This window comes from Diceros bicornis, chromosome 22, assembly GCF_020826845.1.
Source record: "Diceros bicornis minor isolate mBicDic1 chromosome 22, mDicBic1.mat.cur, whole genome shotgun sequence".
In the NCBI taxonomy this organism is placed as follows: domain Eukaryota; kingdom Metazoa; phylum Chordata; class Mammalia; order Perissodactyla; family Rhinocerotidae; genus Diceros; species Diceros bicornis.
The window spans coordinates 3131142-3203230 of NC_080761.1; the positions used below are offsets into that span (position 1 = coordinate 3131142).

At 42.0% G+C, this 72089-nt stretch overlaps 1 protein-coding gene and 1 pseudogene across 1 annotated transcript; one reads left to right on the plus strand and one right to left on the minus strand.

Annotated features, from left to right (window-relative positions):
• The first annotated feature begins 17868 nt into the window (after positions 1–17868).
• On the plus strand, positions 17869–30609 carry FAM240B (family with sequence similarity 240 member B). The gene is made up of 2 exons (XM_058565421.1): positions 17869–18011; positions 29873–30609. The coding sequence occupies exons 1-2, from the start codon at positions 17869–17871 to the stop codon at positions 29964–29966; spliced, it is 237 nt and encodes a 78-aa protein (XP_058421404.1). The 3' UTR covers positions 29967–30609.
• A 15221-nt stretch (positions 30610–45830) lies between these two features.
• Positions 45831–45930, minus strand: LOC131420293 (U6 spliceosomal RNA; annotated as a pseudogene).
• Between the last annotated feature and the right edge of the window lie 26159 nt (positions 45931–72089).

Here is a 72089-nt window from a genome sequence, read left to right on the forward strand (position 1 = left end):
CTGAAATTACTCAAACTAGCCAATTCTAAGCTTAGTCAGGGTACCTACACTGCCTCACCCCTTCCTTCCCTTGAAAACCCCAGTACAGGCTCTGGGCCAAGCTTTCGGCTCTCACACCTCTGCCTCCTGACTGACTCTGGTCCTTCCCCCTTGTACCACGGTGTGCCATCCTCCTGATTCCGGAGATCTGCGAGTATAGACTTCTTTCTTCATGACAGTCATTTCCGGGTCTGTGTGTCTTACCAAACCTGATTAAAACAAGTCCCAGGTATAAATTTTAACACATACCTGACAGCCAAATTGGAATTGGTTATCACATAAACAAAAGGATTGGAACTCAGACTAGATACATGGCAATGGGAATAAAGGGCTGGAGAAGGTCAAGTGCTGGCTAACTAAAACACTGGTCAGGCCACGGTCAAATTAAGCCATTGGTGTCTTGCAATGTAAGATTTTAAAACAGAACATCAAGTGACAGACTTCCAATTCTGCACTTACCTGTTAATGAACGGGAAGTTTCTCCTTGACTCTCATCTGCATTCGATTCCTGCATGATCCCCACCACCTCCAACCCACTGGGCCCTGAGGGACTCGTTCCTGGGAATCTGTTGGGTTGGCACTAGGAATTCCCAGAGTGGTATATTTGAGGGAAGAGAGTTAAGGTTCCAGTTTACAGCAGTCCCCTCTCACTGGAGGGCCTTTCCTTGGCCTGATGGTGGAGGGATTTTTTAAATAAATATCCACGTGCTTCTCTTCCACAGCATATTTCTCCTTCTGTGCTGTCTTTTTCTTTTTTGCTCCCTTTGCATATAACCTGTCAGGTCCCAGAGCGCAGTGTGTGTGCACACCTCTGCTAAACGCAAGTGTGCTCAGCAATGCCTGGAGGTCCCTTCTCCTCTCCGGGGCAACCCCAGGGAGGTAAAAAAGACAAGTTCAAAAAGCAAAATGACACAAATCCCTTGTTTCAAAATAAAGAGAAAGAAGAAAGTCTCGGGCTAATAATAATAATAGTATCCATTGAGCAGATGTCCCTGTGTGCCGAGAGCTGTGCTGGGGCATCCCATCTTAATTCTTTTTTTTTTTTTTAAATATACTTTATTTTTTTGAACAGTTTTAGATTTATAGAAAAATTGTGAAGATAGTACAGAGGATTCCCTTATACCTTGCATCCAGTTTCTTTTATTTTTAACATCTTACATTAGTACATCTTAATTCTTAAAACAAGCTCCCAGGTGGGTATTTGAAGAGGCTCCCCATCAGCAGGTGCCCCTGCTCTGCTCCCACCCCCGTGTGGCCCCTGCCTCACCACAGACAGCTCTTCCTGGCCCTGTTCCCCTTCCAGGAGGAGGGGTTCTGCAGGGGCTCTGAGCTGAGCACATATTCCATCATTTCTTCTTCTTCTTTCCTCCCTCCTTTTATCAGTGGGGCAGTGAATGGTGGTAGGGCTTGGAGCTTGGGGCAGAGACACACGCTTCCTCGTAACTGAACATCTCATTTGAGTAAGAGCTTGAGAGTTGGACAGTCTGAGGTCAAATTCCAATTCTGCCACTTCCTAGCTGTGTGACCTACTCTCTCTGTGCCCCTGTTCTCCCAATCAAATAAAAGATAAAAGTAAGATCAATATTTGGACATACAGATACTTGTAGATTAAAACCTCAGTTGAACTAGGAAGGACATAAATGTTCATTCTTTGAAGTACAACAAATTATTGATTGTGCAAAATTCCGTGTTAGTAGATTAAATAAGAATTTACAGAATTGCTATAAGCCAACTGGAATGAAACCACACAAGTATTTTGATAACTTGTCTCTTGGAATCTTGCTGATGGCTTAAATAGAGACTGAGGAATCCCAAGTAACCAAAATCACTTGCACAGCTTTTGGAATACTGGTGATTAAAGAAAAGGAGGGGAGGGGGCAGAGAGAGAGAGAGAGAGAGGAAGAAAGGAAGGAAGGAAGAAAAGAAAAGAAAAAAAGAAAGGAGGGAGGGAAAGAAAGAAGCTGTCATCTAATCCATCATCTGCTAGTTATTCAGTTTCCCTGTATTTTCTTAAGTGGGATATATATATATATATGAAATTTCACTTCTGTGATTTCAATGTACTCCTTAGAAACATTTGTATTGAGTTTTTCTCTCTTTAAGCTGTTGCTTTTGTATAGGTTAGTACCCTGCAAAACGGTTTCAGAATTAACTCTTCTCTCTCCTTATTAAAAAAAATTCTCATCTGTAAAATTTGGTTCTGCTATTAAAGTAGGCATCCAGTTTAAAGCAAAGAGGCTTATTAAAGTACTTTCATAGATTCAATATTAAATATTATCACTTCAGCAAGATAAAATTTGAACATCGATATTAGATGAGGTTGTCATGTGTAAGTTATAAATTTATAACCCACTGAACCAGGTAATGGGTATGCAATTAGTAGCATAGTAGAAGGATTTGATGAAAACCAGAGCTAATTTTGTTATCAGTTGAGTGAGTATTCTAAATGTTTTTTCTGAGGACAAAATGTGCTCCTGCATAATGGGATAAGAGCCACTCTAAAATGAGAAGTCGATCTCACTTGGATGCATTTTATTGGAAAACACTCACCAGGGTCAATTTCTGCTCCAACTGGTAGAGAACTAAGCAGACCATGATATGTCATCACCAGATTCCATTCAAGGATTAATGGCTCCAAAGAAAGAGATGCCTCTCTAAGTCTTCCTGTAATGTTACACCCAAGAGTGACTCGTCCCACCATTCCAATCCCCTTTGCACACTGAGGGGCAGAGGATGGCTTTTCACAAGTCTCAGAGGAACAGGGCACATGGGTAATCCAGTACATGTTCTAAATCATCTCTCTTGGTTCAAGCCAAGTCATAGCACCCATGGGACCTGCCAAAACAGAAGTCTGGCTGCCCTGGTGTGGGTAGGGTTGCAAGAGACAGAATTTGTTTAGAGCCATCTCTCACCACAAGGGAAGGCTGTAATGTCCCTGGAAAGATATTGTCTGATTCTGCTAGTAATTTGGCTCAAATGACCTTGAAAGGCTGCTGGATTCTGTAACTCTTCCACTCCATATAAAGAGGGCTGCAACAATGAGATTTCAGGACGGCGCCTGCAGTCTTCTCAAGTCAGAGCTGAGGAGTCAGGAGTGGGGCTGCGAGACTTGCCCTTTTTGCACTCCAGCAGGATATCAGTTCACCTGCAAATTCGTCTTAAGGTACAGTGTGTTGAGCCTGTCTTGTCAGGAGTGGAGCAGTTCACATCTGGGCTGGGAATTGAGACACGTTCCTTCTACATGTGTCCTTTGTTGTCCACTTGGATTCCTTTCTCCTCACTTTGAACACCCTACCCTGCACCAGTTGGGGAATAGATTTGGACAGGTCAACAGAGTTTTTGTATCTCTGATTTCTATGTGTCAGTGATGCATGAATTTCAAGTTAAAGAGTGTGAAAAAAACAGAAATCAGTATTGCTCTCACTGAGCAAGGCTCTCTTAAGATTAAATAAAATACAGAATATAACTCATGTTGATTGATGGGTAACTTAGTCCCAAGGAAACATTCATTATAAATGCCAGAAAGCTGATGGTCAGGAGGGTTAAACTTTAATTTGGGGTTTCTACTTGACTGAGTAACCTGGAACTTGAAAAATTAAGCTATAGAATTTTCTTCTGTTTTAGTTTATATGATTGACCATTATCTAGCCCCTCATTAGACAGATATAAGTGCATGAGCCTCAAAGTCAAGGTTCAATAAACGTTATTTGATTAAATTGATATTTATTTAAAAGGGAATTTTAGTACTCTTTAATGTAAGTTAATTAGTAAAGTAAATTTAAAAATTGCCATTGGAATTATGACTTTTCCAAAATGGGAATGAGCCACTGCAAATAAAACTAATTCTCTCAATAGATATAAACTCTAGTAAAAAAAAATGCTTTGCTGTGGGGGATGCAGAGAATCAGAACTGCTCATTTATCAAAGAACATTCCCCTTTTGCTAAAGGCCTAATTATTGATATCTGGCCTTGACATACGTGCAAGGCAACCAGATACCCTCATTTAGAAGTGAAGACACTGAAATCCAAAGCTCCCATCATGTTGAAGGTAGAGACTACCCCCTGGCTTGATGCTGGCAGATTTCCCAGACTGTTAGAGCCAGAGGGAACCTCGGCGAACCTCTAAATCACAGATGAGGAGACTGAAGGGAAGTATCTTTGCCAAAATCTAAATGGAAACTTTTTAAACAAAATGAATGAAAACCACAAAATAAAAAGCATTTAAACATGTATTTAAGAAATAACTATATGTTAATAATAATACTGTTGAAATAACTGTAAGCCAAGTATCATCCAAAGAAAATAGGCAAAATAGACATTATAATTGGCTGTTTAGAATATCTGTCTACTGTTAGAACTTTGAACATTTCTTTTTACTTACCTCAAACTGTGTATCTTTCCTATTAGTATAAGAATGCAATAAAACTGGTTCAAGTTTATGTTTGTTTAAATGATTAGTTCTTTTTATGTTTGAAGCATAACTGAATTGAAACACATACTGACTTTATATCAGCACTGCCATGATTTGTTTATTCATTAATTCAACAAATATTTTTTGAGTGCCAGCTACTTTCTGGGGTCTGTCTTGGGTGGCACATTTAGGTATGTTCTCTGAGTACAAGACCAGAAGCTGTGCTTGTGTTTTTTTACTCAGAGCCGAACACATTGACAATCTGGTCTTTTCCGCCCCAGTGGGGACTGAAAGTACCTCTATGGAAGAGGGTCTTCTAAGTCCATAAACGTTCCAACCCTCACGTAACTGCAGAGGGCAATATGGAATTACGCAGTCAATATCTAATGGTACATGGCCTTTGGCCTGCAATTATGCTTTTAGGAGTTTATGCTCCAGATACACTTAAACAAAATGTATGATGCACTCTGCAATATTTTGTAATAGACCCAAACAGGAATTAATTTAAATGTCTATCAATACGAGAATGGTTTAATAGATTACGGCATATCCATAAAAAATAGCAACCATGAGAAAAACAATGTGGGCTGGTAAGGAAATATTTTCTTGAGTGAAAAAGAAAAATGCAGAACAATGTATACAGTATGGTCCCTTCTGCAAGAAAGAAAATGTTATACACACATATATACGCACACATACGCTTTCATTAAAATGGAAATATAAATAGGACGTTATTACAGTGGATATCTTTGGGACTTGTAGCTGGCAGCAGCAAGGAAGGAGGAGAAAGACTTTTACTTTTAGTTTTATATCCTTCAGTACTTTTTGAAAGGTTTTGCTGTGTATACATACTATGTCTACATTTTTTAAAACGCAGTCTTAAAGGAGCATCTTTGCTAACAGTGTAAAACATTGTAACCCATTGACCAAATTATTTGGGGGATTTTCTGACTAGAAAGATTGAATAAATTGTGGCATGCAATAATTTTCATATGCATCCCCAAATATATGGACCATCACAACACAAGGAAACAAAGGAAAAAACTGTCCTACAAATGCTTAGGGAAAGAAAGGAAAGTGAACGCTCTCTGTCTCCATATCTCTGCTCTCAAGTGTCTCATCTCCTTCAACACCACCACCAAGTGTGCCAGCTGTTTGCTCTCCCTGTCAGCCATGCTCATTGTTCCCTCCAACTGTCCTCCTGAATTTGTGTATTTAGACTCAGCTATCTTTCCTGCATCTCTTTAGTTTCTAAGGATTTATGGTCTATTGATCACAATGATACAGCTTATTTAGAAAGCACACCCTGTGGGACAGAAATGTGAGACAACCACCGCCACAATTTTATTCTCACTCAACAGGGCAATAGAGATGATTAAGGAGACTTTGTTCCAGATATTCCATTTTCTAAAAGAAAAAAAAATGTTTCTGGAAACACAACTATTTTGGGAAATCAGACTCTGGCTAGAGCTCACCCTTTAAAAATGTTCCCTATAGCATTGATTAGTGACAGTCAAATAGCCACTGAGTTGAGATTTGGAGGGGGAAGAAACAATATTTTAGCCAAATTTTGTATTTTAGCCAACTTTTACCTTTAAAAGTTTTTAATAGAAGTAGAATATAAAACTTGCTAGAGAAGTTATCACTTTTAGCTCAAAATTATTTGGCAAATTTTTACTGACAGGATGAGTGGTGTTGGCACAGGGGAATCATAGGCGTTTTGTCCATTGGACAAACAAGTCTATGGTACACTGTGTGAAGGGCACCATATTAAGCAATGTCCTTACTCCACAGTAGTTTAGAGTTTAGTTAATGAGAGAAGAGTATGGAGACCTGGCTCCTGGTCCCAACTCAGCCAGGCATGGAGGCTCTCCGTGCTTCAATGGAATTGAGCAGACGCAAACCCAGGGGCTTCCCCGTGCATGGCAGGATGGGTTTAATTGCCTCCCAGTTCCCTTCCAACCCCAATAAGGTGACAAGACATCAAATAGAACAGCCAAGACATGACCAATATAAAGCTGCAGTGGTTAGCAGTGACCTGGGAGTTGGGGAGGCTAAACTCTGTTTGCTTCTGCTTTGAGATGTACTGTCTTAACTCCGCAGGCGCCAGTGTATGTTTCTCCTGGAAGCTAAGGCACAGCTACATAGTCCATGGGGAACTCAGAGGTTTTCCCCGTTGGTCCACGTAGGGCTCAAAAATTGGTGACCAAGAGGCCAAATCTGGCCAACAGACAGGTTCTGATGTTCCGTGCGATGCTTTAAAATGTCTTAAATTCATTGTCAACAATTAAAAAATGAGCAGATTACACATTTTAAAAATTGGAATTTCCAGCGTCTCTTGAAAAACTTGAATATTTGGCAACATGGGGACCACGGTCCACTGGCAACAGTCAGTTGGAGCTGCGTGGCAGTGTCTCCTTTAAATGGGCCATGCATTCTAGAATGTTCCACAGAGCCTTCTAAACACACCTGGACCCTGCTGGCTTCTGAGTCTGTGGCCCTTGATTTGCAGGTAATCAACATTATGGATACAAATTAGACAACCCAGGATTTTATTAAGCACTTTCTGTCTCAGGTGCTAAACATTTACCACAGCAGATTTTTCAAATGAAAACTCATTAACCTTGTGAAAGTACATATTGCTCCATTTTACAGATGAGGACACAGACTTAGTTGGGCAAGTAACTTGCCCATATGGAGTGTAGAGGTCTCCTAACTCCTAATCCAGGGCTCTTTCCATGACACGGGTAGGGCTCTGCTCCATTAGCTGCTGCCTCCAGGATGGGGCATCTCTGTGGGCACTGAAAATGTTCCTCAGCAAGAGATTGGTCCACAGTTCATAATTGTCGATAGTATCAGGAAGATGCACATGCTTGGTATAAAGCCTTTTTTTTTCTTACTTTTTATTTTGAAATCATTTTAGATTTAGACAAACATGAAAATCTGTCACCCAGTTTTCTCTAATGTTAACATCTTACATAACCACATATGTTTATCAATTTTAAATGTCCATCAATACGAGAATGGTTAAATAAATTATGGCATATCCATAAAAAACTATGAAATCGGCACTGGTACAATAAAATGAACTGCAGACTTTATTTGGATTCCTCCAGTTTTCTGCTAATGTCTTTTTTTCTGTTCAGGATCCAATCCAGGGTACTACATTGTATTTATGTGGCATATATATCATATATATATATCATTTATATATATCATGTCTCCTTAGTTTCCTCCAATCTGTGACAATTTTTCAGTCTTTCCTTGTCTTTTGTGATCTTGACACTTTTAATGAGTAGTGGCCAGGTATTTTGTAGAATGTTCTTGAATTTGAATTTTATGCAATTTTCTCATGAATAGACTGAACTTTCTGGTGTTAGGGGAAGTTCAATACAGAGATGATGTGCTCCTCTGTTGCCTCATATCAGGGGGCATGTGATATCAACATTGCTCATTACCAGTGACTTGAACCTTCACCACGTGGTCAAGGTGGTGTTTCTCCACTGTCAAGTTACTATTTTCCCCTCAGTCACCAAGTCATCCCAGATGCAAGAGGAGGGGAATTCGGCTCCAGCTCCCAGGGGTTGGGAAGCATGGCGATAATCAATGAATTAGGGGTCATATATTAAAACCACTACAGTAATTAGTAAATTTTTGGACGGGTATTTTTGAGGCTATGCAAATATCCTGTTTTTCCTTAAAGTTTCATCCACTAATTCCATCATTCATCAATGATGGAATTGATGCAGGATCCTGCCTGCAGTGGCTATTGCTGTGGTGTCCTCATGGTGATTTCCTATTCCCCTCATTCTTTCTACTTTTATTCATCAGAATTCTTCTGAAAGGAATAGTTGTCCCTCTTCCTTGTTTATTTATTTCAATAATTTATATCAGTTTTTATTCACTCTTTGGGTTGTAACTAGTATCATGTTATTTATTCTCAAATTGTTCTCAGTTTGCGCTATTGGAAGCTCTTTCAAGTTGGCTCCTCTGTCATTTTGCGACACCCCCCCCCCTACCTATTCTTTAAGCCCTTCCTTACTTTTTGGCATTACAAAATGCTCAGTGCAAAGGATTTTAAAAGGTAAAGTGTGTCCAGGGCTCATTTACAGAGGTTGGCGGTCTGTATAAGTGGTTGGGGGTAAATGTGAGAGAAGCAAGGGAATAGCAATTTTTCTCTTGAAAGGAGAGAAAAGTAATTTTTTTAAACTTTTTATTTGGAAATAATTTCAAGATTGTGAAACGTTACAAGAATAGTTCAAAGAATTCCCACATACCAATAACTCAGATGTACCTGTCACCCCCCTGTTTGCTTTTCCATTTGCTTCAGCTATCTACATATTTTTTCTGAACGATTTGAGAATAAGTTGACTCATCATGAGCCTTCCCCTCTAAATACCTCAGTGTGTTTCCTCAGGACATGGTCGTTATCTTCCATAATCACAGCACAGTTGTTGGCCTCAGGAAACTTAACATTGATGCAATCCTGCTATTGTCCATATTCCAAATTTGTCCATTGATTCAATATTGACCTTTATAGCATTTTGAAATTTAATTTTTGAACAGATCAACTAACTAGACTGATGTTTGTGATCTCACTGGTCCTTGACCCCAGCTGGGTGCCCAGAGCTCCTTTCCTCCACAGGCTTCTGTCTGATCCTGTTACTGTGGCTCCCAGACCAAGCCCACTGAAATGTGAGGATTGAGAGCGCAGGTTGGACCTGAGTGGGTCCAAGCCACACCCTTGCAGAGCATTTGGGGTACTACCTGATGACAGACACTAACTAGTCCTTATTTTTTCTAGAGTAGGTGAACTTTCCCCTAAATGAGTGGTTCAGACTGTGGGAGGTGATGACAGGACCTCTGGAATCAGACAGCATAGGTTCAGAGCTCAGCACCAGCATTTACATTTAAACAAAAACTTAAATTTTCTAAGCCTGGCTTCTTGTCTGGTAACTGGGCAAACAATCCTACCTCCAAGAGCCATTGATATCATTAGATGAGATAATTTTCAAGATCTCATTGGCAACTGCAAAGCGTGATTCCTTGCTCACCGTTACTTACGTGCGATGTCAGCACCCCACAAGTGAGCAGACCAGGGCCTGTGAGTCAGCAGGTCTGGGCCGGATTCCTGGCTCTCTTTCCTGTCAGCCCTGGGACTAGGGGAAAGTCACTTGCCTCTCGGATTCATTTCCTCATCCACAAATACAGGAATAATAGAACCTACCACAATATGTTCGGGATTAAATGAGATAACGTTTAACTTGATGCAGGTTGCTAATATGAATACAGACGATGATGATGATGAGTGTTTTTTCATGGGCCAAATATTATGTTAAGTGCTTTGGATGCTAATCTCATTTAATTATCAGAACAATCCATTTTTTATACGAGAAACAAGCTTTAGAAAAGTTATATAAGTTTCCCTGGCTGGCCCCGTGGCTTAGCGGTTGAGTGCAAGCGCTCTGCTACTGGCGTCCCGGGGTTCGGATACCGGGCGCACACCGACGCACCGCTTCTCTGGCCATGCTGAGGCCACGTCCTACATACAGCAACTAGAAGGATGTGCAGCTATGACATACAACTATCTACTGGGGCTTTGGGGGAAAAGTAAATAAATAAATAAAACTATTAAAAAAAAAAAAAGAATGGGCTAGCCCGGTGGCGCCAGTGGTTAAGTGTGCGCGCTCCGCTGCGGCAGCCTGGGGTTTGCCGGTTCGGATCCCAGGCACGCACCGACGCACCGCTTGTCAGGCTATGCTGTGGCGGGGTCCCATATAAAGTGGAGGAAGATGGGCATGGATGTTAGCCCAGGGCCAATCTTCCTCCAGCAAAAAAAAAAAAAAAAAAGAGGAAGATTGGCAGATGTTAGCTCAGGGCCGATCTTCCTCACAAAAAAAAAAAAGAAAAAAAGAAAAGTTATATAAGTTTCCCAAGGTCACATGGAGTCAAAGCTGCTCCTTTACTTACTTAACTATTAATTATTTGCCTAATAATTGTCGGTGTCCTTCCTTCATGACTTAGTGTCATCCCAACTAATTCAGATGAACTCAGAGGAAACAATAGGGCTGAGGTATTACGGACGCATTCAATATAAGCATTTTTTTTCTTATGTCTTCTCTTAAGTTAAAATTTCCAGCTATCCAAGAACTCACTCGTACTGTCCCAGGAGGTCTTTTATTTCATCTGCACCTTTTCTTAAGACCCAAATGTCATACTGTGTGCAAAACGTGAGGTGGCTTTGAAGGATATTAATTGGAGGGAAAACTGTGGAGAGGGACTCAAGACTTAAATTCAAATAGCCTGACTGAATTTTGGAGGAGAGGTTAAAAAGAAAACATTTCCTGACACAGTGCTAACCCGAGGAGAACCACTTCATGTAGTGCTCCAACTCCTGTCTGGAAGGAGGAACAGGGAAGAAAACTCACTGTACTCTGCCCAGTGGGCCCTGAAGGAGGGAGGGGAAAGAAACCCATCTAAACGTCTCGAGCCACAGCCAGCTAGTCATCTTAGCAGCCGGACCTACGCACGGCATTCCTAAAGGTATTTTCACTGTAAGTGAAAAAGACCACCTGAGAGGAAACGGAGTGACGGCATACCGTGTGTCCCCCTGCTGCAGCTGCACAGGCAGAATCTCCTGGTGATGGGCCGGCATTTGCGAGGGATGGTGGGGAGGGCACACTTTGCTGGTGTCAGGAGGAGTCGGTGCCCCTAGTGTGCATGTATGTGTTTGCTTGTTTGTTTTAGTCCTTATCATGATGCACATAACACTGATAATGGTAGGCAGCTCTAACAGAAGGTATTGGAGAAGAGAAGTTTGTATCTATGCAATAAGCATGGAATAATCTTGAAAACAAAACTTAATCTAGTTCTGCCTTGATAAAGCATTGATGATTTGCACGCTGCTCAGCTCTTCCCTGAGCTGCCGTCTTTCTGGCCGGGTAGTGTGACAGTGGCGAGCACAGGCTTTGAAGCTGGGCAGGGTTGGAATCCTAGCTCCATCGTCACCGACAAGGTGACCTTGGGCAATAGTTCCCTCTTTTGCACCTCCTCAGTCAAATGTGGATAAGAATAGGGTTGTGAGAAAGGAATGCATGATATAAAGCACTTTGAAGAACGAAGGTATTCAGTAAGTACTCAGTAAAGAGCATTAAAACCAACCAGAGATCACAGACTGCAGCACCAGCCAGGAGGAGAAACAGCGCAGGGCGGCAGGTTTCCTCTGGCCCCTTAGTGGGGGCAGGTCTGCTCCATCCCTGAACTCACTTCCTTCCTTGTTGTCACTCCAGGGCTGAGAATCAGTTGCCAATACCAATGCATTTTATCCTATTGCCTATCTTAAAGAAGAGAGATATTTCTCCGTACCCATGTTTTTATCAAAATTGAAAAAACAAAAAGATAAATGCAGTGACTCTGATATGTATTTCTAAACAGGGGGAAGCAGATACTATTTGTAAGTGTTTATTATGAAAATGACCAGAATAACTCATTATAGTTATTTAAATTTGCTTCTTCTGAGTTTTGAGCCGTTGAGGGTGGAGGAAAACGCAGCTATCTGGGTGTCAAGAAAAAGAAATTATCCTAAATTCTTAGGGAATCTCAGGATTAGAGGGAGCTAAGAAGTCATCGAAATCACACACACGCTTACCTGAGAAGTCTATCCCCCCTGTCTGCCTGTATGCCATGGGGTGAGATAGCAAGTAGAAATTTACAAGGAGTGAGCGACGAGATCTAAACCTGGGTTTACAAAAAAGTCAGTTGCACAAGAACAGATTGGAGACACCCGAGTTCAAAAAGTTCCTCATGCAAAAAATAGGAGTTTAATCTCCAAGATCTCAGGAGGCTTCAGGTATCTGGTGGGTTTATGTGTCTTCACATTCCTTAGTATTTCTTATTTCTGTGATTACAAAAGCACCAGCCATCTGTCCCACAGGAGATCACTCGGTTTTCCTTCTTCCTGGCACCACTGGGAGAACAACCTGGGAAAGAAACCCTTCTCACTTTCCTCGGAGCCCCTCGGGGGCAGCACACAGGGCATGTAGTGACGGCTTTCTCTGCCTGGACCAGGTGCAGGGGCAGGGGCAGGGGCAGGGACAGGAACCGTCAGTGCCAGGCTTTCCATCAGTTTCCCCAGGGAAGACTGGACACCTTTTATTTCCTGTTCCCTGCCTTATTTTGATATTTTCCTAAAAAAGCTTTTCTAAAGTTGCTATCAATTCTGTTTCTTGAGGGTACAAAGCAGGCAACAGCAGCTACCACCGTGCTGCTCACAGTGAGCACAGTAAACAGGCAAAAATGTAAACAAGTAAACACCAAAAAGGGAGGGAGGACGGCAGCTCGTCTGAAACAAGATGCATCCCCTCTCATTGAAATTCTTTTTTTGTGTGTGTGAGAAAGATCAGCCCTGTGCTAACATCTGCCAATCCTCCTCTTTTTTTGCTGAGGAAGACTGGCCCTGGGCCAACATCCATGCCCATCTTCCTCCACTTTATATGGGATGCCGCCACAGCATGGCTTGCCAAGCGGTGCGTCGGTGTGCACCCCGGATCGGAACCGGCGAACCCCAGGACGCTGCAGCAGGGCGCGCACACTTAACCGTTTGTGCGACCGGGCTGGCCCCTTTCATTGAAAGTCTTACACGTTGTCATGATCTTAAATGATCAAGTTCAGGCTTCCCAGCAGAACAAGCAGTTAGGCTGTAAAATCACGTGGGAGATCTGAGTCCAATCTTGAGCAGAGTGGCAGCTATCAACTTCAGTAAGAAGTCACTTCTTAAACATGTTGGGCATCACCCAGTGAATGTGATTATGGGCTCTGACTACAAAGATCTCCAAACATAACATCCTAAATGATGTAAGGGTGAAACTCATCACAAAGAGCTTTTGCCAAAGGCTTCTCTGTGTGCAGTCCAACCCTGGGCCTTGGACAAGAAGGGAAACATCTTATCCCCGCGCTCTAAGGCTTTCTGGTCCTGACAGCACAGCAACAGAGATAAATAAACCTTAACAGAGCTGAGCCAATAAGAAGCAAGGCATTTAACATCATGTACAAACTAAGTACAGTGAGAACTTATTGAGATGGTGGTTCAAATTCCATTAACATTTTTGATTGCTGACCAAGGGCACGACAACAGACTAGGTGCTCCCCATGGGCAGCACGTGCTATGTTGGTAGGTGAACATTTGGGAAACGGATGGCAGAGTGTTAGGCACTTTCTTCTATATTACATTTTATCTCCACTTCATAGAAAATGAAACTGGGGCTCAGAGCAGTGAAGGACTTATTGCCCAAAGTCACAATAGTGACAACAGTTCTCTGTCCTCCTTCTCAGCTCCCTGGCCATCCTGGCTGTCAGGGCACAGCCTCCAGGCCTGGTGAGTGAGGCAGGGATGGCGTTGTGTTTGGCAGGTGGGACAGCTGTGTCCACATGTCACCGAGTGGGTGAGGTGAGGCTCAGTGGAGCCTTCCAATCCCAGCTGCTGCTGAGATGGCCTCAAGAGCAAACCTGGCCCACGAGGGTCGTATTTGCATGCTCAGGTTCAGAGGCAGGAAAGAGCTGTTCAGAGAGACTCAGTAGGAAGGAGGAAGGCAGAAAGAAATAGTCCAGGATGTCCTGTAGGGAGAGCACATGGAGGGGGTTTTGAGAAAAGCTAAGGAAGAAAGACATAGGCTAAAGCTGTAGATAGAGAAAGCATCCCTTAAGATGGGCAACCAGGGAGCCCTCACACTGTGCCCAGCAAAGAGCCATCTTTTCTTCGTCCAGCACAGTGACGTCTTGCTCCGCCGATGACTGCAGTGCCCACTGCTCCCTGGTGCTCGGGTCCAGTAGTGTCACTCCTTTACGACAGCTGCCTGGCCCCTGAGGGTGTCCGAGTTCGTGACACCTCCTGAAGTCCTCCCTAAGGTCACAGCCACTGCACTCAAGCTCTCTACAAAAATGGAGGCCCCCTCCATTTTTGCTTCCTGATCCAAGGGGAACAAGAAGCAGAGCCAGCGTGCATCAGATCCTTCAGAGCCTGCTGCCTGATTTCCTTTGGACTTACCCTGATTTAATTGATTCCTTGAGTGTGTGGACGCTGCTCTGCTTTCAGCTATTTCTCTTAACCTAGCTCATAATCATGCAATCACAGGGTCTGCTAGAATAAATCCTCCTTCCACACCCAAACCACACCTTTTCCAAATGGAGCCCATGTGAAATGACGTGACAATGGGAGCAGTCTGTGTTCCTGCATAAGCCTCTCTTTGTTTTGTTTTGCTTTTTTAATGAAAAGCTCTTTAGAAGAAAATGTTAATTCTAAATTTCAAGAAAAGAAAAAAATTCTGATGGAGACTTCTTTGAGAAAACTCTCCTTTCTCTGAATACCAGATACCTAATATAAACTTGAAATTCTTTGGAGAATTTTGTAATAAAGGAATGTGCGCATAAATCACGCATTACTTTTTGTCTACTTGAATTGCAAGTTCTGCGTTAACACCTTCCTCCCAGGTCAAAACAGGTGCTATTTTCTCATCTGGCATTTATACAGGCAGAAGTCACAGCAGGAAACTGAGGCCTGAGAAGCCCCTGCAGCCTGAACTAAACCCACAGGAAACCTAAGTGCTGCAGAAGGGCACAGGCCGCACATTCCATGAAGGAAATGTAAAATCTGGTGAATGCTTCTTTGTTGACAACTCTCAATGTCAAATGACTAGGAATTAGAATTCTGCACACTGAATCCATTAGCCTAGGAAAGAAAATCAGTGGGGATGTATCCTTAGAAGAGGGAGCATGTGCTCCAGTCAGGCTGGAAGACGGCCCTGCCCTGCTCTTCAGGGCTCAAGCAGGGGCCCAGGGAGAACCTGGAGAGACTCAGGGGACAGCGCCAGCCTGTGGAGCTGACAGAAGGCAACCAGATTTGAGTGCTTCTCTTACCCAGAAAGTATGAAAATCACTTCCACTCGGACCCTCCCTCAGTGTCTGACACACTCCAGAGGGGCCATTGCCATTTTCAGGCAAGCTCTCTTAGGAAAAAATTAACTTGGAAGAAGGTCATTCAATTTAATTTAATGAAGAATAACTGAGCACATTTTATGTGCTTCAAGACATTAAAAACATCAGCAACAAAATAAGACCTGGTCCCTCTCTTCAAGAAACTACCCCGCTAAGTCACAAACACGTGAGTGTCTACCAGCTGCAGGAAAGAGCAAGACCTCTGAGCATCTCCAAGGCAGAGAGGGCCAAAGCCAAACATCCTCCTTTCTAGGGCAGGGCTGGGTGTGGCAGGGAAGTCACAGGTCTCAGAAATCAACTTCTTTATGAGCAAAGTGAGAAAACAATGATTCTCATGTAGCTGTGTGTGACAAGAAGTGAGAATCACCTTACAGCCCCTGGCAGAGCATAGGCACTCTGGAACATTCTCTCCCTCTCCTCTCCCCCCACCCACCAGCTGTCATCCCCACTCTGACCCACATCACCACAAACGCCCTCCCACATGCTCCCAGCACAGTTTTGCCCAGGGCAGTTGTAGCTACAGAAATGACCAGATGATTAGAAGATGGGTCTAGTAGGGAAAAAAAGAAGTGGATTTTTAAAGACTCTTCATAGAATACTCAGAGCTGCTTTCAGTTCCAGAAAACCAAGCTTCATCCTATTTCAGGACATTTACACATCCCTCCAAATGGGAAGATCTTGTCACCTCTCTGATACAGGTGTATCAGAATATGTATTATAAATTACATATTCTATCTTCTAATATGTATTATTCTATGTTATAAAATATTATAATTCTACAACATAGAATTACTATTCCATGTTATAAATATAAAATAATAAATGTGTTATTTATTCCCTGAAGCCTTTTCTAAACCCTCTCACCTCCAATCCTCTGGTTGCCCCAGGCAATCCCGCTTTATGGGATCACTGGGACCCTGGAGTGGGGGAGTGAAGGGCCACGTCCCTTCCAATCTCCAGCCAGGGCCGAAGGTGCAGGTGCTCACCAGCGGGCAGAGAGGGACCTGTTTTGCAGTCTTTTGCATCTACCTGCCTGCCAGAGCCACTAAGATCTGGAAAATGGGCAATGTTCAGGGAAAATGTCAACATCTTTTAGTATTAAACATGTACCTTCATGGGCCAGCCCAGTGGTGTAGTGGTTAAGTTCCTGCACTCCGCTTCGTCCACCTGGGCTTCGTGGATTCGGATCCCAGGCGCCAACCGACGCACTGCTCATCCAGCCATGCTGCAGCAGCGTCTCATATACAAAATAGAGGAAGATGGGCACAGATGTTAGCTCAGAGATAATCTTCCTCAGCAAAAAGGAGGATTGGCAATAGATGTTAGCTCAGAGCCAGTCTTCCTCACCAAAAAAACAACAAAAAAAAGACATGTACTTTCATGCAACGTACACACACACACGCCACACGAGCTTACACTGGACACGGGCATTTCCAAATACAGTGGCCATTGCTTGTCATGAGGATTGACAGAGCAGAGAGCATCCACTCTGAGGAGGGACAGACCTAGGTTGCAATTCCCACTCTTTCATGTGCAGCTTTGAGGCTGTAGACAAATTGTAGCTCTCAGTTTCCTGCTCTGAACTATGAGTGTAGAATCAGCCATCTCACAGAGCTGGAGTGAGGATCAAATGCAACAGTGTCTATAGACTGCCTTATCACACATTATGCGTTCAGTAAGTGGCAGAGGTTGTTGTTACTCTATGAGGAAGGATGGAAAGAGCACAACATTCGCTGAGTTCTGTTATCTGCCGTGCCACTGTGTTTAGGGCGCCTGTATGTACCATCTCATTTTATACACACATGACTGTGAAGTAACTGTTCAAGGATCATTTTTTGAAGTTAAAATCATGACTGTCATACAAATATAAAGTAAACATGTGTTAAATATTTTATTTAACTTATGAATTAGTGAGAAAATTAGTAAGATATTACAACTGATTCAACGAGAATCTGAAAAAAACACACATATAGACAATCAAGAATACTAAAATGAATTTATAAGTAGATAAAAATTGGTTGATATTCACAGGAATATTAATTGCATTCCACTGGACAAAATTTATTTGAATCTCTATGTTCAAGAATCATTTGCATTACTATATTTTTTCTATAATTTACAGAGTTGTAAAATAGCTCAAAGACAATGAAAGAGGCAGGCCCTTGTAGAATCAGATAATCTGGAAGGGTTACTAGATACCCTTTTTTATCTTTGTTCATTTCAAAATTTTTCACAATATCTTCTGACATAACCATGATTATCCTATTTGCAGTTGAGGAAACAAAATCATAGTGACTGTGTGGTTTGTTTACAGTCGCACAAAGTGTGAATGACAGTATCTGGATTCAAACTCACCTTTCATGACTTCAAAAGAAGAGTGGCTTTATCTGAAGGACTGGGACTTATTTTTTCTTCTATTTTTCAGGGGATGAACAATCAATACATCCGTCGGGAAGTCTTCTGCTGTGAAACTTGTCACGAGCTCAAAAGCTTCTGGGAAAAAGAAATTAGCAAACAGACTTGTTACCGGGAACTGGAGGAAGATCGTCAGGGAAGGAGCGCCCTGAAAAAGTAGGTGGATTGCTTCTCTTCTGTTTTTTTAAAGTAGATTTCCCCAGAAATATACCAGATGTGAACACAGGGAGAATGAATTATTTTCATTACTCACTGTTCTAAGAGTCTGATTGTTGGATATGGTACGGTAAAGTTGGTGTAGCAACAAGAAGAAGGAGAGTGAAGCTTGGAAGGAAGAAGTTTATTATCCTCATAGGTCTCAGAGAAGGGGTCACCACATGCCATGCAAGGCCACAGGGGAAGCACCAGGTTATGGTCAGGTGGCAAAAGGCAGAAGCAAGGGGAAAGTCTAAGCCATAGCCTTTATTGGGGTTTCCGAGCAAAAGACAAGACAGGGCAGAATAAACAGCTTAGGATTGGCTAGTGTGAGTAATTTCCAAAGGCTTTGGGCTGCAGACATGGTCTTGAGATGTCTGGCCCTGGGATGATTTTGGGCAGGGGAATTATGGCTTCCTGTGTGAGAGTTAGATAAGGAGGTGGCTGGGGCCACAGACTTTGGATTGGTTGACATGCTCGCAGCCAAGCCCTTTGCTATCTCTAAGAAAGGGCTAGCCCTGGGAAGGGCATTTTTTCCTGGCCACCAAGCTTTTTAAGATGTCAAAACATGATAAAATATAGAAAATTAAAGACATGACTAATTCATCCACTAGTTCAGACTTGCCACCATCTATACCAGGGTTTCTCAACCTCAGCACTATTGACATTTAGGGCCTTATAATTCTTTCTTGCAGGGGCTGTCCTGTGCTTTGCAAGATGTTTAGCAGCCTCCTTCAAAACATGAGATACCAGGGGCCGGCCCCGTGGCATAGTGGTTAAGTGCACACACTCCGCTGCTGGCAGCCCGGGTTCAGATCCCTGGTACGCACCGACGCACAGCTTGGGAGGCCATGCTGTGGCAGCATCCCATATAAAGTGGAGTAAGATGGGCACAGATGTTAGCCCAGGGCCAGTCTTCCTCAGCAAAAACAAAAGAGGAGGATTGGCATGGATGTTAGCTCAGGGATGACTGTCCTCAGAAAAAGAGAAAAATAATAAAAAACATGAGATACCAGTAGGACTCCTCTCCCCCACTGTGACAAGTGAAAACAATCTAACTTGGCCAAAGATCCCCTGGAGCGCAAAGTCACCCCTGACTGAGAACCAATGACTTATAGATATGAATGAGGCTTTTTTTATGTAACAAAAATGAAGTTCTGTTATTTATATTTTGATAAACTGAAAATATCTCTTCCTTACCCTGCCTCTGTTGTCATCCCCAGCACATGAAGTCACACTAAATTTCAGGGTTAGGTCAACAGATATATGTAAGTGTGAAAGAGCCCAGTCTGAGATGATACATATTTAGATTCTTGGAGGAAGGATAATGTGGTCTTCCCCTCACTGGCAAGTGAGCTTATTGTTCTAGCCAAAGGCGTCTGCTGAGAGGGGAACATTTCCTTCTCTGAGAAGACGAGTCACATGTGTCCACGTCGCTGAAAGGGTCAGTCCTGCCCTCACACGTGCAGTGCCTTGGAGCAGACAGACCAGCTCAACTCTTCAGGGACTGTCTGGATTCTCCATCCCTAAAATGGGAACAGCCCAGCAGGTTGTCTGTTTGCTAAGATGTCCACTCCCAGGTGGCAGCTGTGTGTTCTGCCAGCCAGCAAGGCACTATGCCTCCATGTTTCTGAGATGAACACACGTGTAATTCACATGTGTTGAACCAATATTAACTTCTAAAAACCTCTCCTAAGCCCCTGAGGGGAAATAACCTCCCTCCATACCCAGAGAAGAGCTCTGGCATCATTCCAGCTACATTCCTGGTTGTCCAGCAAGCAAAACCAGTTTTTCTACATGCTGGAGGAGTCACATGTTGAAGCATCCAGTCCTGCAGATTCCAGGGGAGCCAGGAGAGTCAGTTGTGTGGGCCCCGCCGGCGTCTTCCCCTAGGCCCGGCCCACAAGCTCGCCGGGATGCAGATCCGAGCACGGGCTCTGTACTGCGTCCTCCTTTCCAGAAGCCCTGGGTTGCAGAATTAAAAGCAAAATTTGCAATATGATTTGATTTTTGTCAAAATACATATATGATCTATCTATATGTAAAGGAAAAACATTAGCAGAAAATACAGAGATATTAAGGTTATTTCGGCTGGTAGGATGGCAGATTTTGTATGTATGTGCTCTCCTATTTTTTCCAAAGTTTCTACAATGATACTGTGCCATTTTGTAATTAGGAAAAAAAAGTTATAAAAAAAGGAAACCAATTGCAAATAGTCCGTAGAACAAATGCATTAATTCTCCAGGCTCCCGTGTACCCCAGAAATGACCCCCTTCAAAGTTTGGAACAGTTTTTTCTTCCTTCTATAGCCAAGAGAATAAATCTTCAAAATGTGCTTATCATGAAACATTTCATCATTGTGTCCCCCAAATAAGTGTTTAAAGATGTGGACAGAGCCGCTGCACTGCTTGGGAGCAGAGGAAGATCACTGGAGCCAAGGAGCAGAGGCAGCATCCTGTGGTCCCACCTCTATTCTTGTCACACTTACTAGAGCTTTTGCCCTTAACAACTGTGAATAAAACCCCAAAGTCTTCTTAATTTGGTAAACAATGAATGAAAACCTAGTGGTTTTATTATTTTTGCTAAAAAATAAAACAAAAAACACATCCACATATATCTCAGATGAACCAGATGTTTTCAAACCAAAATCAGAATGTTGGAACATTTGTTCAAATCCTGCTGATCTGAGCAAAGTTTGAAATGCTGTCCTAACAGAATAATCTTCCAGCGTACACTTGCAGACCAATGACTGTTGTGAACCCACAGGTCACTATTCCAGCCCTGTGGGCTATGCCTCTCCACACTCCACTATACACAAGCACATGTGCCCAACACACATGTAACACTCACTCTTTTTTTCTACCCTCCAGTTGTAAAAGGCAGACTCAAGTCACTATGCAATCAAGAAATGTTCTAAGTGAACAGTAGAAGACAAAAACCTCAAATTTTCCACCAACCTCTTTGCTGATAGGACAAAGCCAGTATTGCCTTATTCCTCTCTCTCTGCCTCGCTGACTGGCAAGAACTTGAGCCAAAGCTGGGTGAGTGGAAACAGGTGTTTTGCCATGGGCATGCGCATTAGCACTCACCTGCAGGTTCACTGACCGGGAGGAAGGCAGCCAGAACTGCAGAGAATCCATTCACCCTGGTAACTGATGTACCTGGCAGAGGCCCTAGAGGTGAGAGCACAAGGCTCCAGGGCTGGAAACCCCTTACTCTCTCTGGGTCTGGCCAGAAAGAAGCAACAGAGCAGGGGTGGGTTTGGCCCCCTGGAGGAGTTGCAACCTGCAAATAACTGATTGAGGCAATTTGAGAAAAGTCAAGTGCAGTATAGGCACGATGACCAAACCTCTTGCTTTGTTGGAACACGCCAGGGGGACGCCTATCATTCCATTATAATTCTGGATTGCACTCCCTTTAATTTTCAAAACTACTCAGTTTACATGATAAGTTATACGGACGTCTAAGTCTAAATGCCAGCCTGTAACTATAACTGAGAAACTGTACAGTGTTTATATGAAAAAATAATGGTTTACTGCAAGAACAGTCTTCAAATTACCTCTTCAGAATTTAGCAGAACTCACAGTGCCAGGTCGACACTAAGTCTGGTGGACTTGAGTGGGAAGAGGGGTTTAGAAGCCTCACCCCACAACCACTCACCTCCCTCTGTTCTGATTCCTGCTTATCAACTGTGTCGTTCAGGATGCTTTCAGCTGCGGGCAACAAATATCCAACTCATAAACCTCCCAGTCAGATGAAATCATTATTCAAAGTTTTTATAAGATAAGACTTAGTCTACAAAGAATAACCAGCGAGAAAAATTTTATTTAGATTTTTCATTCAAACTGCGGGATGGGGAATGCGGCTAGTAGACTAAGTTGATCAGATGGGCATGCCGAGGCCGCCAGCCGGTGCTGAGTGATTGACCTGACCATGACGAGAGCCAGCCAGCGAGCTGCAGGTCACAGGGAAACCAGGACCCGGCCCATCTCTCCTTGCAAACGAGAAAATACTGCAAAGGCATGTGTGTTCCTACACAGGAGCAGGAGCAGCAAAATCATCATCTGACCTTTCATATTGAAACAAAAGTACAGAGATTAAGATTAGAGCACTGAGATCTGAAAGGGGACATCAGGAGCTCAGGAAACTATAACCTCCTGGTGATGGATTATTACTCCACTGCTCTTCATTACATATTGGGGTAGCCGCAGAAGTGCTCTGCTCAGAGCTCCTTCAAGACCACCTGTACTGGGAGCACAAGTGATGAGAGCTCCAGCTGCTGCCTTCTGGATCAGCTGTTGCATCCGAGCTGAAGCCACACTTATCCCAACTACTCCTATCCCATGACAAACACGGCAGTGGGACCAGTCCTGGGCAATCCCTGCGTGCCAGGCCTCCTTTGGCGGGCAGCCTTTGCTCAGGGACTCCCCATAGGCCCAGCCCAAGCTTTCTCAGAACTGTGCTAGGTGTGGGGCTCTTCCAACGCAGTCACTCCTTCCTTCCCTCTCTCCTTTCACAGGCATCAGACCAGCATGGAAGTCTGAAGGCTGTCCCTTACCACTTCAGTTTATTTTTCATGGGTGATTCCTCCAAATCTGCTTCTTGGAGGACCTAAACTGACACATATATTTAGTGCCTAAAACATGATAGAAAAAAACCTAATTATGTTCCCAGCTGATCTTCACTGTTTCCCAGTAAAGACATTATGATTCCGGCTTAAGGACCCCACAAAAAACATCCTGCTGTCTAGTCAAACTGCATACCTATCAAGGAGAATCTGTGTTCCTAGATATTAACTACAATTCCTCCACAAATCAGATGAATCTGAAACAATAAACAGTAAACATTTTTTGGTCTCCACTTGAAAAGTGAGGTCAATATTTCTAAGCTTAAGGAAAGAATGTTCCCTTAGTGCTAGTCGTATTGCTCCTCTGCTGTATGAGTCTGCACTTCAATTTTCAAGCGTTATCTTCCTCATATTGCCCTTTCTTACTACAAAATAAAAGTCCATATATGCACTTGTATTCACCGATTTACTGAGAACCTGAATATAAATGGAAGCAACACAGTGATGAAAGATATTGATCAGAAAGGGACGGCAAACAATCTAAATATTCATAAAACAGAGTTTAAAGGGAACTTGGGTAGATGGAGCCCTGAATCCTTCACCATCTGACAATAAATAGTGATATAGCTGCTATAAAAAGTGAATAAATATGTCATAAACCCCAGATTCCTAAATTCTGTTCCTAGAATAAATTCATCATTCCAAATGGGTTAATTCGGGTCCTCCAAGAAGCAGAGGGCAAGGCCAGATTAGATGGGTGTGAGATTTATTGGGGGAAGCACCTGTGCAAGAAAAATGAGGAAGATGTTGTACTGTGCTTTAAATATATAACAATTGGCTCTCTGCAGAAAAAAATGCATACACGTACATTCATACGTTTTATTATAAATGGTACTGGTGTAAAGGATGTGTAGTACACAATTTACAAATACAGTAACTCCCCTTAGCTGCGGTTTCACTTTCCTCAGTTTCAGTTACCTGCGGTCAACCTCAGTCCAAAAATATTAAATGGAAAATTCCAGAAATAATTCATAAGTTTTAAATTGCACACCATTCTGAGTAGCATGATGAAATCTCACGCCGTCCCACTCTGTCCCGCCCAGGACATGAATCATCCCTTTGTCCAGTGGATCCACACCTTATACACTACCTGCTCGTTAGTCACTTAGTAGCCATCTCAGATCGACTGTTGCAGTATCACGGTGTTTGTGTTCAGATAACACTTATTTTACTTAATAATGGACCCAAAGCACAAAAGTAGTGATGCTGGCCATTGGCAGATGCCAAAGAGAAGCCATAAAGCGCTTCCTTCAAGTGAAAAGACGAAAGTTCTCAACTTAATTAGGAAAGGAAAGAATCATATGCAGAGGTTGCTAAAATCTATGGTAACTTTTGTTACAGTATATTGTTATAATTGTTCTACTTTATTATTAGTTATTGTTGTTAATCTCTTACTGTGCCTAATTTATAAATTAAACTCTATCATAGGTGTGTATGTATAGGAGAAAACATGGTATACACAGGGTTCAGTACTATCGCTGGTTTCAGGCATGCACTGGGGGTCTTGGAACATAAACCCTGAGGATAAAGAGGGATGCCTGCAATAAGAAAATACACAATGCTCTTTATTATAAATTCCACATAGCCAACTGATTCTCACAGTATGCTTTTATTGGTTTTTGTCAACCTCTTTTATGTATAGCCAACCTATGCTTGCAATTCAACAATGATTTGACAAATAAATGCTTAATTACTATCTAATTCAGAAAATAAGTTAGATCATTAAAGATAATAATTTTCTAGTACTGGAAGAATATTTCCACAATTTTTTTTTTTTTTTTTTTTTTTGCTATTCACAATGTAATAGCTACAGACACAGCACACTTCTAAGTTTAATCTGCATTATTAAGATTTTCTCCAGGGCTGGCCCCATGGCGTAGCGGTTAAGTGCATACGCTCCACTGCTGGTGGCCCAGGTTCAGATCCCGGGCATGCACCGACACACTGCTTGTCAAGCCATGCTGTGGCAGTGTCCCATATAAAGTAGAGGAAGTGGGCACAGATGTTAGCCCAGGGCCAGTCTTCCTCAGCAAAAAAAGAGGAGGATTGGCAGATGTTAGCTGAGGGCTGATCTTCCTCACAAAAAAAAAAAAAAGGATTTTCTCCATCACTTTCTTAAGTCTAGACAAGGGGTCAACAAATATTTTCTATAAAGGACAAGGTAGTAAATATTTTGGGAGGCATGTGGTCTTGTTTCAAGTACTCAACTACGCCATTGTTGTGTGAAAGCAGCCTTAGACAATATACAAACAAATGGGCAGAGCTGTATTCCAATAAAACTTTATTTACAAAACACAAGCAAGTGCTTAGATTTGGCCTGTGGTCAAATTGACAATCCTTTGTCCAGACAATGAGCAAAAGAATAAATCAAGCCTTTATAGTGTTTATATTATAGTGTGCCAACTTTCATGATGTAAATATTCCCACCATGGTCTACTCCAAGCTACCAATGTGACATCAGTGGAGGTGAGTTGAGAAGGGATGTATGGTCAGAGCACCCCACCATATGGTACTTTTGCCATACAGATATAAGAGACCTAAATAACCTGAAGAGCATAGATTATTGTAAAATGTAGTGAAATAATTAGGAAGTGATGAATTTTCCACAGTTATCTTTGTTTTTTCATATAATTTAATTAATTATAAATTTGTAGAATTTACTTTTTTTTTCCCTCCCCAAAGCCCCAGTGCGTGGTTGTCAATCTTAATTTTAAGTCCTTCTAGTTCTTCTATGTGAGCTGCTGCCACAGCATGGCAACTGACAGGTGGTGTGGTTCTGAGACCGGGAAACGAACCCTGGCTGCTGAAGCGGTGAGCGCCCAACTTTAACCACTAAGCCATCAGGGCTGGCTCATGTATAATTTACTTTTAGTAATGTCTGTGTTTAATAACTAGCTCACAGAATTCCTAAGAAATTAATAATTGCCCTCACAAACTAATAGCATACCACTAGGAGGGAGCCAGACAAGTTAAGGAGAGTCATCAGACTGCGATGCAGTTCTGACCTCCATGAAGGAGAAAGGGAAGGAAGTGAGATTGGGTAGACGGCAGGGCAGGCCTAATAAAGTTTTGGCCAGACTAGTGGGGAGTCTAAGTCAACAGTTAAAGAAGTCCTGCATCTTGCAGAGATGGGCCTGCATTATTAGCACCTCTGCCACGCTCAGTCAGTGGCTGACAGCAGCCCAAGAGAAGTCTGGCCTTGGTGTGAATGCTTGGGGCAGATGCAGATGGGAAGTCATGTGTGCTCCCAACAGCAGGATCTCTCAGTGGCACACTTTCATGCCCACCACACCAAGGAAAACTGAAAGCCCCTTTAATTAACGAAGGAATCCATATCCTATTAGGAAGCCCGTCAAGTTCAGTGAAGCACACAGGCAGTAACCCTTATTAGTGAGCTTTAAAAGATCCCAAGTGACAAAAATCATGTACTTTTGGAGGTGGATTTGGTTAAGGAACCTTTCAGAGATGCTTAACAAGGAGAGCTTGTGAGCCTGGATATTCTCCGGGTTAGAGAGGTTGGTTACAAATTAAAATATAGGATGAATACTTAATAACCATAATGAAGAAATATGACTATGAAAATTACTAATAGGTGGGTATCAATAGAAGGTCATATAGCTCAGTCAGTCATCACTCCTTAAGTAAAGTGTGCAAGGACCCATGTATGAGGCAGCCGCCACAGCGGGAGGGCAGCAGTACCAGCCCTTATCTCCCCTTTCAAACAGGCAAACAATATTTTTACGTCATTCACTTTTATTTAAACTTGAGGTGGAAAGAGGATGATAACCAATGTCTTAACAATATTCCCAATGTCCTAATTCTTCTCTCAATATTTCAACTTTCAATCCTTGATTACTAATGTGCTTAAGCAACAAACACCACCAAACAAGAGACCAACTCCAGATTCTTTCCATTCTTTCTTGGGCCCATAATTGAGCAGAGTTTTAAGTAAGAATTTTCCAGGAGCCAGTTTGGTAGTGGGTGCTTAGAGTCTTCAAAATATTTATACCCTCTAAATTATTCACCTCTGGGAGTCTCTCCAAGGAAAATAGACTGATGTATGGAAAGAGTATTAGGTATTATACTCATTTTATGGTGAGTGTATAATCACACTCAGATATCAGTGAAAAAGTAAGTTTGAATCCAATAATTTTCCTTTACTCTTTATTGTATATTCCTTCCTGGAACAGCATGCATTACTATGCTTTAGTATTGTTATGAACTGAATCATGTCCCCCCAAAATTCATATGTTGAAGTCCTAACTCCCAGGACCTCAGAATGTGACAATATTTGGAGATAGGACCTTTAAAAGTGGTGATGTAGTAAAATGAGACCTTTAGGGTGGGCCCTAATCCAATCTGACTGGTGCCCTTATAAAAAGAGGAGATGGACACACAGAAAGACAGCAGGGATGCACACACGGAGGAAAGACGGTGTGAGGACGATGGAGACAGCCATCTACACGCTAAGGAGAGAGGTCTCAGGAGAAACCAACGCTGCAGCCTCCAGACCTTGAGAAAATAAATTTCTGTTGTTTAAGCCACTTAATCTGTGGTATTTTGTTACAGTAGCTCTAGCAAACTAATAAAAACATTTACCTAATCTTTTCATTTTGGTTATTCTTATTCTTAGGAAACTAACACCAGTGCATATTTTTTAAAATTCGAGCATGACAAAAGGGTGTATATTTAGGAGGTAGTTTCCTTCTCACTTACCTCCGAGGCCTGCCCTCTCGAGAAAACTGCCGCTCACACTTTCTTGTATATCTCTCCCCCAAACTCCAGTTTGAATAAGCAAAAGAATACGTATCCTGTATTTTTATGTCAAATGGGACTATTCTATCTTCACTCTTGTGCACCTTGCCTTTTTAATTTAGTCTGTCTTAGAAGTTTTTCTGTATCAATACATTTAGTTCTTCTTTAATTTTTTCCATTGCAATGATGCAACAATATATTTAACCAATCTCATGAAAGGAGAGTTCGGTTGTTTTTCATTTTCCGGCTTTATAATGTTGTAATAAGTATACTTGTATATACATTTTTGCCTACATGGATAAGTATTATGGGATAAGTTCATAGAAATGAAAATATTAGGTCAAAGGTTAAGAGCTTTTAAAATTTTGATAGCTATTGCCTCCTTGTCTTGCAAAGAGGTTGTGTTAATTTAAACTCTCAGCCTGAGCATGGAAGTGCCAATTTCCACCATCACTAGCACTCTGTGGTTGTCAAATTCTTAATCATTGTTAATCTGACAGGTGAAAATGGCATCTTACTGTTTTAAATGGAATTTAATTAATTACAAGTTTGGTTGAGATCTTTTCACATGTGTAAGAAACAGCTGGATTTCTTCTTCTGAGCTCCCTATTTATAGTCTGTGCCCTTTTGACTCTAGATTTTCTTTGTCTTAATTGATTTATAAGCACCGTGAGTTTCTGTTCTTTGTTTGTACAGTTCTGGGAATTTTGACAGACACTCAGGGTCATGTAATCACCATAACCAAGATATAGAACAGCTCCATCACCTGGAAAAATTCCCTCATGCTGCTCCTCTGTGGTTAACTCCTCTGCCAACTTCCAAGCCCTGGCAACTGCTCTCTGCTCTGTAATTTTGCCTCTTCTAGAATGTCATAAATGAATTACACAGTATGTGGTCTTGAGTCTGGCTTTTTTCACTTAGCAAAATGTATTTGGGATTAATTCTTGCGTGTATCGATCATCCATTCCTTCTCATTGCTGAGTACTATTCTGTTGTATGGACATATCACAACTTGGTGACCCACTCCCCAGTTGAAGGAAATTTAGGTTATTTCCACTTTTTGCTGGCTATGAATAAAACTGCTATAAACATTCACATAGAGGTTTCTGTGTGAACGTAAGTTTCCCCTTCTCGTGAGTAAATACCCAGGACCGAGACTATCGGGTGGTATGGTGCATGTGTGGTTGACTGTATAAGAAACTGCCAGACTGTTTTCCAAACTGACTGCACCATTGTGCATTTCCACAGCAAGGTAAGAGAGTTCCAGTTACCCAGCATGCTTGCCAACACTTGGTTTGGATTTTATTGTGAGAGGTTTTTGTTTTTATTGGTGGGTTTCTTGTTTGTTTGGTTTTGGTTTTGGAGGTTTTTTTTGTTTGTTGTTTGTTTTGGTCATTCTGTGAGGTGAGTGGTACCTCACTGTGGTTTTGATTTGCATTTTCCTAATTATGTTGAACATATTCTATGTGTTTATTTGCCAACCATATAACTTCTTCGGTAAAATGCTCAAATTTTTGCCCATTACATATTGAGTTGTTTCTTTTCTTATCTTTGAGTTTGAAACTTTATATGTTCTAGAAACAAGTGCCTTAACAGATGTGGGATTTGAAAATATTTTCTCCCTGTTTGTAGCTTGTCTTTTATTCTCTTTCTAGTGTCTCTCACAGAGCAAATTTTTTAATTTTGATAAAGTCCCGAATTTTCTTTTCTTTTATAAATCATGTTTTTTGTGTTGTATCTAAGAATTCTTTCCTTATTCCAAGATCATGAAGATATTATTTTGTGGCTTTTTTCTAGAAGTCTAAGTCTTACATTTTACATTTAGATCTATGATCCATTTTGAGTTAATTTTGTATAAGATGTGGGGTATGGATCAAAGTCCATTTTTTTAATATGGACGTATGTTCTAGCACCATTTGTTAAAAAAAACTATCCTTCCTCCATTGAGTTGCCTTTTCTCTTTGTCAAAAATCAATTGCCATATTTATTTCTGGATTCTCTATTCTGTTCCATTGATCTATTTGTCTGTTTCTTCACCAATGCCACACTGTCTCAATGGTGGTAGCTTTATATTAAGTCTCAAAATCAGGTAGTATGAGTACTCCAAATTTCTTCTACTTTAAAATTGTGTTGGCTAATCTACTTCTTTTGCCTTTCCATATAAAATTTAGAATCAGCTTGTTGGTATCTATGGAAAAGTCCTGCTGTGATTTTGATTGAGATTACATTGAATCCACATATCAATTTAGGAAGGAATAAATTTGGGGGAAAACTACATATTCACAGACTTTGCTCATTTGTCTATTGATTTTTCTTCTTCATTAATTTGTAAAAGTCATATGTTTCTTTTAAAAATATTCTTTAGAAGGAAAAAAAATCTTCACTGGACCAGCAGATGTGGAGACAAATACACTAACTGTGTGTTGTTTCCCCTCCTTAGGCTCAGAGAAGAATGGAAGCAGAGGCTGGAGAAAAGATTGCAGATGCTGGACAATCCTGATGAGAAGGGAAAGCAGGCAAACACCATGGGCTGAGAGCTTCCTGCCTCATGGACTTCAAAGACAACAAGCACCAAGGGCACTTTCGTAGGAGAAAAAACTAACACCCAAGTTATGTTGACTTACTAAGCAGGACACTCTATTTGCTGTCCCATTTGTGAGGGGATCTACATGTGAAACCTCCCCCAGTGCTAATGGGAGTCATTAGCCAGCTCAGTCCTCTCTGCACAGAGGACAGGATGACTGCCAGTGGGATATGAAGCTCGGGTTATTTAATATAAAAAGCTCTTGGAATTAGCACTCCCCAGGTTTCAAAGATCCATGTAGTGTAGTTTATTTCCACATTTTCTTCTCATTTTGAAGTCTGAATGTTTTATCTAAGCTTAGAACAAGGTTATCTAAGCAACGACCTTGGTGGGAATCTGGCTTTCCTGGGTCTTCTGGAAAAACAGTCATACAATATTTTCTTCCTGTCCCCCCTTTTTGTGAATACGGAAATGCAACTACTTACAGAAATAAAGCAATTATTATAAAAAATAAGAATTTATTAACAATATGGTTTGAAAATGAACTAAGTTTTTCCCTCTTCATATGAATTAGGTTTTTTTTTCCTGCAAACATATTTAATTAGAAACATGCAGTGAGAGCAAAATCATGCTTAATAAACTTGGTTATTGTGCCCTCACTGGTGTGTGCCCTGTGTCACCCCCCTCGTGCCCGTCTTGGTTGGTTCACTGATGTCACAGCAGGTTTCAGCTCCAGCTGCCCCTGGACCCCCTTCTGGGACTTAAAGTCACCCTCACTGTAGCCACCTCTTGGGCCCAGAGCATGATCATGAGTGCAGAGGGGAAGAGACCCTACCAGTCACAGTAACTAGGGCTCTTCTGCCCAGGGGTTCCTCACTGGGGGACAGGAGCAGAGTGGGGAGCCCTGGGAAGCCACGGAACACAGATGGCCAGAGGGACCCAGAGGGCGAGGTGGGAGATCTTCTGAGAGGTGCTGGGGTGGGCATCGCAGCCCTCACGGATGCCACATGGTGGCATAAACTGCTGCCCCTGGAAAACTGGCAGGGCTCGTCATGGCTGAAACCACGTCCCCACAGTTCTGAGATCCAGGGTACAGTGCTCACGTCCCTGCCATGGGCTCTTATCCAATTTGGATGCAACACATGAGCAGTAAACTACAGCTGGGAAAATCCAAGCAAAGTGTGAGAAAACAGGCTCATAATAAAATAGAATTTTAGCAAGGACAGAGAACTATGGGAATAAATATTGGGATACCTCACCACGTCTGTGGGTCAGAGAAAGCCTCCTGAGAACTGACATTTAAGCTGAGACCTACAAAAATCACAAGAGTCATCCAGGAAAATAGGAAGGGGGGACGCCCTGGGCAGAGAGCAACAGCATGTGAAGAACTAAAGAGGAGCAGGAGGGCTGCAGGGCAGAGGAAGACTGGGTGTCCATGGCAAGGTGAAGAACTAGAAATGTGTCTGTGACACAGAATGAGGAGGGAGCTGTTCGGTAGGAGGGTGGAGAGGTGGGCAGGACCTCTGGAGCCCAGGCTAAAGATTCTGGATTGATCCACAGGAATCAGGGAGCCATTCACAGGTTTTAGGAAGAGGAATGAACTGACTAGATTTGCATTTTTAATTTTTTCAGATTTTGTAATATACGGACATCCAAATCTATAATTTTATATAAGTGCATAAATATGATCATATAATACATGCTGATATGATTGATTACAGTTGTTATCAACCTTTTCTCCCTTGTCCTTACTCTCTTGGCTTGCTCCCTCCCTTTTCCTCCACTCCCTACCATCAGCAGCCCTAACCCATGCTCATAACCTGCTGTGAGTCCTCCTGCAGTTTTCTCTGTGTTCACAAAGCCATTACAGACACACACACACTTACACACTCACCCATTCACACATACACTCACACACACGCTCTACATCTAAAGGGCTTTGTGTGCATGTGTTCGTGTGCTGACGTTTTACAAAATAGGATCATATCACGCTTTTCTGCGTCTTGCTTTCCTCACTCAACCGCACCTCATACAAATGCTCCCAGGTCAATTTAGCCCCACTTCACATTTTTAATGGGATCATATGATACCATCATGTGGATGTTCCATAATAAAGCAAACAATTCTTTTAGAGATGGACAGTTGTGCAATTTCCAGGTTTTTGCCATGTAAACAATGCAGCAGTAAATGCTCTTGTCCACAATTTCTTTATACTAGTGGTTTTGTGGTGGAAAATAGATAGAGCCCCAGGAATGGGACATTAGAACAAACAGTATTACAGTTCCTACTTTTAAAATGTTACTACAGTGCTTTCCAGAAAGGCTGGCGGAATTCCCGTTTGAACCAGCAGTTTACGAGAGTGCCCTCCTCCCCACCTCACTGTCAGCAATAAGTGTCATGGCCGTTTTTCATGTTTTTCTAGTCTCAGGGTGTACAGTGGCATCACTTTGTTTCTTTGACCACTAGTGATTGGGGTTTCTTTTCATTTGTTTGTTTATTAGCTTAATTTCCTCATCTGTGAATTGCTTACTCAGACCTATTGCCCATTTTTCTAAGGTTTGCCTTTCTACATCAATATGTATAAACTCTCCATACACTGTAGAACTTTCCCCCTGGACTGTTGTTTGCATTAGAAATCTGGAGGGCAGGGAAGGCTTGCTTAAACACCCATTATCAAGTCTGAAAACTGAAGCTTTAAAGGAAAAAATAGACATATTTCTCTATGTAAAAATGAAAAGCTTATATGTGCTGACAGGTACCATAAGCAGAGTGGCTTTGGTAGATTTGTGAGTTTAAATGATCACTTGGCTGCAGCTGGGCAAATGGATTAGCGGGGAGACGGCAGGAGATGGTGGAAGATGAATTAGGAGGTTGTTTCCCAGGTCTACGTGACAGAGAATGGAGATGAACGGATAGAGTGGACGGATCTTACAGGTTGATTGAATGTACAGGAGCAAAGCATGGAGATTCTAAAAATATAGATGTGAATTTATTATAACAAATATTTAATTAACACGAGTTAAGTAAAATAATGAAACCAAGAACAAAGAAGTTAAAAAATCTTCCCTAGAGCAAAAAACTTTGAGATAAGCTTTGCTAACTGCAGCTGTGCATATTCAGCATAATCAACTGTTGCTTCAAACTAACCAGGTCTTTCTGTCCCTCCTTAGTATATGTGTGAGCTGTCTTTCCCAGGAAGTCAGGGTCCAGACATCAAGATTCAGCCTCACAGGGCCAAACGCAGGCTGAAGGTGAAAACTAATCAGAAAAGTCCAGTCAACAGAAAAGAAATTCAGTCTTCAAGGCCAAATGCAGGCTGGTGGGAAGGCACCAGCAAGCAAGGCCACATGCTCCCCCTCTCCTACGTTAAACCCCAGACAAAAACCCCTACCTTTTTCCCTTCTAGGAGGTGGATCTGAGTTCTAACTCACATCTCCTCATCTGGCTGCTTTTCAATAATAAACCTCTTTCCTTGCCACAAGCCAGGCGTTTCCAGTTTTTGGCCCTCCTGTGCAGTGGGTAAACGAACATGTCTTTATATTCGATAACAATATGAGCATAAAGAGATAGCAGAGCTGGTTCCATTACCAGGGGGGACCTTGGATGAGGGCCTAACCCCCTGAGCTGTGGTTTCCTCGTCTGTAGTAATGGGCACTAGCATCTGTTTCTCTAGAAGGTTGAGACTAAATGATACGCGTGAAAGCTCCTAGAGCAGGGCCTGGCACAAAGCAAGCCCTCGGTGCACCTCAGCTCTCTGCCTTGTTCCACCTCTTGCTATCACTGGGCTGGGCCCACTGAAAATGCATGCCTCATCCTGGGGCGTGGTTACCAAGCCCACTTGCTGGTCGGAATCACCTGGAAAATTTTTTAAATGTATAGATCCCTGGGCTCCCCTCCCTGAGATTCTAATCTGTTGGTCTGGTGTGGGGCTCAGGAATTTTCTATTTTTATCAAGCTGCCCAGGAGATTCTGATGCTTAGCCAGACTTGGGAACAGCTCCCCCAGAGGGAGCTGGACCTAGTGGAGAAGACAAACAGTTAAAACTGAGTTGGTCTCCAGGTTGTACATTAGATCTTCAGAATTTAGTCATCATGCACAAATGAAACTTTGTACATTTCCCCATATCCCCCACTCCCAAGCCCCTGGCAACCACTATAGTTAATAACACTGTATTGTATACTTGAAATTTGCTAAGAGAGTAGACTGGAAGTGTTTTCTCAGCACACAAATAAAGGTAGTTATGTGAGGTGATGGAAGTGCCAATTAGCTTGATTTTGGTAACCATTTCACAAAGTATATGTGTATTAAAACATCACTTGTACATCCTAAATACATACAATTGCTATTTGTCAATTATATTTCAACAAAGAGATGGGGAAACTGAGTCAGATGAGAAGGCCGTAAGAAGGACTTATTAGGTGCTATGGGGGCCCAGCCTGGGGGAAGGCACGGAGGTCTCACAGAGAGGATGAGATCAAGCCTTGAAGGAGAGGGAAGACCATCCTCTATGGGAATCAGCTGCGCCGTCAGCATGGGGAGTGGATGGAGGGAAAGGAGAGGGAGGTTGGTGTTAAATGGGAAGGCCCTTGAAATGCTGCCTAAGGAGTTTGGATTTAATCACAAAGGCAATGGAGGCTCATCAAAGGTTTTTAAGCAGGGCAGTAACTTGCTAAGAACTTGTCTTAGTAACTGAGGGAAACAACCCTGGCATCAGGGTAGAGAATGCACTCTACAGATGTGAGAGATTGTCTTTGTTAGAACTATGATTATCCAAACAGCTCAATTTGGAACATAGACGCCCTATGTGATCCTCCACTCCATTCAAGGTGAGTGCAAGTACAAATAAGAGTGTGGTCTGCGTGATGAAATCCAGGGAAGAACATGGCCATTTGCCTTATGCCACGACTCAAGGTAAACACCTTTACACTTCCAGCTTTTTATTTCAAAATTAATTAGCATATTTCCTTCAATAACCTTGTGTGAAACGTAGACTGAAAAATGGCAAAATTTTGAATCGAACCAACTTAGAGGTGAGCTCAGCTGCTCAAAAAGGCTCTACTGAATTTAAACCACAGCTTTATTTACGATCCACAATGAGTAGCAACAAAAGGTCCTTTAGTCCTTTCGACAAATGATTCAGTGTCAGTGACAGAAGAAGTTAAAGCAGAAAGTAGCTCCTTTCACAAAGCAATTTAATGGTAAAATTGTGAAGAGCGCCCACCCTCCAGGCTGTTTTTGGTGCAGACAAGCAAAAATTCATGCGCCCAGCAAGGAGACACAATGGCACTTGGAGGCTTTGCTGCCAGAGACATTGCACACAGGGAGGAGGGGAGAGAGGCAGGGACACTGGTCAGAAAAGATTTACTGTCCTAGGTGTTCAGACAAGATGGGCAGTGCTCAAAGACCACTGGGTCAATCGGAGGACTTCTGACAGCACCGGGCCGCCTTACCCGAACACCAGGAACACTGATGCCCTGTGCACACTGATGCACACAGCCAGGCCTCCCCACGGCCACGGCTGGGACGGGAGAAGAATGGGGCTCCAGGCAGTCTCCTCAGTCTCCTCGCCAGCGTGCTCCTTGAGAACATACAGATTCTGAGGTGAAACAGTGGGATTCTCCCACGCCGGAAACCTTACGTTAGCTGAGAAAATAATAAGAGATTTCTCTAAAAATAATGAAAAACTGCACTCAAAATATACATGTTGGTGGTAAAAATTCAGGAAAGTAAAAAGCTTGTAAAAATTACCCAAAGTCCACCACGCAGCCAAAAGCATGCTAAGATTTTGAAAACTAGCGAGTTCTCTCCATTCCTGTAGACTCAAAAAGATAAATAATTTTCCAAAAGTGTAATCTTACCACAAATGATTTTTGTAACCTGTTTTTCCATTCAACAATACGTTCTGGGGGCTGGCCCCATGGCGTAGCGGTTAAGTGCGCACACTCCACTGCTGGCGGCCCAGGTTCGGATCCCAGGTGTGCACCAACGCACTGCTTGTCAGGCCATGCTGTGGTGGCGTCCCACATAAAGTGGAGAAAGATCTGCACAGATGTTAGCTCAGCGCGTCTTCCTCAGCAAAAAGAGGAGGATTGGCATGGATGTTAACTCAGGGCTGATCTTCCTCACCAAAAAAAAAAAAAAAAAACAAAACAACAATATGCTCTGGACATCTTAAAATTGATAATTACAGATCTACATCCTCTTTTTTTTAGGCTGCATAGCATTTGGATATGAATAGTTTATTTAAAAAACTCCCTTTTGACAGACTTCTACTTTTTCACTATGATAAGCAACATTTCAATGAACATCATATATATGTATATGTTTTTTTGTGTCTGTCCGATTATCTGCTTAGGATAAACTCTAGGGAGTGGAACTGTTCTGCGGGAGGATGATCCAGAGTAGACACTCCTGGCTCACAGCAACCCCCTCACGCTGGGGCTGTTGTGTTGCCTGACCAGCATCCATTCCCCCTTTTCCCTTATAAAACAGACTACAATGGGGGCAGGGAGAGATGCACCTCTCCAACTCACCTTCCGTGGTAAAGGGAGGGCTAACCCTACCCCTAGGCCTGTGACACAAGCCTGGCCAATCAAAGACATGCCAGAGATTGGCCCAGGGATGGCCCATGACCCAAATGGGTCCAGGAAGTGCCAGGGCCTGGGCCTGGGCTGGAGCTATAGGGTCTGCCAGAAGTACAGCTGATGGAGCCTGGACCTGCTGTCAGTCACCGCAGGGAGCCTGCTGCCCAAGAATGAAGACAACACACAGCAAGGCAAAGCTGAGAGATGGGAAGACGCAGAGAGACTTTATTTTAGTCCCTGGACTCAGATCTGGAGCCAGCTTTATCCCCTAGATCCTTTGATTTCTTGAGCTGATATACATAGACACTCTTTCCTTTTGTTTTTTCTCAAATCACTGCAGTTGTCTTTCTCTCTTGTAATTAAAAAAAATCTGAATAAGGGGAAAAAAAAAAGTCCTTCTCTGGGCCCCAGTACACAGGCACCAGCCCCAGGGCCCTGACTACGTGGCACCTAGCGATCCCGCCCAGCTGTCTGGCCGCAGTAACTGATCCTGGGCAGGACACTTGCCGGGAGCCTGGCCAGAGACGGGTGTGCTCTGAGACAACCGTGTCAGCAGCTGAGCTGGGAAGAGAAGCTCCCCCAACGCCTGCACCAAGATGGCCACAGGGACCTTGGCTCACTTCCTTCTATGTTCTGGGGAATCATAACCTCATTTAAAAAGGCAGGGGGAGGTGTAGGCAAGGGGGCTCATTGTTAGAACTAAGTGTGAGAAACTCTGAAGAGCTATAAATAGCTTTATTTTTCCAGGTTTACTGCTGAACTCCTCAGGCTAATTAGCATGCTTATATGCATCAAGACTCTCCAAAGCCCCCAGGCTGCCAGGTGAGAGTCCCAGCCTGCACCTTCCGCACTGGAGACCTTAGGCAAGTCCCTGAACCTGTCCGAGCCTCAGTTCCCTCACTGCTCAAGTTCCTACCTCTTGGTGCTGCTGTGAAGATCACAGAAGCAAAGTGTCTGAACAGCTCCTGAAACATCAGAAGTCTGCAATAAATGTCAGCTAGTAATGTTTCAGCATTCAAGTCTACAATGTACTTTTTCCATTCTTGCCTCTTCTGAGGACACTTGTCTTCTTGACCAAATGCAAGGTCCCCTACATTCTATTTGCCCCTGTGTCTATACCCCACGTACAACCCTCAGGGGGCAGTGAGCAGATCGGGCTCCACTGCTTGCTGATGTGGCAGGAGGCCTGTTGAGAGGAGGCGATAGTAGAAAGGTGTGGTTTAAGCAACAAGATCAAATGAATCAGCTGGGAGCCAAGGTCACCTTGACTGCTGGCCTCCACACTGGCTTTAGTGCCCACTGCGGTTTTTCAGGTGTAAACTGTGGTCACAGTGCAGCTGCCGGAGGAGCTGCTCTTCTCAGCTGAGGTTTGCTCGGGACTGTGATTCAGGACATTTTTTTCCTTTTCTCTTTTTGTACCTTTGGAATTCACAGTCTCAGAAATGTTGACATTCAAAATGAAAGTTTTGATTAGAATGGTGCACACTGGAGTAACTGGAGTAAATGGAGATGTGGAACATTCTAGATCCCACACATCCCACTCTCTTGGGCCTAGGAGAGCAAGAGGCAGGTAGGCAAGAGAGTGGACTGTTTATGATTGCACTGCATCTCAGAAGGACACTTCCTGTGGTGGTGATCTTAACCTGTCAGTCACCCCTGCCTGTGAACTTCCGCCAAGGGCTCAATATTCTAAACATCGTTTGTTTTCGGTTGGTCCTAAAGTACGCTACAGTTCGTCCCAGGGAGAAAATTCTCATCTCTTCAGAGATCTCCTTGATGCCCAGGCGGCACCCCAGTGCAATAAATACAGGCTGGTTCCTTAAAAACCTATCCATCCTCAGTGGCGCAGGCCAGCTTCTCAGAAGCCTTGGGCTGGGGGAAGCCTCCTTTACTTCACCCCAACTGGAATGAGTCTTTTCAGTCTTTTCTCACCTCCAGCACCTCCTACTATGTGGCAATTAGACAATGGGTAAAAGGCTTTTTAAAAATGCTTAATGAATATGTTTACATATTCATATTGGGAAAACCTGATTGAGATTCTGGTAGAATCTTAATAGAAGTGTATACATATTCACATATTGGTAAAAATTGTGTCTGTGGTGTTGGAGCAGTGGAGGTTTGGGACCCCTGCCCCATAGCAAAGACAGGAGAGAAGTTTCCCCCTTGCTCTGGGCTGACTGATGTCTAGGAAAGTGTCCCTGTCACCCCAGAGCACTAAACAGATGTTGGGCAGTTGCTCGTTTATTTCTGTATATTAAAAATTCAAACAGTATCACACACCCACAGTAAGACAAAAGTTCAAAGTACCCAGAGGAGTACGACGCCAAGGACAGCTCCCTCACAGAGCTGCTCCCCAGAGGCCCCACAGCACAGGAAGTTGAGGGAGCTGCAAGGGAGGCCAGTCCTGGAAACTGATCGGATGTCTTCAAAGGATCAGCATTTTAGACACCGATTCTTTCCCTCCCTCCACTCTCTGTTTCTCTGTACTTACTCTTTTCACCTTTTTCTCTAGTTTAAATAAGAGGGAGAGGAGGAGCAAACTGAACTTTTTAAGTCCAAGCAACTAACTTTTCTTCAGCAGAGTTCACTTCTTTGCAGGCCCCCTGTGTTGCTGGGAGGGTCCACTGTGCGAGGCCCGCAGTGGCACCTCCAGACATCTGTCCCAGCAGTCTGCCCTCCATCAGTAGTGGAGCCTTCAGGATCCATCCCTCTTTCTAGGTCAACTGACACATGCCTCTCTTCCTGCCAGAGGTTAATTTAACACAAAAGATCTGACTCTGAGGATTTGGTCATAAATATAGCTGAGAATAGAGCCAGGATTCAAGAGAAATTAGTCTTGGTGCAAAACCTCAGAATCAATGGTGACGCCTCAAGGTCAGGTCAAAGCTGAAACTTCTCTCATCAGCCTTGCACTAGAAGAGTGTCCAGCTCACCACCAGGCATTGCCCTTCTTTACCCACAAGCAGAAGGGAAGAACCTTACGCTTTCTTACAAGACCACTTGAAAATAAATAGAATGCAAGGACTGGTAGCCTGGATGAATGCCGAAGACTGAGCGGCTGGCAGGTGGGGTTGGAAATGTTTGTTGTGTGTAACAAAGAAATCACAGAGTTTAGAGTTATTCTAATACTAATATTTCTACCCCAGCTTTCTTTGGTTAGCACTTGTTGGGTATTCCTTTTCCATCCCTCTATTTTTCGCTGTCCTGTGTCTGACATACATTGAACATAGGACGAAACACCATGAGTCTGACATCACTCTTGTCCTTTTTACCACATGTAGTCAGCCAAGTGCTCCCAAATGCAACCCGGGGCAGGGACCCTGTGATGCTGAGTGGACACGTGGGGGACACAGAAGATGTCGCTTGAATTCTCACCTTTGATCTTTCCCATGTCAAGTCTTATGATTCAGAGGACCATGCCAAGTGATTGAGTTTGGGTGTTAAAACTTGGCTGAAAAAAATAAAAGAGGTTAACTAGAGCTAACTTTTTATCAAGTGTAGCCTGATAATATTTCTCTTCCAAGACTTGTCCCAGGATTAAATTCACAGTATTTTTGAGTAAATATTTAATACTTAGCAGTCAACAGTTAATGTGTACCTGTCCTGTGTTGAGTAGTGGGTGGGAGAGTGATTAACAAAGGAACAGAAATCCACAAATCTGCTTTTCAAGTGTTGCTTGCTGGGACTATGACCAAGGCTCAAACACAAAGTTGTTACTAGCAGAGCCTAGGGATTAAGTGCGTGGGCTCTGGAGTCAGGCTGATCTGAGAACTAATCTCAGGTCTGCCACTTACTAGGCACGTCAGCTAACCTCCATAAGCACCGATTTCCTCACCCTCAGGATGGGGGCAATAATTCTACTTCATAGGAATTTTGGAAGGATCACATGAGAAAAGGTACATGGTATACTTTAAAATTGGAAACTTGGTTCATCTGGGTATATCATTTGGGAGAATAAGGAGTCAGGCCTTGGAGTGAAAGTGGTGTTTTATCATATATAACAGAGAAGGCTTGCATTCAGAATGTCCTGTGACTCATAAGAGATGAGCAGATAACCCAGTGGAGGAGTGAGGAAAAGAACTGAACAGGCGCTTTTCAGGGGAAGATACCAAGGTGGCCAATGAACACATAAGAGGGTAGGTGCTCTACCTCACTGTACTGGGAAATGCAAAGCAAAACCATAGTGGCTGTCATATACACTCACAGGACAGCTGACCTGAGGATGACTGGCAATACCAAGTGTTGACCAGAGTACGGAGTGTGAGAATGTAAATTGATGCAGCCACTTTGGAAAATGGCTCAGCATCATCTACTCAATTGGAGGAGGAGCATGGCCCACGGCCCAGCAATTCCTGTGTGCATCAGGAGACACACATTAAGAATGTTCATAGCAGGGCCGGCCCCGTGGCTTAGCGGTTAAGTGCGCGCGCTCCGCTGCTGGCGGCCCGGGTTCGGGTCCCGGGCGCGCACCGACGCACCGCTTCTCCGGCCATGCTGAGGCCGCGTCCCGCAAGCAGCAACTGGAGGGATGTGCAGCTGTGACATACAGCTATCTACTGGGGCTTTGCGGGGGAAAAAAATAAATAAATAAAATCTTTAAAAAAAAAAAAAAAAAAGAATGTTCATAGCAGCATTGTTACAATGACCATAATCTACAATTGGCTCAGATGCTGTTCAACAATAGAGTGGATAAATGGATTTTTTTTCCTGCAATGCTATGTTCTATAGCAATGAAGATGAATGAATTGCAGTTACATACAGCAATATGGATGAATCTCAAATGTGATATTGAGCAAAAGAAGCTGGACACAAAAGAACACATGACATGAGATTCCATGTGTGTGAAACTGACAAACTGCAAGGCAAAACTCAACTTTGGAGATGCATATTTGGTGATGGACAATCAAAAGGAATAGGAAGTGGTTACCGTAAATGTCAGGGTGGAGGCTACCTTTGATGGGGAATGAGGGGTTGGTGAGAAGGTGGTTTCTGGGGTGCTGGCCATGCTGTATCTCTTTTTTAACTTAAGTGATGTTTGCATGAGTGTTTACTTTGTGATAATTCACTCAGATATATATTTTTGTTTTGTAAAGTCTTTCTGTATATGTGTCATATTTCACAATAAAAAGGCTAAGAAAAAGAAAATGCATGTGAAACCTTTAACACAGCATAAGTTCTCATGAAATAAGGTAGTTGTTGGTTTTATTAATGTTAATTTGGAGAAGCTTATTTGGACCAGCAAAACTAGATGAAGGATTTCAAACTGACAACTCTCTTTCTAGTTGTAAAAGCTAAGAGTGAGACGGAATGTGCCTGGTCCAAGAGCGCATCAGGAGACACAGCCAGGGAGAGACCTTTTCTCCCTGGCGTTAACCAAGCCAGCAGCTGCAGGCAAGCAGAGAGCACAGTGCCTTGCAAGGCTATGACTAGCAGAGCCCAGGAGAATTACCTATCCTAGGTAGGCAAGACTGTCTGAAGGTAAGGACAGCTGTGGGCATTTTATCACCCTCCCGTGGTGATGCTCACCTGCAGCCAGGGTGGAGGAACCTGCACTAGTGATGAGGTGGAGGATGGCAGCTGCTGCCCAAGGAGAACAGATGCCCCAGGGGTGGAGCAGAGGGCCCTCAGCAGAACCCATGCTCAAGGAATCTTGTGTAGCCAACTGAGATGAGTGGTGGTGGCGGCGGCTGATCCCCACCTCTGCCTCCCCTGAGTAATGAGTTGGGAGGAGTTTGTTTCTTAAGGCAGCAGAGCGTCTGTGTTCATGAGTAGGTCCTTACATCACTTCAGTGCTTGATCCTGGAATCAGTTTTTCAGAGAAGTGTACTGTCATCATTCGTCTCAACATCATCCTGGATAACGGCCCATATACTGGATGCACAGACCCCAGTTGTTGAAAATATGATTTTCAGACCTCCTGAGAAATTTTGACTTTTTAACTACTTAAAAAAGAAAAGTTACAAGCTGTGTGAATGGCATAACAATAAACAAAATAACAACTTATGCATTTATGACTCTTTCCCAAGACCTATGTGAACTAGAGACAAAAAGACATGGAATGAAATAAAGTTAAGAGAAACTAATCTTACCTGGGCGATGTGGCCCAGCAAGAATCCAGAGGACACTCAGGCAGGGCAGGTACTCTCCATCCCTGCACGAGTACAGCCTTTGCACACAGCAATACAATTCAACTCTGATGCAAATACCCGGAGTTAGCATCAGACTCCACAGCTTAAAGGGCATGGTCCCAACAAGACTGTCCCCACTTGACATGTCAGCTATAAATTTGGGGGTCCCCCTGCCACCTGCACTTCTGACCAAATGGCCCAAGTTCCAAGAGGTTCCCATGCCCCCCTCCCCTTAGTTTTGATAATTCACTAGAATGACTCCCAAAACTTAGGAAAGCACTATACTTATAAATATAGTTTTATTATAAAGGATTCAAATCAGGACCAGATAAATGAATAGATACATAGGACGAGGTCTGGAAGAGTCAAGAACATAAAGCTTCCATGGCCTGTACCCGTGGAGTCAGGGTGCATCACTCTCCCAGCATACTAAGGTCTTCACCAAGCAGGAAGCCCCACAAGCTTCAGTGTCCAAGTTCTTTGGGGTTTCATGGTATAGCCGTGATTGACAGAACCATTGGCCATGTGACTGAACTCAATCTCCAGCTCCCCTCTGCTCCCTGGAGGTGGGGCAGGCCCAAAGCCCCAGCCCTCTAATCACCTGGCTGGTCCTCCATTCTGAGTCATCTTGTTAGGATAAACTGGGGTGTGATCCAAGGGGCTCATGAATAACAAAGACACTCCTATTACTCAGGAAATTCCTAGGATTTAGTCTCCCAGGATCCAGGGACAAAGCCCAGTCAAATTTGTTATTATACAACAAGCTTCATACTCTGGGACACCATTTTGTAGAAGGGGGAAAACAGGATGGTGACATTTCAAAGACTGAGCTTTTGTTTAAGAGCCATACAGAAGAGAATATTTAAACCAGCCCTAAACCAGAATGGAACTTTAAATAGACCAAATGCTCAAATTCAAAATGTTCTGTTTAAGCCAGAATACTGTTAATTGTCTAAAGTGTCCTGCCACCCGACAGACTGTGGGTTCATGAGGAAGATCAAAGCAGTGTAGAGGCTATGGAACTGACTAGCACAAACCAGACTTATTAAAGAGTTTATATAAATCTGAATAACAATGTAGCAATTTACAGTAAGGAATATTTTGTTCAGTGATTCAGAATCGTTGTACCAGCTTGTTGGCGCCTTCTTCCACCTGCAGCAAAGCCAACATTCAGAGCCAAATTAATTAAAGAATGCTGCTTGGTTAAGGTGGAGTTGCAGCTGTGGCAAAACCCCAGACATTCTTGCTGTTTGACCCATTTTCCTCCACTCCAGGTGTACTATTCCCCTTCTATTTTCATAATAGAATGCTTTCCTCAGACACGCTTATAATGTTTATCTGTCTATTTGTAGCTTTACATACATAGTCTTGTATTTTCTTGAGAACACATCAAGGTCATCTTGGCTGACCTTTGTAGATTAGTTTCCCTCAGGACATGTTTACTATCAAACCTAAGGGTTTGTCTCACACCCTTATCCACTTTTAAACTAATTATGACCAGCCCCTTCCAGAGCATTGTTTCTGACCACACCCCACATTTGTATGCTGAGAGGACTCAGTCCTGAGCAAGATGAGAAGTTGCCCGTTCAGTCCTGCCAGGATTTACTTCTTGAGGCATGTGTGACTAATTGCAGGCATTTATTATGTGCTTAGTTGCCTAGATGGTATGTCCTAGAGTTAGAGCCTTTTAAAATGTTGTTTTCTTGACATTTGATTGTTCAGCTGAAGCTTTTACACATCTTTTATCAGTGGGGCGTGAATAAAGAATGAGGTTACTTCAGAATGGGTCTGGGATGGTTTTCAGGATTATGGAGAGGCTAGAGGCAGGGAGAAGAGAAGCTCAAAAATACAATGCTACTTCTGCCTTGGGTGGATCTTGAATGTGTATGTTTTTGATTTTCCAGAATCATTAAATGAAAAGGTGGCTGTTCAGAGAATCAAGCCTGTGACTGGACACAACACTGCTTCAGTCGCTCAGCACCAGGATCTGCCCTCCACGCTGACATTTCAGAAGCGCTCTGATGACGGCTCACCCTCGAGTCTAGAGGACCCCAGTTGGACACGCAGATGGCAGCCCAGCTGTGTGCACCCAACCCCATTTGATCTACGCCACGCCACGGACGGTTTAGTCAAGATTCTGTCACAAAGCCAACGGGGCTTCTTTGGGAGCAGCCACTCAGAAGAAGAAGAAGAAATTGTTTTTGTCAGCTGCCCAGTTGAGCAGGCCAGCCTGCTGCATGAGGCAGACTGGGCGTTCCGTCTGTTTTCTCTCGGGAGTAGCCTTATGTCCTCACGTGCTTGGTGACAGATATGCCTCAGAGAACAGCACTGTGCTGCGACCCAGGTAGTATCACCAGAGACCCTGCCAGAAACCAGCGTGGGCCTAAGTGAGCCCTGAGCCAACGCCCTGTGCATAGGATCTCCTGCGCTGGCAGCTGCAAACCTCCCTGAGGCCCACAGACTCAACATGTTCAAAACAAGAATCAAGAGTTGCCTCTCCAAAATCCTTCTCTCTGCTTCCTGTCCCAGTCTCTGGCATCACCATCCATCCAGAAACAGAGAGGTCTTTCTTGACTGGTCCCTTCCCTCACCCCCAGAGCAACCCATCAACAAGTTCAGCCATTTGCCCTCCAACTTTTCTCAAATCTATCCACTTCTCTCCAACTCAACCCCAACACCCTAGTGCAAGTAGCATCCATCTCTCATCTGAAGCACACTGACACCTTCCCAAATGGTCAGCCATATCACTGCCCCTCCACCTGCTCTCCACCCTAGTTCAGGGTGATTTTTTAAAACACAAATTATGTCACTACCCTGATGAAAGCCCTCCACAATATCCCACTAGTCTCAGGACACAGGTCAACGTCCAGGTTCTGGCCTGTGGTCTGGCCTCTGCCTGCGACTCCAGCCTCATCTTGCTCTACACACCATCCCCCAAATCTTGACAAACCAGCCCTGATGGCTTTAACCCACATTCCCTCTCATCCACGCTCCTTCTTCCCACAAGATGTTTGTACCTGCTGTTCCCTCTGCCTAGGATGGGACCTTCCCAACACACTCCTCTTTTTTATTGTGATAAAATATACATAACATAAAATTTACCATTTTAACCATTTTAAGTGTACAATTCAGCGGCATTAAATACATTCACATTGTTGTGCAAAAAATATGGAACACTTCACGAATTTGCATGTCATCCTTGCACTGGGGCTATGCTAATCTCCGTATTGTTCCAATTTTAGTCTATCTGCTGCTGAAGCGAGTCTGACTCATCCTACAGATCTCAGCTTAAAAGTCACTATTCAGGGAAGTCTTCCAAGACCAAGCCTGTCTCCCACCACACATGCCCTTGGCTGCACAGCACTCAGCATGAGAGACGTGATGGTGTGATTGGTGTCTGTCTCCCTCACTAGGCTGTGAGTTCCACGAGGGCAGCACTCAGGGCCTAGTGGAGAGCGAAGCACATAGTAGGACTCAGTGCATCCTAGTTAAATGAATGAGTGAACAAATCAACACAGAAATGCAAATCTACCCACAGTGAGGACCACCTTGGACATTAGTGTAGAAAAACATGTAGTTCTGCATTGTCTTGAACTCCATTCCAGAGTAGGATCTTGGCTTCACCTCTGAAAACCTAAAACCAATAGTGGGATTTCTTTTTTCCTTTTCTCAAACAGAATAATTATTAATTCAGACTTTACCTCTCAGAAAAGAGGAAAAGACCTGGTAGCCTTTGAATAGTATGTTTTCTTTGATTCTATTCATCAAGGTTTCAAACTGTTGAATCTAGACTCAGACCTCTGAAGCAGTTTGTAATTGCTGAAACTTATGTAAAGTGGAGCTTGTCTTGCATAAACTACAAGACACTAGGTCTGCTCCTGCCCCACCGTGTCTGCAGAGGAGCCCCTACCGCCTACTGGGGCTGATCAGGGGTCTGGAAATGGCTTTCCCTGGAACCTGAGGTGCGTCTGCACTCAGCAAGTTCATGAAGAATTTGTCATACCCTATTCCAGGAAGCCCTGCTACAGGCCAGATGCGGTGGATCTGGGATTTCATGGGACCAAGGACTCCAGCCCTGAGTTACAGCAAGAACAGCTGACATGCACGCGCCCCTGCACATTTTATGTGTTATTCATAACACCAGGAGCTAAGGAGCCATATCATCATCAGCAACAATGTCCTGATTTTACAGACGAGAGGAGCACTCGCAGAAGTCAAGCAGCTGGCCCAAGATCCCTCAGCAGGGGCTGGGCTGGATTTGGCAACTGGTTTTGATGCCAAACGTGTACACGAGGACACTCTGGGAGCTGAGTCTTCTCCTGGCTTTCTGCAAAGTTTCACTTTGTCTTGGGGAAAAAGCTACGATGCCCTCTGCCTCCAAGCATAGCCTCTGTAGGCTGGGTCCCCTGGGTTCCTCTAAATCCTGCCTGTCCCCACCCTCTTCATGAAGAACATGGTGAAGAACACACTAATCTCTCGGATCAAAGTGAGAACGAAATGCATAACACTCCCACTGCAGGATCAAATGTACATAAGCCCAGGGGCTCTTGGCTGAGGAGGCGATGAAAGGGAGAGAGGCGCCTGTCCTGAGGTTATGGACCAAAACCTTCTGACACCTGTCCCTTCACCACCACCACCGTGTCCAGCCTTGGCCCCACTGAGCCAAAGGTTCCAGTGACCAAAAATGTCCCTCAGTCTGACATTTCCCATCTCCCCATTAGGTTTTCCCTTTTTTGTCTATAAATCTGCCTTTCATCACCTCTGCTGCGTGTTCCCCTCAGCTCCCCAGGACCCTCACCTCCTCTTCCCTTGACCACAGCTCATTTCATTTCATGTTAACTGTCAAAACTCCAGCTGGAGCAGAATGCAGGCAACTTAGCTTTATTCACACAACAGTGCATGCACACATCCCCCAAACTTTTATTATCTACCTCCAGCTTAGGTTTTCCAAAGCTCCTTTGTTTAGAAAAGAAATTTTCTCAGGGTTCTATCATCTTACTTCAGTGTTCTCATTTTCCACCTAATTCTGAAAGGTCTTCAAGCTTTTCAGGGAAGAAGTGTTTTTATGTTATTTTCATGATATTTTAAATCATCACCATCATCACTATCATTATTATCAAGCGTTGATTTCCACTCTGATCCTTGCTTACAAAATTATCTCTTCTGACATAAAACCCTTCTGCTTCTGTATTCCTTGAAATTAATGGTTTTATTACTGAATCTTGACTTTGTCAGCTTAAGAATAGTTTCGACTGATGTCTGCATTTTACCATCTGTACCTGCTCATCTTTCCCCTCCAATTGTTTTTTAGTGTCAGGCTTCACACAAGGACACACTGTGTGTGTGAAAGGCGTCGAGAGCACGCCTGAGCTCAGGGACAACTCCCCGGAAGCACAGAAGAGCCTGGCTATTCAGATATTTATTCCTGTCCTTTAACTTTTCCTTCCTTTCCAGAGAAAATCGACGCCCTAAGAAAACCACTAGTGGTTGTAGAGAAATACTAATGACTTCTTGAGGGGAAATTCTTACATATCCATTATCAGGTGCTTACCTGTTTCCAGCACCTATAGTTTAAACCATTTTACTCTTAAAATGATTCATGACCATGTATTTTGAAAGGCTCATTTAACAAACTTGCTGTTGAAATTTTGGACCGAATAGCAAGGCTAGGAAAGCAGTGTTAAAGACAAGCACACTGAGCGGGGAAGCATCTGTGCAGCTTTCTTCCCACTAATCCTGAAAGGGCTAATCTGAAGGAGAAACCCTTGGGCTGCAAAACAGGCATGTTGCTAGGAATTAAATTTCTCCGAGTGCGCTGAGCAATAAGCAACAAGAAAGATCCCTGTGCTTTTCTACGTAGGATCATTCAGTGTGTGCGTTGTAAGAATGACAGCAACTGTAACTAGTTCTGAAAGCTGAAGGTGGCCGTGAGCACACGGCCGGCTGGGTGGCAGCTGTTGTGATGCGCACTAACCAGACATTCATCATCTGATGAGTACCAACCTGACTTCTCAGTGCTTCAAAAGCATAAACAAGAAGACGATTTATAGGGACTTGAAATCTAGTTTAGAAGAACAAAATTAGTTTAATGAGACCAACAAGCAACTGGTTAGAGGCCAAGAACTGTTCACGGAGAAGGGGCAGCTTCCTCCTCGTGCTCCCTCACACGGTCACTTTGACAAGAGGGGTCTTCAGTCTTCGTGCCCTGGCTTGCCACAAGGGAAAATTCCTCAGAGGAACTTTATTATGAATCTCTCGTTCTCACTCAGTGGTTTGCTCCAACATTACCCACCATGGCTACAGTGAACCTATTCTGAATATGCAGAGACTTTGTGTTCATTTGGGGCCCAAAAGTGAAAAGGGACAACTAGAAATTTAATAACATAGTATTACTTGCATTTTTTATTATCAGGCCCAGATATGTTTCAATTTAAATAATACCTCATACACAGCACTCAAAACTGGTTTTCTAGATTAGAACATAAGATATAAAGAACCTCAAACATTTCAATCATTTACAGGTGTGAAGTCTCCTACTCAAACATAACCAATAAATCTGAGGATAGATATTGTCTATTGCTGTATAACAAATTACCCTCAAGTTTACTGGCTTAAAACAACAATAAACATTTATTATCTCTTGCAGGTTTTTTTGTTTTGTTTTTTCCCAAGAAAGATTCACCCTGAGCTAACATCTGTTGCCAATCTTCTTTTTTTTTCTTCCCTCCCCAAAGCCCCAGTGCATGGTTGTATATCCTCGTTGTAAGTCCTTCTAGTTCTTCTGTGTGAGCCACCACAGCATGGCAACTGACAGGTGGTGTGGTCCCGCAACAAGGAAACAAACCTGGCTGCCAAAGTGGAGTGCGCCGAACTTTAACCGCTGGGCCATCAGGGCTGGCTCAATTTATCTCTTGCAGTTTTTATGGGGCAAGGATTTAGGAGCAACTCAACTGAGTTCTGGCTCTGGGTCTCTCACGAGGCTGTAGTCAAAAGGTAGATCAGGGCCACAAGTTCTGATAGCTTTATGGGCTGGAGATCGACATGCATATTGGCCAACTCACACACTGGCAAGTTGGTACTGGTTGTTGGTTTGAGGTGTCGGTTCCTCGTCCTGTGTGCTTCTTCACACAAGGCTACGTGAATGTCTCCATGACACGGCAGCTGGCTTCACACAGAGCAAACCTTCTGAGACGGAGAAGTCAGGTGGAAGCGTTATCCTTTTATGACCTAGTATCAGAAGTCACATAGCATCACTTACATTCATCATAAGTGAGTCACAAAGTCCAGCCCACATTCAAGGGGAGGGGAATTAAGCTCCACATGTTAAAGGGAGGCGTGTCAAATAACTTGCAGACATGCTTTAAAACCATCAGTGGTTATAGATAAATGCAAATTATTTTTAAATCTTTATAGCTTATTTTGAGGTATAATTTATAAAAAGTAAAATTCATAAATCTGAAGTGTACAGCTGAGTGACTTTTACATGAGTTTGTACCTGTGTAACCACCACCTAGCTCAAAATATAGAACATTTTCAGCTCCTCACAAAGTTCCATCATGTGAATTCCTCTGAATTTTCTATGCACAGAATCAACATCTACAAATAAAGACACCTTTAACTTTTCCTTTCTCATCTTTATAACTTTCATTCATTTTTCTTTACTTTCTGTACTGTCTGGGACCTCCAGTACAATGTTGAATAGATGTGGCATGAGTGGACATCCTTGTCTTGTTCCCAACTTAGCTGGAACATGTTCGGTATTTCACCATATTTGTCTGTGGGTTGTTTTATAGATAACTTTCATCAAATTGAGGAAGCTCCATTCTACTCCTCATTTGATTAAGTTTTGGCAATAGAAGTATAAATAGAATCACAACTCATGACTTTACTACTTGCTTGTAGCTTTAAACATTAGCCAGGATATCATCTTTAGCTGCCGATGCACCTTATCTAATTTACAGAAAAACCATGCCAGGTCTACATATGAAAAAATATTGCCCAGACAGTCCTCAATTTCCAAATATGCTGATCTCCAAACGCGCGTTTGTTTGTGGTTTCTTTGGAAATTGCCAGACTTTTTCACACGGAAGCTTAATTATGCTTGGTGCTTAACTGTATAGGTCAACTACAAAAGTGTATTTAATCTACCTTGTGCTGAAGTATGGTCTGTGCTACTGGTGGGGGTGGGGGTGGGGTCTTGAGGAGCCATGGAAGGCGGAGGAGAACGAGCCCAACTGGCAACAGCAGCAGCAGCAGCAGCAGCAGCGTTCTCAGAGCCAGACTCCAGCATCGCCCCCAAAGCCAGTGTGGCTGACTTTTGTGACTCAGGGCTCTCTGAACCCTGCCACATGTGGTGAACAATTTTTAAATGTTTGAACACCCCATTCGCATAGCTCTAAAACCAATACATTTTAAAACAAGAACATTTGAATAGCACTGACAAAGTGTTCCCAAATTCTTTGTCACATTTACTCTTCACGGCAGCCCTGTGACCTTAACATCCACGCCTTACAGATGAAGACACTGAGACACTCAGTGACTCGCCCAACATCTCCCAGCTTCCCACCCGGGACCTGATCCCCCACTTGGGCACGCCATTTTTTCACTGCACTATGTTGGCAGCTGATTGCCTGACAACTTTTAATATGTTTTTAGAATCGTTACAGCAGGTGTGTTCATGCTTAATGTAACTTTAGATGTTACTTTGTTTTGCGTAAATTGAAGTGACTGTTTTTAGATTCTCAGCTCTTGTTCACCATGCATTTAGCCATTTGGTTGAACAAATAGAGGAATTCTTTCTTCCTTTTCCTCTAGTACATGTACCTTTTTCATATTTTAAGAATTCTGCTCCAGGTGCCCAGGTATGAGAGTGGGACAAAGCTGGTAAGGGAATCATTCTATATTAAACAAGTACCCTAAATATTACCCACCGTAAGACTAATAATGGATGAAAATCATTCGGCATCATCATTTCATTCATGTCAGCACGTTGGTTTTCCATCACCATGTGAAAGGCCCTGCCTAGGGCATTCTTAGAGCCGTGACTGTCTAAAACCTCAGAGAGCAAATCTCAGCTGACTAATCCTTCCTAACGTAGATGTTGGGATCATCCTTGCTTTTCAAATGGAAAAACACAAAACACACACGAGGACACTGTAGGACATACACATTTTGGACATCAGATTGATTTTCATAGTAGGTGGTGGTCTGCAGTGCTGCTCGAGGGGCTGCTTTTGACACCAGACAAGCAGGCAGTGGTGAGCAGGTGAGGGACATCTCAGGTCCCGTTTACCACAGGACAGTCACATGAGCCAGAGGAGAATGGCGTCAGGGCAGAGAGGGGCCTGGTGAGCCCGTCGCTAAGTGAGCCTGAGGTTTCTGTGGCGACTATAGATCCATCTGAAGGCTGGTCAGAGGGCAGCTGGCTGGGCTGGATGTGTGCTGGGGTGGCTGCGACGTCCAGACCCAGCAAGGACGACAAAGGGGGGCTCTCAGGGTTTCCATAATAGATGGTGGCCTCTAGGGAAGACAGACTCACATTTTCTCAAGGTTTTCTATTTGTACAGATGAGCTCAGTGTCAAATATGAAAGAGCATCTTTCCAAAGGCCGTGAATACTAGTCTCATTTGCTATGTAAATAAGGACAGAGGCTTCAAAGCCAGAATGCCATTACTCCTTGGATTCTGAACATTCAAGTAGAGCTGATTGCTCTGTTTTTATTACTATTATTCTTAAATCATTGATTGGATCATTCCATGAAACATGAAACTTTACAGCAAAGATTGATTGGTGCTGTGACAGCATTTGACTTTGGCTTCCGCCTCCTTCATTTTCTCACATTCCCTTAGGGAAGAACGCGGTGATCCTGGAGTGGGCAGGTAGGATTTAGAAGGCTTTTTCAGGGCTCTGGTTAGTCTAAACTCTTTTTTCTAATTCCAGCTCCGGGGGGGGGCGGGCAGTGTGACCCTTGGTAGCTCCAGCTCCAGGAGAAACAGTAGCTCTGACTCTAGGCAGATCTGGCGGCGGGGGTCTGTATCAGCAACGACTGCAGGAGTCTTCTGCAGGAGTAGCTAGTGCTGCTGGAATCCTCCGTGGCAAAGCTGCAGAGGTCCCCCGCTCTCCCTCTCTCTCACCAAGAGGAACTCACAGCCAGCCAAGGTGATTCCTCCCAGTGCCGCACCAGCCTGGGGGATGGGGCAATTTAGGCAGAGTGCTTCCTACTCCTTTCTATGCAGCCATCCCTGGTCTTTGCACTCCTCTGGGTCACTGCAGCTCCTAAATGTACTCCAGGGTTCTGCAGAGTTACCCTCATCTGTGGACATTTGACTTCATCATGGCTTTTGTATGGAGTGAGGGTTGGGATCTCCTAGTCCTCCATCTTGCTGACATTGCTCCTGTTTGATTCCTCTAGTACTCACTGGCTTAAGCTGTGCTCCCGCCCGAGGCAGCAAGGTCAGCTGAATGGCAAGAAGCTCAGCGCCTCAGGCACAAAGCTAGGGGGGTGGGGAAAGAGAGAGCCAGATTTTCCGAGTTTTAAGATTCTTTCTAGTGATTTACTGAACCTGAAGGTGATCTTGGGGACCCCCAACAACAGCCCCCAGCACTCAACACAACTCGGCATCCAGCATAGAGCAGATGCTCAACAAACGCTGGTGACTAAGTGCCCTTAGCAGGTGCCAGGACTGTCCTCCCTGGAGTCAGTAGCCTTTTCCTCTGTCCTTTCAATATATTGTTGTTCCACATCTGCTCCTGCCACTTTACTCTGGAGCCTTCTGCATTAAAATGTCCTCAGGGTCCTGGCTCTGAGCCAGGAGTCAAATATCATTCTCATGAGGTTAGTTCCAGCCCCACCATCACAGAGCTCTTGGGTCAGTGGTTCTCAGCCATGACTGTCCTATCATGGGCTGGCGGGAGCTATTTAAACATACCGTTGCCCAAGCCCCACTCCAGACCAGTCAAATAGGATCTCCAGAGGTGAGGCCCAGGTATCAGTATTTTTTAAAGTGCCCCAGGTGAACCTAATGAACAGAGAGGGATTGAAACCATTGTCTTAGATGGATTTCAAGGTAGGTTAAGAACAAATGCATCTGCTTTTAAGGAACGTCTGGTGCACTTACTGGCACAACTATTAGAATTGTACATTTATACAAAATTGGATTAAAAATCAAACACTAGGGGGCCGGCCCTGTGGCGTAGCTGTTAAGTGTGCGCGCTCCGCTGCTGACGGCCCGGGTTCGGATCCCGGGCACGCAGGGACGCACCACTTGTCAGGCCATGTTGTGGCAGCGTCCCATATAAAGTGGAGGAATATCGGCACGGATGTTAGCTCAGGGCCAGTCTTCCTCAGCCAAAAGAGGAGGATTGGCATGGATGTTAGCTCAGGGCTGATCTTCCTCACAAAAATAAAAAATAAAAAAATAAAAATCAAACAGTAAGCATGTTAGTTGGTCATAGCTTGTGATTATATTCCAGTGATAAATGTCCTGAAATAATATGATGATCAATAGTCATTAAAATAACACATAAATTTGTATCACTCACTACTACTTGACAGAAATAATAGGCTGGACAATAATTTTGCATATTTAGACTGTGATGGCATATTTATAATAAACATAGGATCTTGTTTTCACTTTAAAATTTTTTAAAGAACATCCATGTCACATGCATAGCTGTTCAAATTGGTCTGTGTAATTCCTCCCAACACAGCCTCCCACTGTCCTTACCTTCACACAAGTGTTGCCTTATTTTTGATGACCCAAATCACTTTCTTTGGAATGGGAAGACTTACTGTTAATGAAAAATGTCCAAATCATATGAACATTCAGGCAAATTGTCAATCACATTTCCTCTTCTTTTTATCTTTCAATTGTTTGTGCAAAGCTAAACCACACCTTCCAATGTGAGAATGCAATAAAGGAGGGAAAGGGAAAGAGAAGGAAAGAGACAAACAGGGATGGAGGGAGGAAGAGAACAGAGGAGGGTTGAGGAAGGAGGGAAGACCTTTCGGAGCAAGTTGTTCATCATTTGCCTGAGACACATCACCACAGGACAGCACAGGCCTGTTCCTGCCCAGGCAGCCCAGGTGTTCCCTGGGGGTGCACAAGGGACCTGGCCTTTTGAACGTTTGGTTATTTCCAATTAAAGTGTGAGGAGTATATTTCTGAAATTTCAGCTCCAAGAATCCACATTTCAATGAAAGCTTCTGGTCAGGAGTAAAAAATATTTTTATTTTATAAACAATCTTTAAAGAGCTATTGGATTAATTGAAAGAAGAATAAAAAATGAAGTTGGAAATGGAAATCTAAGTCAACACCGTATTCATGAAGTTAACGCTGTTTAACACTCATAAATAAACACTTTCCATGGCATTTCCTTTTCTGTGGACTCAGAAAAACACGGTGGAATTGTATTTGCAACAACTCTATCCTTGTGGCATTTCTTGCCCTTTATATTGTACAGAAAAAAAACTGAATCGCAAGTCCTTGTGTCAAGTGCCTCTTTTCTGGTCAAAATATCCTGAACCACACTCAACACAAAGGGGCTGTCAGAATCCAAGCTCCCAGCAGTTGGACAGCGGAGACTCTGAGTTAGAGTAGGAAATGCTTTAGATGCAGTCAGTGCTTAGGTAGTGATTGTCTTTGTCTATGACTCTTCATACCTGTGGCAGTGTATGAGCATTCTATATACTTGCTGTCCTTAGCACTGGCATTCTTCTTAATTTTGTCCATTCTGTTGAGTGTACAGTGGTGTCTCTTGGTGATTTTAATTTGCATTTCTCTGATAATTAATGATATTAAACATATTTCTACATGTTTATTGCCCATTTTTTATATCCTCTTTTGTAAAGTGCCTAATAATTCTTTTGCCTTTAAAAAGAAAATTGGGGGGGGGGCCGGCCCCGTGGTGTAGCGGGTTAAGTGCTCACGCTCTGCCTTGGCAGCCCGGGGTTCGCAGGTTCAGATCCTGGGCACCGACCGACACACTGCTTGTCAAGCCATGCTGTGGCAGCGTCCCATATAAAGTAGAGAAAGATGGGCACAGATGTTAGCCCAGGGCCAATCTTCTTCAGCAAAAAGAGGAGGATTGGCAACACATGTTAGCTCAGGGCTAACCTTCCTCATAAAAAAAAAAAATTGTCTTTTATTCATTTGTAAGTGTTCTTTACATGTTTAGAATATGAGTCCTTTGTTGGATATATGCCTTGTGACTTTCTTCCCCCAGATTCTGACTTGTCTTTTCACTTTCTTAATGGTGTATTTTAAAGAACAGAATATCTTAATTTTGATGAAGTCCAATTATCTTTTTATCTTTATGGTTAGTGCTTATGAGTCATGTTTAAGAAATCTTTGCCTATCCTGAGGTCATGAAGATATTCTTACATTTTCTTCTAGAAGCCTTATTTTTTATTCTTCAACTTAAGATATTGTTCCATCCTAAGTTAATTTTTGTGTATGGGGTGAGCTGAGAGTTAGGTTCATTTTTTTCCGTACAGATGTGCAATTGATGCAGCACGATTTATTGAAAAGGGCATTCTTCGCCCACTAAATTGCAGTGGTGCTTTTGTGTAGATCAAGTGACCATTTATGTGCAGGCTATTTCTGGATTCACCCTCTTCCACTGGTTTGTCCTTATGCCAATGCCACAGTGAGTGTCCTAATAAGTTTTAATGTAAGTCTTTCAATCTGGTATTGAGAGTTCCCCGGACTTTGTCTTTATTCTTTAGCATTGGCCTTGGCTATTCAAGGCCCAGTGTATTTCTATATAAATACAAGGCAGTGTATTTCTGAACAGGCCACAGCCTCAAGAGAAAACACAGCCAGTTACACGTGTGCTATCTCTGAAAAGGCAGATCTGGGGGGTGCCTAACTGGGTGCAGAACAAGCATGTATTATTTTTATAAATTAAAAATTAATTTTAAAAATCAACATGGAAACATGGAAAAAGTGTTCCTCTAACCAGGTATTCTAGGGCAGTTTCACAAAAGAGGAACACTGGGTGGAATACACCCAGAACATGAGTTAGACGGGCACTGTGGACAGGATGATCAACACTTGCAAAGACATGTGGTCCCACAGCCAGTGTTGGAGGAGAGGAGGAAAATGGCAGAGCGGGGCCGGCATCTGAAGAACCACCCCCCATGGCAGAGTCTGCCAGTGCTCCCCAGTACCCATGTCCTCCTCTTGTCCCTGGGCACAGCTAGACAACAGTCCCCAGCCTCCATTGCAGTTAAGTGGGGCCACATGAGTGGATTCTCACTAACAGGATGTGAGTGGAAGCAACAGGCTGTTTACTTGCTCTTTCCCCGTCTCCTGGCTGAATGGAGAGGACTCCATGTGATGAGAGGAAAGCAGCCTATGTCCCTGAACGGCAAACCACACAGATCTTTCATGGGAAGAGATATGAGGCAAGAAAGGAGTTGTGAGACAATTGCAGTGGTCCAGGAATGCCACAGTGAGAATCTGAACTCAGGCGGTGGCCGAGTGGACAGAGGGGAGGCTCCTCTAACCATGTTGATTTTATCTAATGTTCCCCTCTTTGGAAGATATTTCTGACAACAATATTTTGTACATAAAACTCATTCATAATGCACAAGTTAGTATAGCTGATAATTGAGGGGCAAAAGAATTAGAAGCACCTTCCAGAAATTATGTAAACAAAAACAGTTATTCTGGTGCACAGAGGGAAGAAAGGCTTTATTTCAGTTTCCTGGAGTAACCATTTTGAGTGTGAGCCAAGCCCCAAAATGGACTCACCTCTAAGGTTAAGTACAAACCCCTTCGTCCTCACTTCGACAATAAAATATTGTATTTGTTGACTTTTGTTTTCCCTAAAACTTAGCCCAGTTTTCCTTTTTCAACCTGGAAGAAAGGACTCCAGGTTTTTTACTTTGGGACATGCTAATGTCGGCCCTCCTTTCTCATCTAAGTCATTCACAGACCTCTTGTTCTGCTTCCACCCCACACACCACCACCTCTTATCAGAAAAAATTCTGATAAAACCTTTCTCTGTGAAAATTAATAAAAAGAAACCTCATTTAAAATGGAATCAGGAGGGCCGGCCCCGTGGCTTAGCAGTTAAGTGCGCGCACTCCACTGCTGGTGGCCCAGGTTTGGATCCCGGGCGCACACCGACGCACCGCTTGTCCGGCCATGCTGAGGCCGTGTCCCACATACAGCAACTAGAAGGATGTGCAACTATGACATACAACTATCTACTGGGGCTTTGGGGAAAAAATAAAATTAAAAAAAAAAAAAAATAGAATCAGGAGGCCAAAAGGGGGAGCCCTCACACACTCCCACTCCACATCAATTACAGAAAGGATTGTCAATTACAGACCTCAACAGAAAGAAGTGTCAACAGGAAGAATCATCAATTATAGACCACAAGAGGAAGAGATGTACACTGCATCCCCAACAAGATATCAAGTACCTCAGCAACTCAGCCAATGAGAAATCATCACCACCCTGACCTCTTGCTTTCCACCAATGGACTTTGGACTTCTTGCTTCCCCCCTCCCCCCCAAGGACTCTACAGTAAGCCTACTGGGGACATGACCAGACAACTCAGCCAGAGTCTCTGAACAGGCCGACTGGTGAAAGACTATCCCCATAGAGGCCAATCTAAAAAGACTGGACGAGTTGCCTACTTCCTCAAATGCACAGACACCCAGCACAAGGCCATAAAGATCACAAATAATCAAGGAAACATGATACCACCAAGGAAAACTAATACAGCTCCAATGACTAACCCTAAAAAGAATGAAGATCTATGAATCTGACAAAGAATTCAGAATAATCCTCTTAAAGAAATTCAGTATACTACAAGAAAACACAGACAGCTAAATAAAATTAGGAAAACAAAGCATGATCAAAATGAGAGTTTCAACAAGGAAACAGAAACCACTAAATAAAACCAAACAAAATTCCTAGAGTTGAAATATACAAGGACTCAACTAAAGATTTCAATAGAGAACTTCAAAGGCATTCAACAAGCAGAAGAGAGAATTAGTGAACTAGAAGCCAGTCATCTGAAATTATCCTAACAGAGGAACAAAAAGAAAAAAGAATGAAAACGAGTGAAGAAAGCCTACATGAATTATGGGACACCATTAAAAGAAATAATCTATGTGTAATTAGAATAACAGAAGGAGAAGAGAGAGAGAAAGGGGCAGAAAGCTTATTTAAAGAAAGAATGCCTGAGAACTTCCCAAATGTGGAGAGAGATTTGGACATCTAAATTCATGAAACTAATAGATCACCTCAAAATTTAAATCCAAAATGATCTTCTCCAAGACACATTATAATAAAACTGTCAAAAATCAAAGACAAAGAATTTTAAAATATCAAGAGAAAAAAAAATTACTCACATATAAAGGAATACCCATAAGGGTTCAGTGGATTTCTCAGCAGAAACCTTGCAAGTCAAGAGAGAGTGGGATGATATCTTCAAAGTGCTAGAAAAATTGCCACCCAAGAATACTTTACTCAGAAAAGTTGTCCTTCAGAAATGAAGTAAATAAAAAGCCTTTCCCAAAAAAACAAAAGCTGAGGGAGTTCATCACTATTAGATCAGCCTTACAAGAAATGCTAAAAGGGGATCTTTAAGATAAAATGAAGGGACACTAATTACTAACATGAAAACATATAACATGAAAACATATAAAACACACTGGTAAAGGTAAGTATATAGCCAGATTTAGAATACTCTAATACTGTAATATGGTGTGTGTTATCCACTTAAGTCTAGTATAAAGGTTAAAAAACAAAAGTATTAGAAAATAGCGATAGGGGCCAGCCCCACGGCATAGTGGCTAAGTTCAACACGCTCCACTTTGGTGGCCTGGGTTCATGGGTTTGGATCCCGGGTGTGGACCTACACCACTCATCAGCCGTGCTGTAGCAGTGACCCACATATAAAGAGGAGGAAGATTTGCACAAATGTTAGCTCAGGGCTAATCTTCCTCAAGCAAAAAACAAAGAGGAAGATTGGCAACAGATGTCAGGTCAGGGCTAATCTTACTCAGCAAAAAAAAAAAAAAAAGCTATAGCTACAATAATTTGTTAATGGATACATAATATAAAAAGATGTAAATTGTGACACCAAAAACATAAAATGCTGGAGGGGGAGTAAAACAGTAGAATTTTTGTATGCAATCAAAGTTAAGTTGTTAGCAGCTTAAAATAGACTATTATGTCAATAAGATGTTTCAAGTAAGCCTCAGGGTAACCACAAAACAAAAACCTAAGAAAACACACACAAGATAAAGAGAAGGGAATCAAAGTATAACACTGTAGAAAATCATCAATTCACAAAGGAAGACGGTAAGAGAGAAAGAAAGGAAAAAAGGAACTAAAAAACAGCCAGAACACAATTAACAAGATGGCAATAGTAAGTCCTTACCTATCAGCAATTACTTAAAAATGTAAATAGATTAAATTCTCTAATCAAAAGGCACAGAGTGGCTGAATGGATAAAATAAAGCAAGACCCAAGTATATGCTGCCTACAAGAGACTCACTTCAGCTTCAAGGACACACATGGACTCAAAACAAAGGGATGGAAAAAGATAGTCCATGCAAAACAAAGCCAAAAGAGAGCATAGGTAGCTATATTTATATCAGACAAAATAGACATTAGGTTAAAAACTGTAACAAGAGACAAAGAAGGTCATTATATAATGTTAAGGGGTCAATTCATAAAGAGGATATAACCATAGTAAATATATTTGCACCCAACATCAGAACACTTAAACATATTAAGCAAATATTAACAGATCTGAAGGAAATAGTAGACAACGATACAATAAGTACGGGACTTCAGTACCCTATTTACCTTACTTTCAGCTGTGGATAGATCATCCAAACAGAATATCAATAAGGAAACAGTGCACTTGAATTATGCTTTAGAGCAAATAGACCTAACAGACATATACAGAACATTCCACCCAACAACAGCAGAATACACATTCTGCTCAAGTGCACATAAAACTTTTTCCAGGATAGGTCATATGTTAGGTCACAAAAACAGTCTCAGAAAATTTAAAAAGATTAAAAACATACCAAGTATCTTTTCCAACCACAATGGTTTGGAACTAGAAATCAACAGGAAGAAAACTGGAAAATTCACAAATCCATGGAAATTAAACAACACACTCCTGAACAAGCAATTAGTCAAAGATAAAACCAAAAGAGAAATAAAAATATCTTGAAACAAGTGAAAATAGAAACACAACATACCAAAAGATATGGGATGTAGCAAAAGCAATTCTAAAAGAGAAGTTTATAGTGATAAATGCCTACATTAAGAAAAAGGAAGCTCTCATATAAACAAACTAACTTTACCCCTTAAGAAACTAGAACAAGAAAAACAAACTAAGCCGAAAGTTAGCAAAAGGAAGGAGATAAAGATCAGAGCAAAAATATATCAAACAGAAATAGGAAAACAATAGAAAAGATTAACAAAACTAAAAGTTGGTTTTTTGAATAGATAAATAAAATTTACAAACCTTTATCTAGACTCACCAAGAAAAAAAGAGAGCACTCAAATAAATAAAATTACCAGTGAAAGGGAGATATTACAACTGATATCACAGAAATACAAAAGATCTTAAGAAACTACTATGAACAATTGTATACCAACAAACTGGACAACCTAAAAGAAATGGACAAATTCCTAGAAACATACAACCTACCAAAATTGAATCATGAAGAAATAGAAAATTTGAACAGACCAATAACAAGTAAGGAGATTGAATCAGCAATCAAAAGCCTCCCAATGAAGAAAAGCCCAAGGACTAGATGGCTTCATGGGTGAATTCTACCAAACATTTAAAGAAGAAGTAAATCCAATTCTTTGCAAGCTCTTCCAAAAAATTGAAGAGGCGGAAACACTCCCAAACTCATTTTACAAGGCCACCATTATCCTGATACCAAACCTACTTCAGGATACTGCAAGAAATGAAAACTATAGGCCAATACCCCTGATGAATACAGATACAAAAATTCTGAACAAAACACTAGCAAATCAAATTCAAGAGTACATTAAAGGATCATACACCATGATCTAGGAGCCGGCCCAGTGCTGTAGTGGTTAAGTTCATGCACTCTGCTTCAGCAGCCCAGGGTTCGCAGGTTTGAATCCCAGGCACAGACCTATGCACTGCTTATCAAACCATGCTGTGGCAGGCATCCCACATATAAAGTAGAGGAAGATGGGCACAGATGTTAGCTCAGGGCTAATTCTCCTCACACACACACACACACACAAAAAGGATCATACACCATGATCAAGTGGATTGATCCCTGGGATGTAACGATGGTTCAACATGTGCAAATCAATAAATGTGATACACCACATTACTAGAATAAAAGATAAAAATAATATGATCAGGGGGCCAGCCCGGTGGCGCAAGCGGTTAAGTGCGCGCGCTCCGCTGCGGCGGCCCGGGGTTCACTGGTTCGGATCCTGGGCGCGCACCGACGCACTGCTTGGCAAGCCATGCTGTGGCGGCGTCCCATATAAAGTGGAGGAAGATGGGCACAGACGTTAGCCCAGGGCCGTCTTCCTCAGCAAAAAAAGAGGAGGATTGGCGGATGTTAGCACAGGGCTGATCTCCTCACAAAAAAAAAAATAATAATAATATGATCATTTCAATAGACACAGAAAAAGCAATTGACAAAATTAAGCATACTTTCATGATAAAAGTCTCAACAAAGTGGGTATAGAAGGAATAAACCTCAACATGATAAAGGCCATATTTGACAAGCCCAGAGCTACCATCATACTCAATGGTGAAAGGTTAAAAGCTTTCTCTCTAAGATCAGTAAAAAGACAAGGGTGCCAGCTATCACCATTCCCATTCAACATAGGACTGGAAATCCTAGCCAGAGCAATTAGGCAAGAAAAAGAAATAAAAGGCATCCAACTCAGAAAGGAGAAAGTAAAATTTTCTCCACTTGCTGATGACATGACCTTGTATATAGAAATTACTAGACTCCACCAAAAACTGCTATACCTAATAAACAAATTCAGTAAAGTTTCAGATACAAAATCAAAATACAGAAATCAGTTACATTTCTATACACTAACAATGTACTATATGAAAAAGAAATAAAGAAAACAATCTGATTTACAGTAGCATCAAAAAGAATAAAATACTTAGGAATGAATTTAACCAAGAAAGTGAAAGATCTATACACCAAAAACTATAAGACATTGACGAAAGAAATTGAAAACGATACAAATAAATGGAAAGATACTTCATCTTCATGGATCAGAACAGTTAATACTGTTAAAATGTCCATACTACCCAAAGCCATCTATAGTTTCAATGCAATCCCTATCAAAATTCCAATAGCAGGACGTCAGCATCATGGCGGAGTGAGCTTTCCCATGAACTCTTCCCCCGACAAGATACAACAAAAGCAACAGTCACAGACCAACAACGGAATCCCAGACAGTGAAAACCTAGAGCAGAGGGATCCACACTGCCGCACATCTGAGAGCGGAACGTGCTGGGCCCCCGGAGGAAGTGGGGAGAGGTAAGGAGAACTCCTCTCCCTCCCCATCAGATCAGCGATCCCGCTCTGCACGGCTCCCAGAGAGGGAGGAGGGGCGGCCCTCGGCGGGGAAACCGTGGCTCTTCGGACTCTCTCAGCCAGTGGGAAACTCCCACACAGAGGACTCAGAGGAGCCACAGGGCTACCATCAACATCTGAGCACCCCAGAGAGCGGATAAAGAGGGGCAAACGAGAAGCCTCCCACGTCAGGGACCCAGAGGGCAAAAGAGAGAGCTCCCCCCTCCCGGCAAACTGGACTCTGCAGCTCAAACGACCAGACCAGGGCTAGCTATCCACGGCAGACCAGACCAAGTGATCCGCGACAGACCAGACCAAGCGATCCGCGGCAGACCTGATCAAACGACTAGACCCGTGGATGGCAGCGGGAAAAAAAAAAAAAAAAAACTGCGGATCGCAGCAGAAAAACCGGGGCAGAGCGCAGGGGGCTTAGACTACACAGCCCTTTACCACCAGACAGTGGCGGCAGGTGGAAATTGCAACCAGAGATTTCCAGGATGAGGAAAATCAAAACCAACACGGGAACCACAAGGCAAAAATATATGAAATCACCAGACCAGAAACAAAATGACAAGCACCCAGAAATCAACCCCGAAGACACAGAAATCCATAAACTAAATGACAGAGATTTCAAAATAGCTATCATAAAAACACTCAACGAAATACGAGACAACACAGACAAACAATTAAATGAGATTAGGAGTTTCTTCACAAAAGAGATTGAAATCATAAAGAAAAACCAATCAGTGCTGATGGAGATGAAGAACACAATGGAGGAGATAAAGGAGAATCTGGAATCTTTAAAGAACAGAGCTGACAATAGGGAGGAAAGAATTAGTACTTTAGAGGATAGGAATACAGATATACTCCAGATGGAAGAAGAGAGAACTAAGACTAAAAAGAAATGAAGAAAGACTCCGAGAAATATCTGACTCTATTAGAAAATGTAACATAAGAATTATAGGTATTCCTGAGGGAGAGGAGAGGGAAAGAGGAACAGAGAGCATATTCAAGGAAATAATAGCTGAGAATTTCCCAAATCTGGGGAAGGAGCAGGAAATACCAGTAAGCGAAGCCAACAGGACACCTATATATATTAACAGACAAAGGCCTTCACCACGACACCTAGTGGTAAGGCTAGCCAGGGTCAACGACAAAGAAACCATATTAAGGGCAGCTAGACAAAAACAAAAAATAATGTACAAAGGAACTCCCATCAGGTTCTCAGTGGATTTCTCAACAGAAACTTTACAGGCTAGAAGAGACTGGAATGATATACTCAAAATACTGAAAGACAAAAACTTTCAGCCAAGAATACTCTATCCAGCAAAAATATCCTTCAAATATGATGGAGAAATAGTAACTCTCCCAGATAAACAAAAGCTAAGGGAGTTCATGGCCACGAGACCCCCACTATAAGAAATACTCAAGAAGGCCCTCAGGCCTGAAAAAAAGAAGAGAAAGGGAACACAAAGCTTGGAACAAGGAGAAAAGTAGGTAGACAAACTCAGAAAAATAGTGGATCTTTACCGGAATAGGTTAGCAACCACTTAAATACTAAATTCAAAGATCAAAGGAAGAAATTCACCAAAAATAAGTTTAACCTCATCACTGTAAACACACAGTCACAACACAAGATAGAATAAGGTATAACAAGAACAACTTAGAAGGAGAAGAGGAAAGTGACTGAATTGACTTAGTATAAGGAAATAGGAGGCCATCAGATAATGGACTATCTCATACACAAGATTTTTTGCCCAAACCTCAAGGTAACCACTAAACAAATAATCAAAACAAAACCACATATGATAAACAAAGAGAAAACTAGAAGAGTCATAAGACAGAACAACCAAACTGAATTGGCAGTCCAAAACAAATGGGACAAGAAACAAAGGAAATGCAAAAGAACCAGAAAATAAGTGACAAAACAGCAACATTAAGCCCTCATATATCAATAATTACCCTAAATGTAAATGGATTGAACTCTCCAATCAAAAGATACAGAGTGGCAGGATGGATTAAAAAGCAAGACCCAACAATATGCTGCCTTCAGGAAACACATCTTAGCACTAAAGACAAGCACAGGCTCAGAGTGAAAGGATGGAAGACAATACTCCAAGCTAATGGCAAACAAAAGAAAGCAGGTGTTGCCATACTCATATCAGACAAAGTAGACTTCAAGATAAAACAAGTTAAGAAAGACAAAGAAGGGAAATACATAATGATAAAAGGGACACTCCATCAAGAAGACATATCACTTATAAATATATATGCACCCAACATAGGAGCACCAATGTACATAAAGCAACTATTAACAAACCTAAAAGGAGAAATCAACAACAACACAATAATAGTAGGGGATCTTAACACTCCACTTACACCAATGGATAGATCATCCAGACAAAAAGTCAATAAAGAAATAGTAGACTTAAATGAAAAACTGGATGAGATGGACCTAGTAGACATATAAAGAGCACTCCATTCAAAAACAGCTGACTACACATTCTTCTCAAGCGTGCATGGAACATTCTCTAGGATAGACCATATGTTGGGAAACAAAGCAAGCCGCAATAAATTTAAGAAGATTGAAATAATAACAAGCATCTTTTCAGACCATAAGGCTATGAAACTGGAAATGAACCATGAAAAAAAAACTGGGAAAGTGACAAAAATGTGGAGATTAAACAACATGCTACTGAACAACCAATGGATCATTGATGAAATTAAAGGAGAAATCAAAAACTATCTGGAAACAAACGAAAATGATAATATGCCATATCAAACCATATGGGATGCAGCAAAAGCGGTCCTGAGAGGGAAACTCATAGCGATACAAGCCCACCTTAACAAATAAGAAAAAGTCCTAATAGGCAACCTTAAACTACATCTAACAGAACTAGAAAAAGAAGAACAAACAAAGCCCAAAGCCAGCAGAAGGAGAGAAATAATAAAAATCAGAGCAGAAATAAATGAAATTGAGACCAAAAAAACAGTAGAAAGGATTAATGAAACAAAGAGTTGGTTCTTCGAGAAGATAAACAAAATAGAGACACCCTTAGCCAGGCTTACTAAGAAAAAAAGAGAAAAGGCTCAAGTAAATAAAATTAGAAATGAAAGAGGAGAAATTAGAACAGATACCATGGAAATACAGAGGATTATAAGAGAATACTATGAGAAATTATATGCCAACAAATTGGACAATCTAGAAGAAATGGATAAATTCTTAGACTTATACAACCTCCCAAAATTGAACCAAGAAGAAGTGGAGAATCTGAATAGACCAATAACAAGTAAAGAGATTGCAATAGTAATCAAAAACCTCCCAAAAAATAAAAGCCCAGGACCAGATGGCTTCTCCAGTGAATTTTACCAAACATTCAAAGAAGATTTAATACCCATCCTTCTCAAACTATTCCAAAAAATAGAGGAAGATGGAACACTTCCTAAATCATTCTACGAGGCCAACATCACCCTGATATCAAAACCAGACAAAGACAATACAAAGAAAGAAAATTACAGGCCAATATCACTGATGAACATTGATGCAAAAATCCTCAACAAAATATTGGCAAACCGAATACAACAATACATTAAAAAGATCATACACCATGATCAAGTGGGATTTATACCAGGGACGCAGGGATGGTTCAACATCCACAAATCAATCAACGTGATACATCACATCAACAGAACAAAGAATAAAAACCACATGATCCTCTCAATAGACGCAGAGAAGGCATTTGACAAGATACAACATCCATTTATGATAAAAACTCTCAATAAAATGGGAATAGAAGGAAAGTACCTCAACATAATAAAGGCCATATATGACAAACCCACAGCCAACATCCTACTCAACGGGGAAAGACTGAAAGCCATTCCTCTGAGAACAGGAACGAGGCAGGGCTGCCCACTCTCACCACTCCTGTTCAACATAGTACTGGAGGTTTTGGCCAGAGCAATTAGGCAAGAAAAAGGAATAAAAGGAATCCAAATAGGTAACGAAGAAGTGAAACTCTCACTATTTGCAGATGACATGATTGTATATATAGAAAACCCTAAAGAATCTGTTGGAAAACTATTAGAAGCAATCAACAACTTCAGCAAAGTTGCAGGGTACAAAATCAATCTACAAAAATCAGTTGCATTTCTATATGCTAATAATGAACTAACAGAAAGAGAGCTCAAAAAGATAATACCATTTACAATTGCATCAAAAAGAATAAAATACCTAGGAATAAATCTTACCAAGGAGGTGAAGGACCTATACAATAACTACAAGACATTATTGAAAGAAATCCATGATGACATAAAGAAATGGAAAGATGTCCCATGCACATAGATTGGAAGAATAAACATAGTTAAAATGTCTATATTACCTAAAGCAATCTACAGATTCAATGCAATCCCAATCAGAATCCCAATGACATTCTTCACAGAAATAGAAAAAAGAATACTAAAATTTATATGGGGCAACAAAAGACCCCGAATAGCTAAAGAAATCCTAAAGAAAAAGAACAAAGCAGGAGGCATCACAATCCCTGACTTCAAAACATACTACAAAGCAATAGTAATCAAAACAGCATGGTACTGGTACAAAAACAGACACACAGATCAATGGAACAGAATTGAAAGCCCAGAAATAAAACCACACATATACGGACAGCTAATTTTCGCCAAAGGTGCTAAGAACATGCAATGGAGAAAGGAAAGTCTCTTCAATAAATGGTGTTGGGAAAACTGGACAGCCACATGCAAAAGAATGAAAGTGGACCATGTGCTATCGCCATTCACAAAAATTAACTCAAAATGGATCAAAGACCTGAAGGTGAGACCTGAAACTATAAAACTCATAGAAGAAAATATAGGCAACACGCTATTTGACATTGGTTTTAAAGGAATCTTTTCGGATGACATGCCTACCCAGACTAGGGAAACTAAAGAAAAAATAAACAAGTGGGACTTTATCAGATTAAAGAGCTTTTATAAGACAAATGAAACCAGAATCAAGATGAACAGACAACCAACCAGCTGGGAGAGAATATTTGCAAAACATACATCTGACAAGGGGTTGATCTCCGTAATATATAAAGAACTCACACAATTGAACAACAAAAAAACAAACAACCCGATCGAAAAATGGGCAGAGGAAATGAACAGACACTTCTTCAAGGAAGATATACAGATGGCCAATAGGCACATGAAAAGATGCTCAACATCACTAATCATCAGGGAAATGCAAATCAAAACAACACTAAGATACCACCTCACGCCCGTTAGAATGGCTATAATCACCAAGACAAAAAACAACAAATGTTGGAGAGGATGTGGAGGAACAGGAACCTTCATACACAGCTGGTGGGAATGCAAATTGGTGCAGCCTCTATGGAAAACGGTATGGAGATTCCTCAAAGAATTAAAAATAGAGATGCCCTATGATCCAGCCATCCCACTACTGGGAATCTATCCAACGCACCTGAAATCAACAATCCCAAGAGGCTTATGCACCCCTATGTTCATTGCAGCATTATTCACCATAGCCAAGAAGTGGAAGCAACCTAAGTGTCCCTCGACTGACGATTGGATTAAGAAAATGTGGTATATATATACAATGGAATACTACTCAGCCATAAAAAAAGACAAAATCGTCCCATTTGCAACAACATGGATGGGCCTGGAGCGTATTATGTTAAGTGAAATAAGCCAGAAAGAGAAAGACAAACACTGTATGATCTCACTCATATGTGGAATATAAACCAACACATGGACAGAGAAAACTGGACTGTGGTTACCAGGGGCAGTGGGGGTGGGGGGTGGGCACAAGGGGTGAAGGGAGTCATATATATGGTGATGGACAAACAATAATGTACAACCCAAAATTTCACAATGTTAGAAACCATTAAAACATCATTAAAAAAAAAATCAAAAAAAAAAAATTCCAATAGCATTTTTCACAGAAATAGAAAAAAAAAATCCTAAAATACATATGGAACCACAAAAGGCCCCAAATTGCTAAAGTCATCTTAAGAAAGAACAAAGCTGGCAGCAACACACGTCCTGATTTCAAACTATATTACAAAGATATAGTAATCAAAATAGTATCGTGCTGGCATAAAAACAGACACATAGACCAACTGGACAGAATAAAGAGCCCAAAAATAAACCCATGCATATACAGTCAACTAATAATTGACAATAGAGCCAAGAATACTCAGTGGGGAAAGGATAGTGTCTTCAATAAATGGCATTGGGAAAAGTGGATATTCACATGGAAAAGAATGAAGTTAGACCTCTATCTTATACTAGTCACAAAAGTTAACCTGAAATGGATTAAGGACTTAAATTTAAGACCTGAAACCATTAAATTTCTAGAAGAAAACATAGAGAAAAATCTCCTTGACATAGATGTTGACAATGATTTTTTGATATGACACCAAAAGCACAAGCAATAAAAGTAAAAATCAACAAGTGGAACTACGTCAAACTAAAAAGCTTCTGCACAGCAAAAGAAACAATCAACAAAATGAAAAGGAAATGTACAGAATGGGAGAAAATATTTGCAAACCATATATCTGATAAGAGGTTAATTTCTAAAATATTACATTAAAATATCATAATATAAAATAATATATAAGGAATTCATACAAAACAATAGTGAAAAGCAAACAATCCAATTTAAAAATGGCAGTCAACTTGAATAGATGTTTCTACAAAGAAGACATACAAATGATCAACAAGTACATGAAAAGGTGCTCACCATCACTAATCACCAGGGAAATGCAAATAAAAACCACAAAGAGATATCATCCAACACTTGATAGAATGGCTATTATCAAAAAAACAAGAGACAACAAGTGCTGGTGAGGATGTGGACAAAAGGGAACACTTGTGCACTGTTGGTAGGAATGTAAGTTGGTGCAGCCACTAGGGAAAACAGTATGGAAGTTTCTCAAAAAATTAGAAATAGAATTACCACATGATCCAGCAATTCCATTTCTAGGAATCTATCCAAAGGAAAGAAATTGAAGATATATATGCACTCCCATGTTCATTGCAGCATTATTCACAATAGCCAAGATACGGAAACAACCTAAGTGACCATTGACAGATGAATGGATAAAGAAAATGTAATATATATATATATATATATATATATATATATATATATATATACACACATATATATATATACACAATGGAATATTAATCATAAAAAAGAAGGAAATCCTGCTGTTTGCAACAACATGGATAAAACTTGAAGGCATTATGCTAAGTAAAATAAGTCAGATAGACAAAGACAAATACTATACGATCTCACTTATATGTGGAATCTAAAAAAGCCAAACTCATAGAAACAGAGAGCATTATGGTGGTTGTCAGTATCTGGGGAATGGGGGAAATGGGGAGATGTTGGTCAAAGGTTACAAACTTTCAGTTGCAAGATGAGTAAGTTCTGGGGATCTAATGTACAGCATTGTGACAATAGTTAACAATATTGTATTATATACTTGAAAGTTGCTAAGAGAGTAAATATTAAACCTTAAACATTGTTACCACAAAAAAACTGGTAATTATGTGAAGTGGTGGAGGTGTTAACTAACCTTATTGTGATAATCATTTCACAATACATATGTTTAACAAATCATCCTGTTGTATGCCTTAAAGTTACATAATATTTTATGTCAATTACATCTCAATAAAGCTGGAGAAGAAAAAGGAGTCAGAGAATAATGATGTATTTCATACAAGGAAACAATGATTTGAATGACTGTAGATTTCTCAAAAGAAACCATGAATACCAGAAGGAGAGGCACAACAATTTTAAAGTGCCAAAAAAAAAAGAACTGTCAACCCAGATTTCAATAATCAGTGAGAACATCCTAGTAATGAGATGAAATTAAGATATTTTCAGATGAATTAATTAATAACCAGCAGACATGCTAAACGACATTCTTCAAGGAGAAAGGAAAAGATACCAGAAGGAAACTTGATTATTAGATGTGAAGGAAGAGAAACAGAAGTGGTAAATATCTGGGTAAATATAATACACTACTCTTCTCTTAAGTTCTTTAATGTATGTATGATGTTTGAAAGGAAAAACAATGTAACATTGCCTAATGGAGTTTTCAACATATGTCGGAGTAATACACATGACAACTACAACACGAATAGGGGAGGATGAAGGGACCTATTTGGTAAGGCTTCTACATTCCACTTGAAATGGTAAAATACTGACTCTGAGTAGACAGTGAAATGTTAAATATGAATATTATAATCTCTAGAGCAGCCACTAAAAGAAAAACTGTACAATAAGCTCTAGTCAAAAACTTAATAAATTAAAATGGAACTCTAAAAAAAATTCAAATGATAAAAAAGGAGTCAAGAAAGAAGAGGGAGGAAAAATAAAACAAACAAAACAAATAATAACATAGTAGACCTAAATACAAGTATATTGACAACTACCTTAAACGTAAACAGCCCAAACACACCAATTAAAAGATAGAGATTGTCTAAATGAATTTTTTTTTAAATGGCCACAACAATACACCTTCTACAAGAAACTCACTTCAAATATATTACGTTTAAAACTAAGTAGATTGAAAGTAAAATGGTGGAAAAAGTGTACCATGCAAACACTAATCAAAGGAAAGCTGGAATGACTTTATTCATCTCAGAAGAGGTAAGCTCCTCAGCAAGGAAAATTTCCAGAGACAAAGAGGGACATTAATTACATTGTGGAAATTAAGAAAAGAAACCTTAACTAAATTGGACTCGAGAAGGCCTGTAGGGGGAGCTCTCATGCCCTACCACATATCAACAATTACACAAACAGGAACCGAGAA

What these genes read in the sequence shown, in the direction of transcription:
- FAM240B (XM_058565421.1), top strand. Translation starts at nt 17,869, where the DNA reads ATGAACAATCAATACATCCGTCGGGAAGTCTTCTGCTGTGAAACTTGT. An exon ending in GGAAGGAGCGCCCTGAAAAA is followed by an intron (nt 18,012 to 29,872) that starts GTAGGTGGATTG and finishes TCCCCTCCTTAG; the next exon opens with GCTCAGAGAAGAATGGAAGC.